Genomic DNA, 72,089 nt, shown 5'->3' on the forward strand with positions numbered 1-72,089 from the left:
AATTACAGATGCAGCCATTCAAAGTGCGCTGCACAAACACGTACCATGCGCATTTGGCTACATCATAACGCGTCATACCGCGGTACGTGACTGGTTGACCGACAGGGGCACTCGTGGTGCGTTGATCGGTCGTGGAAAGATTTAAATGTCTCTACTGTGCCCGTTTTAGTATTGGCTATTTATATGGAATTTTACCACTGTAGGGAAATCTTAGTAGCTGAGCATAACAAGAATAGGAGCATAACGAGTGTGAAGGCCATAAATTATATTAATTTTGGAACATAAATATACAGTATTACAGTATATGGCTGGTCTTGGTACTTTAAAGAAAAAATACACACCAATACACACCGCGCAGGTGAGCAGCTCCAATTTCAGGCGTCAGCGATAAACACCTTATATTTAGCTTAAAAGCTGTACAACGCAATAATTTCGTTACTGTAGGAGGTTTCGTGAAAAAGCTACAGGCGTGACCTGGCAATTGGCCATGCAAGTGACATGACAAGTGACCATGCCAATTTTACCAAGCAAAGTGAAATATACTGTAGTATAAACTAAGTTATTTTCCATTAAGGATAGCGACCAGAGTCCCTTATCATAAAATGGGATTTCTAACCATTACCAATTCTGAATACTGTAAGTTTTTACTAGAACCTATTAGGTTAACCTAATTTTATTAACAGGTTGTTTTGTGTTCTTCCTAGGATTGTTGAGTGGGGCGGGGGGCATTCGGGAATGTGAGTTATATGAGTCAGATTAAGAATTAATAAAAGCATTTTATTAAAAACGTGTTTGCGTTTGTGTAGGTGCTGACAAAGTAAAAAACAATTACTTTTTGACAATGAAAAACTGTGTGTGTCTCTCTCTGCTGGCGTTTGTAATTGTTTTTATTTTTAAATACATTTCAGCAAAGTAATGTACTGTTGTAACAGAAAGAATAAGGTTCTGGATCCCGAGATGAAGTTAAACAGATTAGTTTATTGCATGCAAGTGTAGTGTCAAACAAATGACAAAGTTCAGGTGTCTGTGAAGCAGAAGTCCCTTTATTCATATGCATAAGGAAGTCTGGCTTTGACCACCAGACTTAAAAAATAAGTAGCTGAAGATGGTCCTTTATACCTTAAAACACAAAGAGTTACTATGACATATTCTAAACAAATGATAAAACAGCAACACCTGCCAATTAATTATATCTAAGTTGCAGTTAGACAACAGTTAGTTATTTTCATATTCTGGGCGTACAGCCAGCTTACCAAATACAGATGCAGCCATTCAAAATGCGCGGGTGATAACGCATTATTTTGCGGTGCGCTTACATGGTCTACCGCGAGTTACCGTAAATTCTCTTATAATACCGCAATTAAAATAATAGTATCCAGAATTTCTGCAAGGTGGAGCTAATAAAGCTCAACCTCTCATGTTTGAGCTGTCGCCATCAAAGTCTTTAACGGAGATATTACTAATAGTATTAATAATGAATGACCTTGGACAAGCTGTAAACTCAAAGTATTGCCCTGGTCCACATTCTTTTTTTCATTGACCGTCTTTGTAAAAGTAACACCACAGCATTTCGCAATCACGCATTTGTTTCCAATCATGCAAGAGATTGATTTAGGAACATAAACATATTACCGTATGCAAACTGTACTGTATACAGTATGTATATGTATATTTAATGTCTTAACTGTGCCCGTTTAAGTATTGAATATTTATATGGAATTTTACCACTGAAGGGAAATCTTAGTACCTGAGCATAAAAAGAATAGGAGCTTAAACATACAGTATATGGCTGGTCTCGGTACTTTAAAGAAAACATACACACCAGTATTCCATTTCTCCCTAAACATTTTAAGCATCGAGGTCTTTAACTAACGAGATACCGGAGTCAACAAGCATACTTTTAGAATTTGATTAAAAGGGAATATAAAATGGAATCCCGTATCTAAAGAAATTAATAACGATATAATTATATTCATGTACCGCAACACAAGAATAGTACACGCTGTGCATTGTCTGTTGCAACGTAAATTGCAAAAATGCACTTGGAATCTGTCCAAGCCCTACTTTGTCTGGCATTTTCTTTTACTGCAATGGACATAAAAACTCCCTTGCTTTTAACAAAGCATTTCATAATTTCTAACTTCGAAAATTCTTTAAACTGCGACACTTATCATTCAACCAGAGCTCGAAATGTCACAAGGATCCTCTAGAGCACAGCAAAGACTGTATTAAAAGAATCGCGTATCTAAAGAAATTAATAAGATATAATTATATTTGTGTACTGCGACAGGGCTGTGTAGGGCTGTTTCACCTCTCTCTTCATGTGACTCTATTCAAAAGCCATTTAGCAAAGAGGGGATGAGAAGAGTGACAAACTACTATATTTTAGATCTTTTTTTCTGAACCGGGGAAAATCTGATCATGTTTCTCTATAACAATAATAAAAAACTTTATTTTACATATCACCTTTAAAAGTGGCATCTCAAAGCAATACAGTAGATGTTAACCACAGATTACAAAGTAAATACCCAGACAAACGCAAACGCATTTTTAATAAAATGCTTTTATTCATTCAGCAGAGAGAGAGCGTAAAACCTGGGCATAACAGCTGTTCCTTTTTCTGATCACTCAGAAAGACGACGGGGGTTTGAATTTAATCCTTTCTGTAGGGGGTTTAGACTTCTAAGTCACAAGCTGGGGTTTATGGCAGGAAAGGGGGTTAACTGATAAGGATTGCAGATGCAAGCTAGGAACCCCCCTGGGTGTAATGTTAAACTGACCATTTGTCCAGAACATCGTAAACTGGCCAAATACCATGAACCCCCCTCTTTACCATCAGACCGAGTGACGTCAGAAACGGAGAAGAAAACACTATATAACCCAAAAGTTTGTAACAGTACGGGGAACAATACTTCGGTTTTGTTGTTTCTTGCGGGAAACAAGACTTCGGCTTTATTGTTCCTTGCATGCAATAAACTCATCTGTTTTACTTCATCTCTGGATCAAGAACCTTATTTCTTCTGTTACAACATTGTGATATTTAGAAATATAAAAAGTCAATTAATTGTCCATAATATTGCTATTTTATTTTTTCAAAGAAATGTTTGCTAAAAGAAAAGTAGTGGCACTGGCTGGATTTAAACAGCTAACCTCCCATTTACAAGTCCGGCACTTAGACCACCACACCACTCACTGGGTCACATGAAGAAAGGTGAAACAGCCCTACACATACAGTATCAACCGACATTGTACAGAATATACTATTCTTGTGTTGCAGTACATGAATATAATTATATTGTTATTAATTTCTTTAGATACGCGATTCCATATTATATTCCCTGTATTAATCAAATTCTAAGGTTTAAAAGGTTGAGTATGCTTGTTGACTCCGGTATCGAGCGTATTCGCAGAAAAGCTTAAAACTACCACTTTTTATACATGTTATTTCACATGTTAGTTAAAGACTTCGATGCTTAAAACGTTTAGGGAGAAATGGAATACTGGTGTGTATTTTTTCTTTAAAGTACCGAGACCAGCCATATACTGTAATATTGTATGTTTATGTTCCAAAATTAATATCGTTTATGGCCTTCACACGCATTATGCTCCTATTCTTTTTATGCTCAGCTACTAAGATTTCCCTTCAGTGGTAAAATTCCATATAAATATTCAATACTAAAATGGGCACAGTAAAGACATTAAATATACATATACAACTGTATACAGTACAGTTTGCATATAGTAATATGTTTATGTTACTAAATCAATATCTTTTATGAGCATGTGAAAGGCATGGTGAATCGGAGATTCTCAAAAATTACTGTACTTTGCATGGTAACAAATGCGTGTGTAGCGGCGAGGCTTAATAATAAGAAAGAATTTAGTGTTCTGAGCCTTCCCAAATGAGGCCCCATTTCTCTGTTCATCTCTGTGGTGCAGCCACAGAGAAACTATTCATGCAAGATGTTTTCTTTTGATAAGGACAGCTCCCAAAGGGGGATGCACTTAGCTAAGCCTGGCTATCATGATCAATGGTCATCCATTGGCGCCTATCTGTCTAGGGAGTGCCAGTTGCACATCTGGACTGCATTACTAAGTGTCAGGAGTAAGTGACTCATATCTCACCTTGATCAACCAATCAGGGACTGGTAGGGCCGAGTAACCCACGTGGGACTCTGATGCCCATGGAACTTTCAGCCAATCAATGAGCTGAAGTTCCTCCAGGTAAAAACAGGCAACACAGAGAGCCTGGGAGATTCAGATTCAACAAGATTCAGTAAGATTCAGGAGAGGATTCTGTGGACTGTTCTAAAGGGAATTCAAAGGAGAATTCCAGGGCAGGACGGCCCAGGAGCAGAAGGCTCCCAAGGGCAGGACATTCTCGCAGCGCGCCTCCTGACCATCCTGAGACTCAGCCCGGACAACCACGGAACGGCCAGTGTGTCCGAGTGCCAGAACGTTCCTTTGTTCTAAGAGTCTAGAGTGGAGGTTGCCAGAGAGTAACCAGCAGCAGGCCTCGTAAACAGGTCGGAACTGTGGGCAGCTGAGTCACTATTCAGAACTAGCTCTTCATCAGGAACGAACCGGTCCTCTTCCTGACTTGCTGGGACCCACAGTCATCTTTTCTCCTGTGCACAAACTTTGCTAGTTAAAGCCAACAGTGAGCATCAGCAGTGCACCGTCGCAAGCTGCACAGCACAGCCTGGCACGGAGCCAGAGAGCGCGGATTGGACAGCAACAGCCTGCAACTGTTTCTTTGTGCTCGCAGGAGATCTGAATCCCCAAAGATTGGATGAGTATTCAACTTCAATGCATTACAGCTCGAGAATTCAATTGTTATCCCAACCAGTTGATATCAATTTAATTCCTAAGAGTTATGTACTTGTTTTGAGTATCTAATGTAGAAGTTGTAACCAAGTTCATTTATGAAACGATCTTAATGAATGATATACTGAACGTATGTCCTCTTGATATGTGTAACACTTTGTAACTGATTGAATATATACCTTTGTATTCTGATAACCCTCTCGATAAGATCTGTTAGGTTTATATGCATATTCTATGTATTAATAAATGTATCCTAGTGTATTAGTACCTGTGTGTGTGCGTTGTTTGAGTTATGTCGCATGGTTGGACTCTAAAGCCATCAAAAGAATCAACTTTGTGATTTACTGCTACAATTAATAATTGTCTCAGTAAATGCCCAAACCCTACAGAACTGGTGCCTTCAGAGAGCCACTATGATTACATATTTGGCGTCCCTGAGCCGGTTTTCTTACACGTGATTGGACCAACAAAATGATGTGGTGTTACTTTTACAAAGACAGTCAATGAAAAAATAAAATATTTTTTGTTTTCAAAGATGGTTACAAAAAAGGTGGACCAGGGCAATACTTTGAGTTTACAGCTTGTCCAAGGTCATTCATTATTAATACTATTAGTAATATCTTCGGTAAAGACTTTGATGGCGACAGCTCAGACATGAGAGGTTGAGCTTTATTAGCTCCACCTTGTGGAAATTCCGAGTACTATTATTTTACTTGCAGTACCGTGCGGTACATGTGGTATTATGTGAGAATATACGGTATTAATATGGTAATTTGCATTACACCGCGACAAGCGCACCACATTATAATGCGGTATCACCAGCTTGTTTTGAATTGCTGCGTCTGTTTGTCTGGTTATGTACAGGATTCTCAGCCTCAGTCCCAGTGCAGACAACAATGGCAGTCACGTGATTGTCTCTGAGGGTATATGAAAATGGTTGAGAAGAGCATAGTTCTGAGCTTGTGCAGCCCATTTTTAACTGGGACACAGATTGGCAGTGATTGGTTCAAAGTTGGTGGAAGTTTGAGACCCATGTGCCCTGCAGGTTCCTGATTGGTTAAGAGTTTAGTGGGCATTTTGGGAGCCACGTGAGTCTGCAGGTTCCTGATTGGTTGGTGAAGAGAGGAGTGAGTGACAATGAACCCTGACCTTAGGATTGCATCCAGATGTTCCCAAGAATCTCACAGAGAGGTGGGTGACAGAAATGACCATTGGTTGTGATAACCAGGCCTGGCTAGGCACCTCTCAATATCATCCCTTATCAGGAAAGAAACATTCCAGCATTAATGCCTCTCTGTGGTGCTGGGAGAGAGAGAGATGGGTCTCAACTAGGAAAGGTACAGCACACTTAACTCTGACTTGTTAATAAGCATTGCCACTACAAGTATAATTATCAGTGTGGTTTCTGCTTAGGAATGATTGTAATTATTCCAACATAGGCATTCTCTACACCTCTAATAACTCATGGACAGACATTCCTATTTTAAACAGCATGTAGTAATTGGCCACAACACTGCTATTTCCACTGGCATTTGCTTCTAGCCACAAGAAAATCCATCAATGCAACCATTAATGAAGAAGCTATAGGGACTATACAGATGCAGCCATTCAAAATGGGTGGGGTATTTCGCGGCATACCCCAGTGGGCGTGTCGCGGTATCACGCGGTATCACGCGGTTAATCAACGTCATTTGACGTCATGCCGGAAACTATCCGGCGTCACCTTGTAAAACCGCCAGGGGGAGCTTAACCGCTCATGTACAGCATTTGAGCTTTTAATTTTGAACTGTGTATTACAGCAAGTTAATCATCAGTCATTAAAATGTTGGTATATTTTATGAAAGGAAGATTGCTCAGTTGGACAAAAGTACACAACCTACCTTTATCAGAAATATTTATGCATCAAAGCCTTTACCGAAGATATTACTAATAGTATTAATAATGAATGACAAGCTGTATACTCAAAGTATAATTTCTTTAGCACATTTGTACAAGCGCTTGGAATCTGTCCAAGCCATACTTTGTCGGCATTTTGTTTTACTTCAACGGGCAACAGGGCGTTTCATAATTTCTAACTACGAAAATGAATTTAAAATGCGACACTTATCATTCAACTAGATCTCAAAATATCACAAGGATGCTAAAGAGCACAGCAAAGACTGTATTAAAAGATACTTGTATGAGATACATGAGAATCCAGGCTTTTTTTATCAATGCTTTCTTTTCTGTATACCAGATTTTATGGAACCACTTCAGAAGGGTGTCAGCCAGTCAGATTCCAGGAATCGGTACTTTAAAGGAAAAATACACACCGGTATTCCATTTCTCCCTAAACATTTCAAGCATCGAAGTATTTAACTAGCATGTGAAATAGCGTGTGAAAAGGTGGTAGTTTTAAGCTTTTATGCTAATATAATATGGAATCGGGTATCTAAAGAATTTAATAACGATATGATTATATTCGTGTACTGCGACAGGGCTGTGTAGGGCTGTTTCGCCTCTCTCTTCATGTGACTTCCCTTGTAGCCTACTGGTCTACGTGCCTGATTACCAACTTACGGGTTGTGTGTTCAAATCCAGCTGGTGCTGGACTTTTCTTTTAACAAACATTTCTTCGAAAAAATAGAATAGCGATATTATGGACAATCAATTGACTTTTATATTTCAAAATATCACAACATGATCGATTCTAAGTCATTTTTGATAACAATGAATAGTCACCTTCTTCCCTTCTGACAACGGTCCCTGCTTCTGCTTCCTGCTTCTATTGTGTGTGTGTGTGATAGAGTAATTTTTTATAGAGAAATGGAGGCTGGACAGTATGCGATACAATATAAACATTGATATTGATTTAAATCGTGTTTTGATTTAAATCGCAAACGCGTGTTTAATTATATGTGTTTTTTTTACTCATAATCAGGCTAATGCAACATAAATTGATACAGTATCTCTGTCTTCTAGGTATCTTAATAAACTTTCAGCATAGCTTTCTACCCGTTTAGATTTATATTTCTTGGGATTTTGGGATTAGATTGTAATCGTTTTTATTTTTCAAATACGTTTTAGAAAAGTGTAATCTATACCTGCCCAGACTGTACGCCTTCCTAAACCCCGCCTTTCACGCGTTTTTAATAAAATGCTTTTATTCATTCAGCAGAGAGTGAGTGGGACATCCAGCAGAGAGACACACACACACCGGTTTCCATTGACAAAAAGTAATTGTTTTTTTTACATTTTTTTTTACATGTTTTGTTTCTGGACAGACTGTCCACAAACGTGAGACTGTCTTTCTCAGACTTACATTCCCGAATGTCCCCCGCCCCGGTCAACAATCCTAGGAAGAACACGAAACAGCCTGTTAATAAAATTGTTACAATTTTGTTCGGTCAGTTCTTCCTCCCAGAATTTATAGATCGCATCGATCAGTTCCTGCTTTGTGACGGGCTTAGCAGTTTTCCGAACGTAGTCGTTCAACGAATGCCAAACCATCTCTATCGGATTTAGATCTGGGGATTCGGCTGGAGTTTTCACCCAGTTCACTCCTTCTGCTATAAGCCTCGCCCTTGCTGCTGTGTGTTTCGGATCGTTGTCTTGAAAGAAACGGTGCCTTGATCCAAAGTGCTCCCTGATATATGGGGCAGCATGCTGTGTGACCACGACTTCCTCGAGAATTCACGGTCCATAATTCCTTCGAAAATAAGAAGTGGTCCCGGGCCTCTTCTAGATATACCTCCCCAGACGTGAACCTTCAGTGGATGCTTGGGCTTTGGCTTGTCCACATATCTCCCCTTTTTGCAAAATACCATTGTTGAAAACTGTTCCAGAGCCACTGTTGTTTCGTCGGTGAAAAGTACATCCTGAAATGCCTCCCCCTGTTCAATCCATTGGAGCGCTTGCTTGAGTCTTTCCTCTTTGTTTTTTAGCCTTATCATGGGGCATGTGTTGGTTTTTCTGTATCTCCATCCAAGCCTCCTGCGTACTCTTCTTATCGATGTCGGGCTAACGGTCGCACTGAGGTCAGCCCATAGCCGTCTTTGGACTTGCATCGCCGGTAGCTCATCATTTTCATCAGTCAGTTTGTCGATAGCTCGCACAATAGGACTTGAAAAAAAAGAGATCAACAGTTAGTTTTAAAAATAAGGTGCGTAGTTGTATTTACATGCAAGAAAGATATTTTTAGAAATGTATTTACCTTTGAATCGTCCTCCGTTTAGATTCTCTTTGCCTCCTCTCCCCTTTATAATGCCGTCTCACTGTGCTTTCAGAAACGAAGATGTCCATCGAAGCCAACTGCTGTACAATGTCCCGTGTTGACTTCCCGTTTCTTTTCATCTTCATTATTTGGTGTGAGAGAGTCTTCGTGATTTTGGCCATTGTCCGTCTCCTTACCAAAGCGATACAGTGGTGCAGCTTGAATTCTGTACCTATATACTGTATGGTATGGTACAGACAAAACTTACACCATACCGATGAGCTAATACCAGGGAAAGACACTCCTATTTTATTTAAAACACAATACGCCAGGAAATGTGTCTGATGCATTAGCAAGTTAAAACAATTGGGCCGAAAACCTGGGCGTAACACCATTTCCTTTTTCTGATCACTCGCTTTCTGGATACACGTCGCACCTGTCCTGTTCTTTGTTTTCCTGGTTTGCTGATTATGCCTGCTGCGGTCCACTCCCACCCTCACACCTAAAGAAGACTATTTTAAATTTCTTGGTGCAGTTCATTGTGCAATTAACCCTTGTATGTGCTGTCCGCGCTCAAAATGCAATTTAAAAAAGTCAAAAACCGCGCTCAAAATGCAATTTAGAGCTTTCTGGCAAGAGGAGACACCCAAATCAATGTAACATGCCACAGTTTGTGCATGAACAGGGTTATACTGCCTATTCCCTTTGATACCCAATTAAAAAAAAATAAAAAATGTTTTGAATCCCCGGCGGAACCGGGCATCCATATGAATCAAGTAACAGGTTTATTCCATGCTGAAAAAAAGAAGAAAGAAAACACATTCCATAAGAATTGAGTGAGCTCCGCTCTGTACCACGCAATGATCCCCCCTGGAGTCTCTGCCCCGGGTTATTTGGGTTTTTAGACAGAGGGTAAAAAACTCTCTGGCTTGACCTCCACCTCCCTGGGTATTGTCTGTTTTTTTTGTTAACAAGGCTCGCCAGCTAATGTGAATCGAAACCTGTCTTTCTAGCTTTTAAAGTCGTGCGATGTGTAAGCCACAATTCAAATAGAGAAAAAAAGAGCTGACTGACAAGATTTAAGATGTGGCTGTCAATGTTGGATTAAAAAAACACATTGCCCGACGTTTGTTGCATTGCTTGAAAAATAACTTTATTTCGAGAGACTGGAAAAGTAGTTCAAGTGGTTTTTTTAACTTCCTGAAAAACAACTAATAATTTAACTACATGTGCAAACGTTTTATGATATGTCGCTGTTGTGAATGTCTGTGGACATGTGCTGGCTGGACAGGAGGCTCTTCTGTACACAGAGAGCTTAGAAGACAAAGATATCGATTTATTTTAGTCAAAAATTTATATACAGTGCCTTGCGAAAGTATTCGGCCCCCTTGAACTTTTCAACCTTTTGCCACATTTCAGGCTTCAAACATAAAGATATAAATTTTTTATTTTATGTGAAGAATCACCAACAAGTGGGACACAATTGTGAAGTGGAACGAAATCTATTGGATTTTTGAAACTTTTTTAACTAATAAAAAAATGAAAAGTGGGGCGTGCAAAATTATTCGGCCCCCTTGCGTTAATACTTTGTAGAGCCACCTTTTGCTGCGATTACAGCTGCAAGTCGCTTGGGGTATGTCTCTATCAGTTTTGCACATCGAGAGACTGAAATTCTTGCCCATTCTTCCTTGCAAAACAGCTCGAGCTCAGTGAGGTTGGATGGAGAGCGTTTGTGAACAGCAGTTTTCAGCTCTTTCCACAGATTCTCGATTGGATTCAGGTCTGGACTTTGACTTGGCCATTCAAACACCTGGATACGTTTATTTGTGAACCATTCCTTTGTAGATTTTGCTGTATGTTTGGGATCATTGTCTTGTTGGAAGATAAATCTCCGTCCCAGTTTCAGGTCTTTTGCAGACTCCAACAGGTTTTCATCCAGAATGGTCCTGTATTTGGCTGCATCCATCTTCCCCTCAATTTTAACCATCTTCCCTGTCCCTGCTGAAGAAAAGCAGGCCCAAACCATGATGCTGCCACCACCATGTTTGACAGTGGGGATGGTGTGTTGAGGGTGATGAGCTGTGTTGCTTTTACGCCAAACATATCGTTTTGCATTGTGGCCAAAAAGTTCGATTTTGGTTTCATCTGACCAGAGCACCTTCTTCCACATGTTTGGGGTGTCTCCCAGGTGGCTTGTGGCAAACTTTAGACGAGACTTTTTATGGATATCTTTGAGAAATGGCTTTCTTCTTGCCACTCTTCCATAAAGGCCAGATTTGTGCAGTGTAAGACTGATTGTTGTCCTATGGACAGACTCTCCCACCTCAGCTGTAGTTCTCTGCAGTTCATCCAGAGTGATCATGGGCCTCTTGGCTGCATCTCTGATCAGTCTTCTCCTTGTCTGAGCTGAAAGTTTAGAGGGACGGCCAGGTCTTGGTAGATTTGCAGTGGTCTGATACTCCTTCCATTTCAAGATGATCGCTTGCACAGTGCTCCTTGGGATGTTTGAAGCTTGGGAAATCTTTTTGTATCCAAATCCGGCTTTAAACTTCTCCACAACAGTATTACGGACCTGCCTGGTGTGTTCCTTGGTCTTCATGATGCTCTCTGCGCTTTCAACAGAACCTTGAGACTATCACAGAGCAGGTGCATTTATACAGAGACTTGATTACACACAGGTGGATTCTATTTATCACCATCAGTCATTTAGGACAACATTGGATCATTCAGAGATCCTCGCTGAACTTCTGGAGTGAGTTTGCTGCACTGAAAGTAAAGGGGCCGAATAATTTTGCACGCCCCACTTTTCATTTTTTTATTAGTTAAAAAAGTTTCAAAAATCCAATAGATTTCGTTCCACTTCACAATTGTGTCCCACTTGTTGGTGATTCTTCACATAAAATAAAAAATTTATATCTTTATGTTTGAAGCCTGAAATGTGGCAAAAGGTTGAAAAGTTCAAGGGGGCCGAATACTTTCGCAAGGCACTGTATCACCTTTAAAAGTGGAATCTCAAAGCAAAGTAAATACCCAACACTGATTGAACCCATCTGTCATGCTAATAAAACACCTTGAATTGAATTGAATTGAGGGGGGGAGGGCGTGCAAGATAACCGGGACGCAAGGCAAATAAGATACACTCCACAGGCATTCACAACAGCAACATATGAAACGTTTGCACATATAGTTAAGTTATTACTTGGTTTTCAAAGTGCAATGAAATACAATATTGTTGTTGTTGCTGTTCTTGTTGTCTTTATCCTGTAAAGCGTTTTGAGAAGCCACCTTTAAAGGCGATATATACTGTAAAAGCGCTGATTCTTATGCAATGTGTTCCGCCGGGGATTCAAATTTCTTTTTATTTTTTTTTTAATCGCGTATCTAAGGAAATCTCAGTATAACTTTGTTCATGAACAAACAGTGACATGTTACATTATTATTAGTTTTTTTTTATTTCGAGAGACTGGATAAGTAGTTCAAGTGTTTTTTTTAACTTCCTGAAAAACAACTAATAATTTAACTATATGTGCAAACGTTTTATGATATGTCGCTGTTGTGAATGTCTGTGGACATGTGCTGGCTGGACAGGAGGCTCTACTGTACACAGAGAGCTTAGAAGACAAAGATATCAATTTATTTTAGTCAAAAATTTATATATCACCTTTAAAAGTGGAATCTCAAAGCAAAGTAAATACCCAACACTGATTGAACCCATCTGTCATGCTAATAAAACACCTTGAATTGAATTGAATTGAATTGAGGGAGAGAGGGGGGGAGGGCGCGCGAGATAACCAGGATGCAAGGCAAATAAGATACACTCCACAGGCATTCACAACAGCAACATATGAAACGTTTGCACATATAGTTAAGTTATTACTTGGTTTTCAAAGTGCAATGAAATACAATATTGTTGTTGTTGCTGTTCTTGTTGTCTTTATCCTGTAAAGTGTTTTGAGAAGCCACCTTTAAAGGCGATATATACTGTAAAAGCGTTGATTCTTATGGAATGTGTTCCGCCAGGGATTCAAATTTTTTTTTTTTTTTTTTTTAATCGCGTATCTAAGGAAATCTCAGTATAACTTTGTTCATGAACAAACAGTGGCATGTTACATTATTATTAGTTTTTTTTATTTCGAGAGAAGTAGTTCAAGTGTTTTTTTTAACTTCCTGAAAAACAACTAATAATTTAACTATATGTGCAAACATTTTATGATATGTCGCTGTTGTGAATGTCTGTGGACATGTGCTGGCTGGACAGGAGGCTCTACTGTACACAGAGAGGGGCGGGAGGAGGGGACAAGCCGATACATACTCTTAGAGTGTGATTAATAGGGAGTATAATACAAAAATATAGTACTAAAAATAAGATACACTCTACAGACATTCACAACGGCGACTGTCAGAAGATAGGACACAGCGGCTCAGGCACCCGCTGAATGGAAAAGGGGCACTTTAATGTTCTGTATGGCTAATACTAAAGCCAATACTAATATTCAATACTTTAATATCCTTTTCTGTATGTTTAACAATAGTGGGTACTGGCCTAATTCGTCCCTGCTCCCGTTGTTAGGTGTTAATGTGTTGTTAAGTGTGAATTTGTACCTGTTTCCCTGAGGTCTGGCTTTTTTTCTGGAAAACCATAACTCTGGTCTTGTCCAGATTGACTGTCGGCGCCCAGGTCTGACAGTGCTGCTCCAGCAGTGCCAGGTTCTGGCGCAGCCTCTGTTCTGTGGGCGACAGCGGGACCAGGTCGTCTGCACAGAGCAGGAACTCGATTTCCATAATTAATGCAGATCAGTAAATCAAGGGACAAAACAATTATTGCGCCCGGGTCCTCAATGGGCTTTGACGTGCTAATGCGTTGGTTTAACAGTCCGGGTGTGGCAAGCCTCTAATGTCTCCCGACTTTGGCAAAAGGCACCCGCCTTTCATTGGAAGACAATGAACATTCTAGCCGTACATGTGAATATAGCGTAAATACACCAAGGGATTGGGTGAGCTCCCATCACAAAAAAAACTGCGAACCTGCACTACAGTGACCACAGTACAGTATGGAGACCAAGACCTTTTACGGGAAGAGACGGGGTGCTTCTGCCGCCCCAGCTTCCAAAGAGCGAAGGGTAAGCAAATACAGCAGACTTCATCTGAAATATGCGATTACAGCGCATATTACAAGGTATTATTGCCGTTTTGAATTTTAAATTCAATTATAATTATTTCTTCGTAGCCTGTTCTTCAAGAAAACACCACACGGACGAAACAATCTTCGAAATCTACCACCAGGACAGTAAAAAAGAAAGCGCTAAGACAGAAAAAAAGAAAAGTTTATTTTTACGTCTGTTCCACGACTGATGAATACTACTGTGTGACTTTATTTCTTACATGAATTATGTTATTTTGCCACAGGCCGTGGGTCTCCGCTCTCGGCCACTGGCCAGGGTGCCAACATGTAGAAGCAGCATCTGTGTGGAGACATTTCGGCAGCAGCGGGAGCAGTACGATGCATTATTGGGGAGGATTGGGAGGCTAGAGAAACTCCTGAAAATGCAGAGGAAGGAGACAGAATGTTCCAGCAGTCAAACAGTTGAGCAGCTGTCTCCCGAAAAGTAACTCTCCCCGCCGCGCAGGTTGCAATGCCTGGCGGAAGCTCTGCCCCCCGCAGAGCACACACCGCCTCAGGACACTCCATCCCGGCCTCTCCGCTCACCACCGCGCAGGAATTTGTTGATGCTGTCCCTGCCGTCTATCTCCCCCCAGGAAGCACCGTTCACAGAGCGGAATTCACAGACGCCAGTGGGACGAATAATTCTCCCAGATATCCAACTGCTACCCATCACTCAGGAGATGGAGGGGGGGTTGTACTTGCAGTGCATCGGCATATACGGGAAAGCAAGAGCCGACCGCTACGCCGCCCTCGTGTTTCGAAATCTTGTGACTTTTGAAATTTACTGGGGGTGGACCACGTCTGTAAATTTCGATGGGTCCAGAGGCAAAAGTGCCTTGCCTTGCAATCTCCGGGAAACCATTAGTCGCATGGTGAATCGGAAATTCTCAACCCTTACTTCGTGCGACTGGAAAAGAATTCGTGATCGGATCAACGAAATGCTTCGTACAAGGAGGCGCTCTTTTTCTCTAGTCTAACAGTATGTCCACAAACAAAACATTCCTGTTAGACAAGAGGAATTGAAAAAAAACAATTTTGTCAATGGAAAGCGGTGTGTGTGTCTCTCTCTGCTGGATGTCCCTCTCACTCTCTGCTGAATGAATAAAAGCATTTTATTAAAAACGCGTTTGCATTTGTCTGGTTTTTATTTTGGTCCCTTTTAACTGTTTTTCGATCTACTGTATTGCTTTGAGATGCCACTTTTAAAGGTGATATGTAAAATAAAGTTTTTTATTATTGTTATTGAGAAACATGATCAGATTTTCCCTGGTTCAGAAAAAAAGATCTAAAGTGCTACACCTAACATTCTTAATTCGATGTATTTAAAGCAGTGAACTACTGTAGGTGTAACATAACATTCAGAAATACAATCGAGAATAGTTTTGTGGTGTTTGTTTAGATGAAACGTTCCTAAAACGTATAACGTAACAAAATTAAAGTCGATTAAAATCTGTAATCTTTCCACTTGTACCGTATGTCATCGGAAAGTTTCTGCTTTGTGTAAGGATAGTATCAAAAAGTAATCTTAAATGGTGAGAAAGCTGTGCTCAATGTATTTAAGGGACTTAAAAGTAAAAGGAGATGCTTCATATTGCTTGACTAATTTTAAAAACTAAGTTATAAATGCAGACGCTCCCTCGGTGCCGCGCCGGGTGTAAATATCAAAATACACATTCGTCCCGGGCACAGGCCGAAGAGCGCCCAGCTGGGGTGCGCGGGGAAGAGCAGGACACTAGTGAAAGGCGGGGTTTAGGAAGGCGTACAGTCTGGGCAGGTTTAGATTACACTTTTCTAAAACGTATTTGAAAAATAAAAACGATTACAATCTAATCCCAAAATCCCAAGAAATATAAATCTAAACGGGTAGAAAGCTATGCTGAAAGTTTATTAAGATACCTAGCATACAGAGATACTGTATCAATTTATGTTGCATTAGCCTGATTATGATTAAAAAAAACACATATAATTAAACACGCGTTTGCGATTTAAATCAAAACACGATTTAAATCAATATAAATGTTTATATAGTATCGCATACTGTCCAGCCTCCATTTCTCTATAAAAATTTACTCTATTACACACACACACACAATAGAAGCAGGAAGCAGAAGCAGGGACCGTTGTCAGAAGGGAAGAAGGTGACTATTCATTGTTATCAAAAATGACTTAGAATCGATCATGTTGTGATATTTTGAAATATAAAAGTCAATTGATTGTCCATAATATCGCTATTCTATTTTTTCCAAGAAATGTTTGTTAAAAGAAAAATCCAGCACCAGCTGGATTTGAACACACAATCCGTGAGTTGGTAATCGGGCACGTAGACCAGTAGGCTACAAGGGAAGTTGCATCAAGAGAGAGGCGAAACAACCCTACAAAGCCCTGTCGCAGTACACGAATATAATCATATCGTTATTAATTTATTTAGATACGCGATTCCATATTATATTCCCTTTTAATCAAATTCTAAAAGTATGCTTGTTGACTCCGGTATCTCTTTAGTTAAAGACTTAAAATGCTTAAAATGTTTAGGGAGAAATGGAATACTGGTGTGTATTTTTTCTTTAAAGTACCAAGACCAGCCATATACTGTATGTTTATGTTCCAAAATTAATACCGTTTATGGCCTTCACACGCGTTACAGTATGCTCCTATTCTTTTTATGCTCAGCTACTAAGAATTCCCTTCAGTGGTAAAATTCAATATCTACAACGGGCACAGCAAAGACGTTTACTGTAAGTCTTTCTACGACAGACCAACGGACCACGAGTGCCCCTGTCGGTCAACCAATCACGTACTGCGGTGCCGTCCGTCATCTTGCGTCACAATGCGCGACGCCACCTGCGGTACGTGTCTGTAACGCACACTTTGATTGGTTGCATCTGTAGGTCCAGGTGAAATTAGACTCATAGCTGATAAACTACCGACATTGCATGTGACAAAATTTACATTGCTTGACACCCTCAGAGTCCAGTGTGTTTAGTAAATGCCTGATTGTTTCACGGTCTGTAACAAATCCTTCAGAAAAGCACTTAGTGTGCATCCTTTTGTATCCATAAACCCTGCCAGATTTATTCATTGAAGTCTTCATTCACTGAAGAAATATGACTAGCAAAGGAGAGGAAGAGTGAAAGCCAGCAAGATCCTGAGACAAAAGAGGAAAAAAAGAGCTGGAAGAGCCTGGGTCAAGAGTAGGCCTTCAGAAACAGCACATAAGGGCAAAAGAGAGTCTGCAGCCAAGAGCCCAGCTTGTGCAAGTCTCTGTGAAGCCTTCCAAATTCAGGCAAGCAGCATTGAGACACTTAACAAAAATTAGATCCAGCATCCAGAGAAAGACAAAAAGAATGACCAAGAACTTCTATCAACTAGAATTCAGAGAGATGCCAAACCTATCAGTGACAACAAGAGAGAACACAGACCCTGCAGAATGTCAGACAGAACTACAGAACAGGCCTGGGCCACTACTGGAATCTGGGCTAGAGAGCAACTCCATCCCCGCTGAGCTCCCACAGCACAGAGACGGAGAGGAGAAAACTCCAACAGAAGACCATCAGCAAAAACACAAACAAGCAGTCATGGCCAACAATGATAATAAATTCAAAGAAGAAGAAGGAATGAAGGATTTGGAGGACAGGGATGAGGAAAGGACTCCTAAAGTAAATGAGGACATGGGAAATGATGAGGAAGAGGCAGAAACTACAGATAATGAAACACCAAAGGATGAAAATAAGCAACATCGTGAAAATGGTGTCAGGGGTGAGGATGAGATTGAAAAAACAAAGAATGAACCAGCAGGAAAAAATGATGTTTGCGCTAAAATTGACAAAGTTGAGGAGATACAGGAGTTACAGAGTAAGGCAAAAACAGAGGAAAACGACATTGGTGCCATTTTCCCAGGAGAAGCTTCCTGTGGAGCAGACACAGAGAGAAGCACACCCAGCCCCTCTGAAGCCCCTGCTGTGCAGCTACAGTTCCAGACCCCTCTAGACCCACAAAGCTCTGCAGCTGACACAGAGGCCCCAACTGAACTGAGAGGACAGGAGGGCCAGACTGATGGAGCCCCCTGTATGCCATCCACAGCCCTGGGACACGAAGGGCTAACAACTACAGAAGCACAAAAGAGACTCGAGCCCAAGGATGAAGAGGGAAACAAGGAAGATGAACTGAAAATAGAGGAAAAAGAGGTGGGGGCCATACTTAACACTGAAACACATAAAGAAGAAAATAAGCAAAATGGTGAAAATGGTACCGGTGAAAAGGATAAGAGAGAAAAAATAAAGAATAAGGCAACAGAAATAAATAATGATTGTGACGAAAATGACAAAGGTGAGAGCAGAGTTTCAGAAGATGGTGAGAAGGTGACAGCACACAGCACCGAACCCCTGGTGTTGCCCGAATCACAGACACAGAGAACACTCTGCTCTACTGGAACTTCACAGAGCCCTGTTCCTGCCACACTGCCCCTTCACCCACAGGAGAATGATATGGAGAGACAGACGACAGGAATGGAGAAGCAGAAGATGAGAAATGAGTCTGACCTTAATGTCAACAGCCCCAGAGAAAGAACAGTGACTAAGAACCAAATGCCCAAAAAACTCTTTCTTAACTTTATAAGTTCCAAAAAATTACAATATACCATAAAAAGAAACATAATAATAACAAATGTATTTATTATTATTACTTTTAAATTATTTAACAGGCGCCAGATACTGAATGGAAAAATATATGTGATAACCACAAAATTCAACCCTACTACTTTAGAACAGAAAAAAACATACTCTCTGTTCATTAACCGCAGGATGGCAGCAATATAGCGATACTTGTCTCCAATTAACGCTTGATACTTGATTTTCTGGAATCAAATTCTTTACTTACCATTTGCATGACACTTTTCATCAGATCCGTTCCTATATTTATAATTTAAGAAGGTACAGCTTTCTTTTTTATTAATTAGATTGTTAATATTGCATTAACGATGGTACTTATTGTAATTGTATTGTTTTGATAAACTATTAATTGAAATAGAAAAGGGTATTGTATATTTTATTGTACTGTATGACTAATATAAATGCAAAATATTATTTAAATAATTTCAAATAAACTTATAAAATTATCATGTTATATGCACTGATTCTAAATGAAAATGGATATTTATCAAAGATCTTAGATTTTAAAAATAAAAATGTCAACTTCCACATTATTTCACAGGTGGTAGATACTGATCTAAACTACAAAGAAATACATAAAGTACAGTTATAAAATAAACACAAAATGCAACCCTAGTGTAGATTTTTAAGGAGAGAATAAAATCTTACTCACTGATTCTAAACATCAAGGTGCCAGTAATATTGATATTATTGACATTTAATGCATGGTATTTTTTAAAAGGATTCACAAAATACAGATCTTATTTTTCTGAGACAATGCAATCTGTACCACACATAAGGGAGCCCTTCAATAAACTTCAATTTTATTTATGTCAGTTAACATTATCTTGTCATGTACAGTAGCTATATTTACACACGTATAGTTCACGTGTAATTATCTGCGCAACTGCCTATCTTTAAAAATTATTAAGTGCAATGATTTTGTATTAAATATTGTATTGTTGAAAATAAAACAGCTTCATTACTACATTTTAAACATAAACTCTACTGTGCCCTTCATGTGTGAATTCATTTCTGTTCTCATGTGATGTATTTTTGCGTTAGAAGTGAATTCAGGTGAAGTTTGCTTTCTTCTGAAGCAGCCTACAGGATACCGTACACAGTACCCCCTGTTTTAGCCCTGTGTTTCTCCAGCAGCCAATGCAGTGCTTTCCCAGTGTAGCCAGTTCAGGAGAACAGTCTATGACATCATATAGCCAAACATCCATTCAGGCTGTGTCACCGAATCATGGCGCGGGTATATCTACTAATTCCATCCACTTGGATGAATTTGTTTGGCCCTTACTGATATTGTGTTTTAATGTCCTGCCAGGCAGTACAGTGATTGTTTTGCTTAAATTTATTTTTATAAATCATTTTTGCTTGCAGTTATATCACCTCCAGGTCTCAACTTCTACCCACTGAAGCGCAGCAGGGTTGAACTTGGTCAGTACCTGGATGGGAGACCTCCTGGGAAGCAATGGTTGCTGCTGGAAGTGGTGTTAGTGGGGAGTTATCCTGGCATCTGGGCCAAATTTCCCCCCTCCGCCTTTACCGTGGCCTCCAAATTATCCCCATGTATAATTGGCTTGCACTTGCCCTGCAATGGACTGGCACCCCGTCCAGGGTGTACCCTGCCTTGCACTAGTTGCCTTCACCGTGACCTTACCAGGAAGAGGAGTGAAAATGAATAGATGGATGGTTTGGAATACAGTATGGGTAGACACAGAACTTAATTAAATGACTTTCTAAAGAAGGAGGCTTTGAGTCTGGTGCTATATGTTATGTAGAAGAGCCTGGAGGACAGGAGACCTGAGTCAGTAGAAGAGTAGTAAGTCAGGTACTGAAGTACCAAACCATGCAGACCCTTATATTTAATTATGTTTATGGTACATCAGTCACATTTTCATGCAAATCAATCCCAGAACTTCTTTGAAGACCGGAATTTATACATAGCAACACAAATCAAAATAAACATACAACTACTCAAATTGATCAGAATTTCTTTTATTGGCCTATGTAAGCATCATGTATGATAATGCATATTTAGGCAGTTGTTGTAGCTATAATTTCATTTGAAACAGAAACATATCTGTGCTGTTATAATAATAATAAATAATAAACTTTATTTTATATAGCGCCTTTAAAGGTGGCTTCTCAAAGCGCTTTACAGGATGACAATAACAATAAATAAGAAGACTACAACAATAAATAAGAAAATTTCACAAGACAGGACACAATTATAATTACAACAATACAACAATAACAATAGAGGAGACCGTGGAAGATGGTATTAAGAAGAGCAGAGGGGTGAAGAATGGAACCAGTTAAGTAAAGGCTTTTCTGAAAAGGAGGGTTTTGAGTCTGGATTTGAAGGAGTTTAGAGAAGGTGACTCTCTAATATCCTTGGGCAAAGTGTTCCAGAGCTTGGGGGCATAGCAGGAGAAGGCCCTGTCGCCCATACAATGTAGACGGGCTTGGGGGACAGTAAGGAGGGCAGAATTTGAAGAGCGGAGGTTGCGAGGTGGGAAGTAGGGCGATAAAAGTTCAGACAGGTATTGAGGTGCCAAGCCATGTAAAGCCTTGTAGGTGAGCATGAGGATTTTAAAGTCTACGTGGAATTTGACCGGAAGCCAGTGCAAGGACTCCAGGATAGGAGTAATGTGAACACTTGCACTAGACCTGGTCAGGATTCTGGCTGCTGAATTTTGGACATACTGCAGCTTGTTCAGAGTAGATTTAGATACCCCAAGGAGCAGAGCATTGCAGTAGTCAATTCGAGAGAATACAAATATGTTGATCAGCTTTTCAGCCACAGTTAATGATAGCATAGGGCGTAGTCTTGCGATATTTCTAAGGTGAAAAAAAGATGTTTTGACAGTATGCTGTACATGTGGGTCGAATGTTAAGCCAGAATCGAATATAACCCCAAGGTTTTTCAATTTTGATTGGAGCTCAAGTACAGAGCCATCTACAGACAGGGTTACAGGACTGGCTTTACGAAGTTGATGGGGGGTACCAATAAGCATGACTTCAGTCTTGTCACAGTTAAGATGAAGGAAGTTTTGAGTCATCCAAATTTTTATGTCAGAGATGCAATTAGATAGAATAGAGACAGCCACATCAGTGTCGGGTTTGGTATGGATGTATATTTGAGTATCGTCAGCGTAAAAATGAAAGCTGAGGCCATGTGATCTTAAAAGCTGACCAAGTGGGAACATGTAAATGCTGAAGAGCAAGGGGCCCAGTATTGAGCCCTGAGGGACACCAGACTTGACAAGACCAATTTCAGACCTGTACCCATTGAGAGAGACAAAGTGACAGCGATCAGTGAGGTAAGACTTAAACCATTTGAGGGCAGTGTCAGAGACTCCAAACACAGTCTCGAGACGAGAAAGCAAGATGTTATGGTCAACAGTGTCAAAGGCAGCACTGAGATCGAGAAGGATGAGTATGGAAAGAGAACCAGAATCAGAAGCTATTAGGAGATCGTTGGTGACTTTGACTAGGGCGGTTTCTGTGCTGTGAAGTTGACGGAAGCCAGATTGGAGGGGTTCGAAAAGGTTGTTTGTCATGAGGTGGTTATGTAACTGAAGTGTGACAGCACGTTCTAGAATTTTAGAGAGAAAGGGTAAGTTGGAGATGGGGCGAAAGTTGTTAAGATTGTCGAGAGCCATGTTAGGCTTCTTTGGCACTGGGGTAATAGCAGCAGTTTTGAGGACCGTTGGTACAATGCCGGTGCTCAAGGATTCATGTATTATATTGAGGACAATGGGACAGAGAGAAGAGAAACAGGACTGGAATAAAGTGGTGGGAATGGGATCTAAAATAGATGTGGTGGGTTTCATGCGCGTAACTAGTTTGTTTAGGGATGCTGAGTCAAGAAGAGAGAAGCTGGAGAGACGGGAACCAGAGAAGTTGGATGAGGAGGGAGGAGGTGTGGAAATTATATCCGTAGTGGAGAGAATGTGATGCCGGATGTTGTCAATCTTAGAACTAAAGAAATCTAAGAATGTGTTGCAAAGTTGTGATGAGGCAGGTAATGTGGTGGGGCAGTTTGGCTTGAGCAGTCTGTTGATGGTGGAGAAAAGATGTCTGGGATTGTTTTGGTGATTTTCAATGATGTGAGAGAAGTAGGTGGATCTAGCAGACTCTATAGTAACCTTATAATCAGATAAGTAATCTCTCCAGGCCTGATAATGTACATTTAGGCCGGAAAGACGCCACCTACGCTCAAGTTTGCGAGAGGCTGCCTTCATGAAACGCAGATGGTCATTGTACCAGGGGGCAGGGCGAGAGAAGGAGATGGTTCGAGTTTTTAAAGGAGCAAAGGTGTCGAGGGTAGATAAAAGAGCATTGTCAAGTAACTTTATTTTGTCGTCTAGAGGGTCAGAGGAAGAGAAACAGGATAAGGAGGACAGAACAGAATTTGCAAACCTTGGGTGATCAATTGATCGCCAGTTGCGGAAATTTACAGAGCGTGAGGGGGGAGTGTTAGAAACAGGTAATTCCAGATTGAAGAGAATGGCTAAGTGGTCAGAGAGGCCTAGATCAAGGGGGGAGCAGTGGGAGACAAAGGAGTCATTTGCAATAATTAGATCTAAGGTGTGTCCTTTGTTATGTGTAGGGGTACAAACAAACTGAGCAAGGTCAAAGCATCCCAAAAGAGAAAGGAAGTCTTTAGCCAGACTGGAAGAGGTTGAATCAATGTGTATATTAAAGTCCCCTAGAATAAGGATCCTTTTAAATTTAAGGGATAAGAATGAGAGAAAATCACCAAACTCACCTAAGAAGACTCCACTGGGTTTGGGTGGTCTGTAAACTGTGGCAAACTGTTGACCTCAACCTTACAAACAAGTCTGATTAGTCCTCAGCCAGAAATGATCACGTGTCACATGTGTGACTGGATGATGTGCACGACTGGCAAATAGCATTTGAGTTTGGTTTAAATGTGGGCCCAAGGCCTTTAGGAACCTTACCAGTTTGTATTTGGTAAATAACAATGATGTAAACTAAAATTGTTAAAGAAAAAATTGTGTTTAAAATGTAGTTGCTGTAGGACTCCAGTAAGGAGTATGGCTTGTGTTTTAATTGTTTTTTTTTATATCAGAAAGGATTTCACCAGCCTGTCAAAAGTAGGAAGACTAGTTATTGGTGTAACTTTGAAATGGACACTTTATTAAGTTAACATTGTTATATTGAGGTGAATGAGTGCTCAGGTGATACAGAGAACTGATAGTGAGCTGGTCTCTGGAGTTGATCCAATAAATCTTTGGACAGGTAGATAATCATGTTCCTAAACCCACTAAGTTTACTCTCACACAGCATTTATGATTATATATGCATCTGGTATCTGTATTTGTACATGCTATGTGTATTTTGCACAATATTACATCTAATCACCTGTCAGAGTATTTTAAATCTGCATCAGTGTGGTTTGGCTCTGGCTCTAAGGGAGGAATGAGTTACCACTGAACTGAAATGAGGTGTGTTAATTGCAACTCCTTACTTTAGGAACATTTATAAAGGACCACAAGGTGATTACCATAAGCCTGGTAATTCTGTTGGTAAAATACTGCATATGACTTGTATGACTACAATGCAAATTATAAATCAATTATATATTAATATAACATAAAATTAATGTTTTGGTATACCTCTCCAACTCATACAGAATAAGTCTAATTTGGATATAATGTTGTCATACAACATAGTCAGTGATTACTTTGAAACAGCTGTTTTCTTCACATTGAGTTTATACAAAAGCTCACCATAAGGCACCTTAGAATATTCTGATTGTATTCAGTAGTTGAAATCTACCACAGAAGGAATTAAAGTAATGTAATTATAATATAATAATATGTTGGTCTGGTAATTTTCCACAAGATGTTCTGTATTATTACTGTCTTGCTGTTCTCTGGTGGCATTAAATGATAAAAGTCCCAGTGATTTTTACCATGAAGGTAATTGCTTTGGTCTGTTTCACGCAGTAAAAACTGAAATTATATACACAAAAACAAGATTTATAACCAACTTATTGCTTAGAGGCTGGTCACTCCTCTTCACTCTGCCTGTCCTGGTGTAAATCAGGGATGGTTCAATGTGTTAGCCAGAAAATGCTTTTTCTTCTTCAGGCTGTGTGTGAAACCTTTGCTTTTATACATTATACATGTAGTTATCTGGTCCTTTGCAGTAAGACTACTGTAACAGTCCCAGTGTCCCCAGGAAGCAGTGATTCCATAAGGAATGCATGAGGACAGTGAAGATTAGAAATGTGCAGATTAGAAGAGGTTTTGTGGGGAACAGACCTCACCCTTCAATGTGAATAACCCAGAGACATCACGTGTCCTTTCATTTAGCGTGGACTGTTTTCAAGACATTAACTTACAGCTAATTGTTGAACTTTCATTTTTTTAAGAGTACCTCTCTTGTATAAGCATGTCAAAATGTATTACAATTAATCCTTCATGAGATTTTATTTGTAACATATTTTAAATGATTAAAATATTAGGATGTTTCAAACTAAAATATTTTAGGTGCTGTTACAGCAGCGATGCAATGTTAGTGCAGTGCAATGACCTGTTCTCTCTCCTTCTTGTGGTCAATATTTATAACTGCAGTCTATGTTTTTGTAGTTCTGTTTGACTAACATCTGAATGAAAAACATCCAGATCCCCAGTGTCTCACAGTAGCTTCTGTGATCTGTCTTTAGAAATAGAGCTGATTTGCTTGCATTTTGCATATACAATAAATATCACAAAATAAAAATAAATTCCTAATTATGCCCAGTTATTGAAAGATTTTATCTGAGGACATTTATTAGCTATAATGTTAATAAACATTGTTTTATTTGTAATTTTCAGTTTCATAGCCTATTAAGCTTAATACTAAAATACATCTACACATTCTTTCTGTGTGTTTATTACACTGCATTTATAAATGATGTACTGTACAAACCCAGCTCTATTCGGTGTTGTAGCAGCTCTGCAGCTGTTCTCAGTCTCAGTCCTCTGTGGTTCCTTTTGATGATCCAGAGCAGCTCCTGTAGAGCTGAGGGAGGTTTTTGTACAGACGTTTATCACTGTGTGAGAGGCAGGCTTCTATCCTTCTAACAGTAATAATCTCCTGCATCTTCAGCCTGGCCTCCTGTAACTCTGGACTGTCAGGTCTGTCTGTGTCCAATTTCTATGACCAGGCTGTGGCCAGCTACAGTAGCTTGTATTTCATCAGTATTGACAGTGATGAGTTCATGTGATATATTTTTAATCTTTTCATTGAAGCTCACTGTCTGAGTGCAGCTGAGCTCCTTTGTCTCCTTTGCAGCTGAGTCTTTGCCTTCACCCTCAGCACCTGCAGGAGGCCCAGCTGCAGCAGTGCAGTCGCTGTGCAGTCCTGCTGAGGGAGGTTTTTGTACAGCTGTAACATTGTGTGAACACACCACCACTGTGGTAACTCTGACCGTAATAATCTCCTGCATCTTCAGCCTGGACTCCTATGATGGTCAGAGTGAAGTCAGCCCCAGATCCACTGCCACTGAAACACTCTGGAATTCCAGTCTGACGGATAGTTGCATAATAGATCAGGAGTTTAGGAGCTTCTCCAGCTTTCTGTTGGTACCAGTGTAGGTAGTGATAAGAGTTATAAACATATACTGCAGGAGTCACACTAACCTGTCCACTGGACACTGAAAACAAGACAAAACACAGGACTTTAATAACTAGAATGCATTAATTTATTTTACACATTTTAAACTTTTCTGTAAAGCTTGTTTAAATAATATACTATAAGCTATATGATATATCAGAGTTTAATGTTTAAGAAAAAATGTCAACATTCAGTCAAGTATTAAATTAAACCCTGAGCAGAGATGAGGAGGGTCCAATACAACTGGAATGGAGAGTCTGAGTATAGCAGTACTTGGCATTGTGTGTCCAGGCACAGCAGAACTAAAGGATTAAAGCTCAAAATGACAGTTGCCATTATAAGATTTCAGTTGACTTCTTCTTAATGTTCAGCGACACAGGTGATTAAGTCCCTCCTCAATTCCAGCACTTTGTGTGTGGGGCTGGAGAGAGACACTGAACAGGGCATCTCTGACTTCAGGGAGAGACTTTGGGTGAGAGTGCCCTCTGGTGGCACCAAAGTGATTTTAGTTTCTATGAAAATAAATGTATTGAAACTTCCTCCCTATAAATTGGGTTTTCGCCTGAAAAATCATCAATTAAGAAAGATTACAAATGATGAGGCTACTGGGCCCCTCTTGCTTTCTTGGTTTCAATGAGCTGATTAGAAGGCTGTGGGATGAAATCCCAACTAGTCATCCAGACTGCTCCAGTAGAATGCTTGACTGGATCAATTGGTTGTCTTAAAAGTGACAACCAAATTAATTGGTGATTTTTGATGGTCTGAGATGCTCATCCAGCCTCTTCTTGAATAGTATCACCTTCAACATCGCAGCTGTGACATCTTGTTCCATGCACATACACTTCCCCTGTGCTCAGTCCTTTCCACTCCTATTGCTTTGATTGTGATGAAGCATATTTGGTAAACAGACCGTTTTGGGATTTTAAATTTTCAATCAGTCATTGATACCTCTCCTGTGTTCTTTGTTTTCACTGTGAATAATGTGCAGTGCTTTTGGCCCGAGAACCATTGCAGAAAGAACAAGCAAAACAAGAAGCAAAACCTGTTTTGAAGCATTTATTTATTTTGTTGTTGTTTTGTTAATGTACACTCTTTCTAAGCCAATACAATTTTATATCTCTAGAGCTGACTGGCCTTGTTCCAAACTTGAAAAACGTTTGAGAGCGAGACATCCAAACTGAAGCACCAGTTGGTTTTTGTTCCTTTAATGATTTTTCAATATTTTCCAAACACAACGTTCCAAAACTGACTAGGTCTTATCCCATAAAGCACCGTGAATCTGCTAGTATTGCATGCTCTGTGGTTGTCCTGACATTAAAATAAAGTGATATTATGGTACAATCTTACAAGATACAATCATATTTAAAAAAAATGATACATAGTTAATTGAATCTCTATAACTGAGTAAAATTTGTAACTTAAATTGCCTAGAAAGAGCATGTCTTCGGTTCCTCTCTGTGAGCTCTGCAAATCTCCAAGAACATATCTAGTATAATAATACAGGATATATGGTATGAAACAAATTACACTATAATATTGAAGAAAATAACAGCAAGCACAAACCAGTGTAATGACCCAAGGCAGTCACTTGAAGCACATTTGAAAAAAAAACATTTTATTTTAGAGAAAAGGAGCATTTCCATATTTTACCTGGATTTTTTAAAGCTCTGTCTTTACAGGTGGAACGGCTTTGGCAGAGGCTTTGTAGTTCATACTCATGGCTGCTCTTAGTGTAGACTTGATGGACGTCTCGATCCACGCATGGGGGAGGGCAGTGTGCTCCCCGGCAAAGTAGACTCTCTGAAAGGGCTTGAACAGATCCAGGTGATAATCCATCAGCTGGAAGGGCGTGAAGAGCGCAAAGGCACCCAGGCTGTACTCATCCAGGCTCCACTTCTTCACCACCCCTCCTTCATACAGATCCCGGATTCCTTCTCCGTGGATGGCCGCCAGGTCGTTCAGTGCCACCTCCTGGCAGGCCTCGTCGCTCATCCCCAGGAAAAACTGGGAGTCATCCGACCAGGTATAGGACGCCAGCACCACCCCAACCCCACTCTTGAACGCTTCGCTCACGTAGTAAATAAAGCGCGACGGTTGATCCGTGATGGACTTGCCCCCACGGATCCCTTCTTTCTCCCAAAACCGCTCCTTGAAGACCAGGAAGATTTTAGTCGAGCTGTCATAGTGGACGTTCCGCAGGGCTTCTCTTTTGCGCAGGGGGAGAGGGGGGTTAAATCTAACATTCAGAGTTGCCTTGGCCGTGCCGGTGAACAGGAGGTAGTCCGCTGCCATCGTTTTGACCGAGTTGTCTGTTCTGTCTTTGTACACAACCTGGATGCCCCCGCTGGTCTGATTTATTTCCAAAACTCTTGAATTCAGAAATACTCTACTCTTCTGAAGGTCTTTCCTCACAGCCTGGGGCAGCAGATCTGTGCCTCCATCTATTTTGAAAAATCTGGGGAAACAATACAAAGACAAAATCATTTTTGTTATTTTTTGTCCCTTATCATTTTCCAATGCTTTTAACATACAAAACACCTTAAATATTAGTATGGACTCTGTATTAGAATAACCTTATTTTAAGATTATAATATGTTGTCAATTGTAACACGTCTTGGTCACATTTCCCTTTGTTTTAGTGATCAGTCACAAGTTCTAATTGAAATTTTAAACTGCATAAATTATCCCTCATTTATTCTCCATCAGGGACCATACTGTATATATAATAGTATGTTTGAGGCTACTTGTTCAAGGGACTACTTTAAAAAAATGAACAATAAATTGAGGGTGTGGGACAATTTTAATAAGTTATTCGACCAACTCCACAGATCTGTGAAGGAGTTACTTCTTTACACAAAGGTTGGTGGTAATGTGGAATAAGCTTCTGTACTCAGCCATGTTGTTGAAGCCAATAATATGGCTTCTTTCAAGAAACTGATGGATAAGGTTCTGGGATCAATAAACTGCTAACCTAACAGATGGGATTGATAGACTGATTGGCCTCCTTTCATTTGCAAGCTTTCTCATAGGGTCTTTTGCAGTTTGTATAGATACTTTTTAGATTTAAGATGAGATATTTCAGATATAACTTAATCCAAAAAGGGTGAAAATATGTCTTTGGCATCACCATGCAAAGGTTTGCAACATGTGCATGTATACGCACAGATCTCTCTCTCTCTGCCCATATAAGATAAGATCACTTTATTGGCCATATTCATTTCTCGTATTAGGAATTTGTCTTTTCACATACCACAGCTTGCTCTCCATGAGACACACAGACAGGAAGAGAAGCTTGGGGTCAGAGCGCAGGGTCAGCCATTTATATGGTGTCCCTGGAGCAGTTAGGGTTAAGGGCCTTGCTCAGGGGTCCAGCAGTGTAAGATTCCTCTGCCAGCCACGGGATATGAAGCAGCAACCTTCCAGCCACAGAGCCACCACACCACCCCGGGAAAACTCATGCCAGGAGTTGGGTTCTAACCCCTGATCTCCAGCATGCAAATCACATGCCAAAGCCATTATACCAATGTGAACCACTTGACAAATATTACACTACCATTACACACAATCCTTTACTTTGCTGCATTTTAAATACCAACTGCACAGGGCAGACATTTGTAGACATTTTTTTCTTGGCCACAGGCATTGTAAACCACTTCCCTGAAGGAAGCAGTTGGAAATGGGAATGAAGAGGGAGGGACCATCAATGGTGGAATTCTTTTTGAACCACAATATAATACAGCTCTTTAAGCTGTTTCTGGGGTCAACCAATTCTTTTCAAAGAAATATTAAATGTAAAGCAAAACTGGCTATTAGTTTTGGTTCTTGTATCCATCCAACTTATCACTTATTGGTGGAATGTTCCTTTGGGTGATGGATAGTGAACCTGTGGTTCTGGGAACAAACCAACCTGGAGACATGCTGGAGCCCATGAGCACTATACACCATCATTTTGTTCAGCCTGATACAGCTTTACAAGGTATCTGAACAGAAGAACCTCTTTAGCAACAGCACTGTGCATCAGGAATGCTTTGTCAAGGCACTCAAAGATTATTAGAAATCTTTAATAACACTTAAATCTAAGTTAAATGATAGGCCTTGTCCCTACAATGTATTGTTCATAAGAACCTACTGCAGGCGATATATTAGAAAATACTTTTTAAAATCCATTTTAGAAACCTCCCATTAACATTCAAACTCATTAGTCTTTCTAATAGTATGTTTAGACTGGATCATACTAAGTGCTGAACTAAAATCATTAAATATTGTTGAAAAATACTATAATAAAGTAGTAATATAGTATGAATGTATTATATATTAATATATTATTAATAGTATTATTTCAATAATATTCAAAATACTACTGAAAGTAATTTTCAGACATTCAGCTACGCTGCACCTCTGAATGGAAAATAGGGCATGGCGAATTAATACTTGCTGGAGTTGGTTCAGCAGTGAAGTTTTTATGGGTTTATTGAATAATTAATGGAGTGATAAAAGAAATCAGAATGGGACGAGTCCAGGGGAAAAAAACCCTGGAAAACCCCTGGGAAAAACTTTGGGAAAAGAGCAGCTACTCACGCTCCTGCAACTCAATGTCTGAGCCCAGAGGATTGATTCCTCAGGGCTTCAGTAGTGATTGAGGCTTCCTAATGAGGTTGATAAGCCTGGCCTGATCTCATTTGAGATGGTCCTGACAAGCTCCTTCCACGTGTGGAATGTGGAATGGAATTTGGTGCTGGTGCACTGGAGCTCGTCAAGGCATCACAGTGCTCCCCCGCAAAGGGGTGACCTCCAGGTGCTGGACCAGGCTTTCTAGAGAACCTCGTATGGAAGGTTCTTATGAGACATGGTGCTGCCAATTCTCTTGCTGGGATCCAGGACCTGTCTTCGTCTCCATGCCCCCTCCAATGTGCCAGGAACTGGAGAATGTTTTGTACCCATCTGGAGTCGACAATCCACTGGGGGCGAGGTTCTTCCTAATCCTCCAGACAGGGAGCGGATGATTCCTCAGGTGCTAGATGTGTTGGTGTGGGTTTTAGTATTGAAATGTAGAATGCTGTCGAAATTTTCCTACTGAGGGATCTAGGAAAGGGTGAGACAGTAGGAGACGACATTAATTTGTTCACTCACTTTGAAGGGTCCAATGTAGCAAGGAGCCAGTTTCTTGGAGGGCAACTATAGGCGGAGGTATTTTGTGGAGAGCCATACTCGCTTCCCAACTTGGAGTGGAGGGTGGTCTCTCCGATGTCGGTTAGTGGGAGTCTCTTGCCGTTGTGCTGCCCTCTTTAGATTTGCCCGCACCAGTCTCCACACACCCTCTAAATCTGGCCTGGTCTGCAGCCGGAATCCTGGAGCTGTGGGAAGAGACCTGGAGAAGAAGGGGTTGGAACCCATATTGGCATTTGAAGGGTGACACGCTTGTGGCTGAGTTCACTAGGACATTTCGGGATATCTCAGCCCAAGGGAGGTGTGTCACCCAACCGTCGTGAAAAGAGGAGACATGGCACATGGTAAGTCTCCAGGTCTTGATTAACCCGCTCCGTCTACCCGTTCGTTAGCTGGTGGTACTTGGAGGACAAGTCAGTCTTTATTTCCAGTATCCTACAGAATTTGGAGACAAAATGGTGTCCTCTGTCAGAGACGATGTTTCTGGGGAAGACCACCTTGATGAAAATATTCGCCATCTGCGTGGCTGTGGGGCAGCGGAATGAAGTGGGCTGCTTTGGAGAAAAGTTAAGATGACAGTTTGTCCCTAGGATCTCAGGAGGACGGTGATGAAGTCCATGGATATGGACTCCCAGGGTCATTCTGGTGTCAGGAGCACTTGTAGAAGTCCAGCGGGCACCCTCCTGGAGTCTTTTAACCTTTAACAGGGAGTGCAATTGGAGATGTAGACCTCTATGTCAGCTAGGAGGGATGGCCACCAGAACTTGCACTGTAGGAGTTCCACCATCCGATTCATTCGGGGGTGCCAAGCCATCCGAGATGAGTTCCCCCATTGAATAACCTCTGCCCTGGCCTGTGGAGGCACATATTGCTTACCCGACGGAGTTTCTGGAGGGGATGTGGTGTCTCGCAGTGCCTCAGAGATTGCCTTCTCTACATCTAACAGGGTCACTCCGATCACCTTGTCCGCCAGGAAGACTGTAGTGGGTTGTTCTGGAATGTGCTCCAGAAGGATAGGAGCAGATGTGAATTTCTTCTTTAGAGTACTAAAGGCCTCCTGAGCTTGTGCATACCACTTGCCCTGGTTGGATTCCTTTTTAGTGAGGGCAGTAAGGGGCGCTATCACTGAACTAAAGGTCTTAATAAAGGTTCTGTAGAAATTTGCAAAACCTATGAAGCTTTATATTTGCTTTAGGTTGGTTAGGCCAGTCCTGGATGGCAGTATCCTTTGGACGATCCATCTTCAACCTGGAATTTGATAAGATGTACCCCATGAAGGCGATTTCTGAGTGATGAAATTCGCATTTCTTTAATTTCACAGACATGGTTTAGTCTTAACCTTTGCAATACCATTCAAATGTGTTTGACATGTTCATGATAATTCAGAGAGAACACCAGGATATCGTCCAAGTATATAACTAGGAACTTATCTAGGTAATATGTGCCAGAAAACCGCCAGAGCGTTGTACAGTCCGAATGGCATTACAAGGTACTCATAATACCCACTCTCTGTATTGATGGCTGTTTTCCATTCATCTCCTTCTCTAATGAGAATGAGATTATACGTCCCCCTGAGGTCAATCTTAGTAAATATAATGGATTTAGCTGCCTTCTCCAGTAATGCCGGGATGAGGGGTAAGGGGTACTAGTTTTTCTGGGTTATTTTGTTGAGCTCTCGGTAGTCAATACAGGGGCGTAACCCCTCATCATTTTTCTCCACAAAGAAAAACCCAGCACCAGCAGGAGAGGTCAAGTGTCTTAAGAACCCCAAAGCTAAATTTTTGGTGATATATTCCTCCATGGCCTTAGTCTCCAATGGAGAGAGAGAATATAACTGGCCTCTGGGTGGCAGTTTCACAAGTATCAGGTCAATGGCACAGTCATACGGTCTGTGTGGAGGAAGTTCTGTAAGAGCCTTCTGTTTACTGAATACGTGCATAAACTCTCAGTATTCATCGGGGAGTCTATCCGGTCTAATGTCCGTGGTGGACAGTAACTTAACCCAAGGCATGCAGTGTAATTTGCAGTTGTCACCCCACGCAATCAATTCTTGTGTAGCCCAATCAATATGGGGGTTATGCTGTTGTAACCATGGAAACCCCAAAATGAATGACGGTTGTGAGGCTTGAATGCATAGTACTGAAATTGTCTCTTGATATAGAGCACCTATGTTAAGGATGAGAAGGATAGTTTGTTAAGTAATCCTCTCGGATCCGATAGGAGAACCATCAAGTGAGTGAATCTTGACTGGAGGCGTACAGGACATCAGGGGAATCTGTAATTTGCAAACTATATCTTCATCAATAAAGTTACTGGCCACCCAGGAATCGATAAACAGGAAAAGGTGTCTCACCTTGGAGTTCTATGACAGAGAGGCTGGCAAGAGCAATTTTCCACCAGGGTAAGGAGACTGGAATGCTCCACTCAGTAAGGGCTCCTGAGCCAATTTGTTTCCTGGGCGCCCAGGGCAGGTCTTTTTTCAGTGCCCCTTTTTTCTGCAGTACATACATAGGCCGTCTCAATGTCTTCGTTCTTACGGGTGCACCCAAGTTGCATTGGTTCTTTGTAAGTGCTATAATTTCTTCTAATTAATCCGGGAGTTCGTTATGTACTAGTTCATCATTGATCCTTTCTGCGAGGCCATGATAAAAGAATGAACACAAAGCCGCCTCATTCCACCTCATCTCCAACGCCAATGTCCTGAATTGAATAGTGTCATCCCTAACCGATTGTCTCCCCTGGGTAAGTTGTAGAAGCTGTTGTTCAACTCTCTAAGTATTCCCTGGGGGCTGAAAATCCTGGAGGAATGTTCGGGTAAACTCTGAATAATTAGAACAAATGGGATCCCCAGTGTACCAAAGTGCAGATGCCCATGCCAGGGCTTTTCCGGAGAGGAGGGAGAAGAGGTACCCCACTTGTGTGCCGTCAGTAGGGAAAGGGGAGGGTTGCAAAGACATGACCATCTCGCACTGCATAAGGAATCTCTGCACTGATCTGGGTCTCCAGAGAAAGGAGTGGGATGTAGCAATCAGAGTTCATGGAAGACCGTGGTTTGTCCCTTAGTCCTCTGACCGGTGATCCAAGGTGAATCTGAAATCTGGAACTGAGGCTGCCACGGGTCTGGAGCCAGGAACTGGGATGGCCACTAACCTGGAGCTGGAAACTGGGTGGGTTTTGAAAGGGCACAGAGACAGAGTCAGGGGGTATGGAGTCCATAGAGGAGGCAGAGGTGCAGCCGGTAGGACATCCTGGAGGAGGTTGCGGAGGCGTTGTACTGTTTCCATGGTCCTGGATCCTGTTGTTTTTTAACCGCTGTGGCTCAGACATTCTGTTACGCAACTTTTATGGGTTTAGTGAATAATTAATGGAGTGATAAGGATCAGAATGAGAAGAGTCCTGGGAGGAGGAGCCCCCGGGAAAACAAATCCTGGGAAAAGAGCAGCTACTGTACTTGCGCTCATGCAACTCAATGTCTGAGCCCTGAGGATTGCTTGCTGGGATTTCAATAGTGACTGAGGCTCCTTACTGAGGTTGATAAGCCCAGCCTGATCTCATTTGAGATGGTCCTGACGAGCTCCTTCCACGTGTGGAATGTGGAATGGAATTTGGTGCTGGTGCACTGGAACTCGTCAGGGCATCACACTTTTTTTAGACAAGTAATCCCTTAATCACATGTAATTCAAATGATTTACAATTTAAAAGTATCTTTCCCCAACACTGTATGTATCATAAACACCGATACATACAGAACTGTGCATGAGGTAGGATTGCTTCACTAAATATGTAGTTAATTTACTGTGATCATTGTCAGTGTCCTACAAAAGAAAATGCCATAATCTGAAAATCTCACTTGACGTAATAATTGATGTCAATCTCATCTCTTAGGTTTTCGCTGAAGGCCGTGTACAATAGGGACTGTGTGTTTAAAACATCTCCAATCATCTGGATTGCATATCTGCTTAGGTTACTTTCTCTCTTGAGGTAATCCTTTTGAGACAAAAACAAAGCAAATCAAAAAACTCATTTTGACTGGAAATACAGTTTTAAAAGCTAAGGACTTGCAAACTCTTGTAAACTTGTGACAGATAACAACATAGGCAAAAATCACATATTTTTATTTATTTTTGTCTATTTCCATTAATTGTAGATAATTAGATGTGTTGTGTTAGGTAAAAGCTGTTCCAGACTTTGATGTCAGCAAAAGATGCCAGTTGTTGGCTTTGGCTTTTATTATACAGTATCATTGAAGTTGCCTAAGTAAAGCAATTTAATTTTTCCTCATCCACTTTTTCTCATTGTCCTGATGTTACAACACAGGTGCTACAAAGCAGTGCAGGTAGATAATCAGGTACTTGATTACTTGATTGGCTGCCTGATTGATAGATCGAGGGAAAGACAGAGACACTAATCTGAATCTGTAACCAAACATTAAAGTGACTTACTGTATATAGCCTTTGATCAATTTGTAAATTGAAGTTTTAGGTGTATCTATATTGTACCTTAATGCTTTTATGTTCAAAATGCACAAACATAACTATCATAATTTTAATTAGATAATCAACAGAATCTTTTCTATAAAATGGAACGGTAATTAATCATTAGCTAGAAACAATCACTATTGGAACTGAAAGCCAACTTTACCTTTACAGAATAGACATCATATTTCTTGAGGTTGCAATGGCACAGCAATGGATTTTCCTTGATTTCGTCAATGACCTAGAAGATCATCAAAGGCCATGAAAAAATCATGAAGATTTCAGAGATCAATCGCTTGCACTTCAACAAAAGGTAGAAGCAGAGAGACCTAGAGTTTCATAGGTTAAAGCAGGATGTTTCAAACTGAATATACAGCAGAACGGTGCTGCCATTCCGCTCATACACTCAATTCAAGCTTTACCATCCCCTGGGGGGAGATCAATTTTACAGCAGAGTCCAATACAACAATGCCACAAAAACAAACAAACACCACCAATAATGAATTAATTCCAGCAGTGTTTCAGGAGATAAGATTGATTTTACTTTGTCTGAGAATGAAATTGCAGAGGGGATGAAAGATTTCCTGGGTCTGTATGAGTCATCACCACCATTTGCACAGAAAGAACCAATAATATATATATATATTTTTTCAAATGAACACTGGTCAAGTGCATGAGTGTTAATCCCCCAATGGCACATTTCAGAAAGGTGGAGGACCTACTGTCACTGAAACTGAAATATATCTGTTCTACTTTAGAGGTAGATCAGATCAGAGTTGATCAGTTTTTTAGAATATACAGTAGCTGTGACTTGTAAATGCTTAGAAGCTCTCTCCCACCTCTAAACACTCCTGTTCTAAAGGAGAAATAATATTTTATGACATTTTATATCTGTAATGTAATCAAATGAGTTGCCAAAGTAAAGCAATTTCATTTTTCCCCATCAACTGTTTCTCCCTTTCCTGATGTTACACCACAGGTGTTGCAAAGCAGTGCAGGCAGATCAATCAGGTGCTTGATTACTTGATTGGCTACCTAATTGATAGTTTGAGGAAGGACAGAGATACAGCCTGAGCTCATTCTCACGTGGCCAGCAGACGGGCAAGAGCTCTTGGGAATGCCCCATTGTACCATTAAGCTGTGAAACATCACCCAGCACAGGTGTAACAACTGTAAGACTTATTAAAGTGTCGCTACTGGTAAAAATGTCAGATATATCTGTAAGACACTAGAAGCCTCCAAATTTATTCACACCCCCGATTAGCTGGAATTACAAGCTGGGCTAGGAGGTGTATTCTGTAGCTTTTTAATAGGATCTTAAACTCATCCTGAGGGACATCTGACCAGTCTTCCAGACAGTCAAAGCTGCACTGGAGATCTGCTCTCCTCAGCTCATTGCAACCATGTGCCATTAGAGACTGCAATGGTCAAACAATGATGTTGAGCTTACACTTGTGGTCATTGACATTGATACAAGCTTCTTATTGTTCTCCTGTTGTGGAGTCTGTTTGTGACAAGGCTTGAGCTTCAGGTCAGAAGACACTGCTTTTTGGCAGTACTATTAATAATAATTCTGTTAGGCTGGTCCACAGCTCAGACATCAAGTAAAGAACCCTTTGAGGGTTTAAAGATCACAAAAAATCCAAAACCAGTAAATTAGGGGACCCCAAGTCCAGGGTCAAGAGGCGAGTGAAAGTCCAAAGTCAGAAGACAAATACAGTATCAAGTGGCAGAGACACAATCCAAAAACCAAGGTCAGGAAACAGGCCAAAATCCAGAAGACAGGCAAGGAGTCCAGGGAGAATTCGGCAAGGGTTAAATCTGGAGCTCAAAGTGTTGAAACCAATACTAAGCACATCTTAAACAAAGAGCAGGGTTTAAATAGGTCTGGGGAAGGGAGACATGGTGATGTAGGGACACTGGCCAAGCAGGGATTGGTTACTCTCGTCTACTTGATCTGTGCCTCTGCTGCACAGATGAAGTAGGCACTATAGTTTGAAGTGCCCTCTGGTGGCGGGATGCTGGAACTGTAACAAGAACAGATCCATTTCAGTTCTCCAAAGGAGGGCTGATATTCTTGTTGCACATGAGGTTCTGTAAGACCAACCATATCGTGTGGTCTCAGCTAGGGGGAGTCAATCAGTTCCTGTTTGGGAAACTCATGGCTCACTGTGTAACCACTACAGACCAAATTGGACTCAAGGAGTTGGTGTTGAGTGTCTAGTTACCCACCAGACCACCTTACTGAGTTCACATTTAAAACTCTTACGACCTGTTTTCTAGATGGGTACCCAGTCACCCCATTAGGCATGAACCTCTTGATTGTGAGCACAAGAGTCAAACCCCCAATTATATTGCAGAATTGGGCATCCATCTGACATCTCCCCTTTCTTTTTCAAAATTGGCCATGTTTTCACACTAATGTCATCTTTATTATAAATTAACAGTAAACCACTGTGTGAATATACTACCTTTTTTACGGCTTCAGAGTACAACTGTGCAGCAGATTTTCCCTTTTCAGATTCCTCCACTGGGTAGCCCAGAATGTCAGGATTCTTCATAACCTCGGACGTCTTGATGCGTTTCCCATTTATAAAGTACCAGGTGTTGTTATCCTCTTGGATGAATTCTGACAGATTGAGTCCATAGTGAGTAATGTAGAGAAGGACTAACCTGAAAATATCACTTGAGTTAGATTACAGAACATCCATCCATCTATTTTCTAACTGCTTTGTTGGAGTTGTGGGGTTATCACTGCTGCCTCACAGCATGGGAACCTGTGTTTAAATTTGCCCCTGCAGAGCTATCTGCATGAAGATTTATGGTATTTCCCCATGTTTGTGTTGGTTTCCTCTGGGTGCTCTGGCTTCCTCCCACAGTCCAACGACATGCTGGGAGGTTGATTGGCTTCTGGGAAAAGTAGCCCTGGTGTGAGTGTGTGTCTTCTAATGGACTGGTATCCTGTCCAGGGTGCACCCCATCTTGACCCTGTTGCTTGCTTTGATGAACTCTGGCTCCCCCACAACCCCAAATTGGATGAAGTGGTTATTAAATGGATGGATGATAACCCTGGCAGGACAATTTGAATGCACACCTCTTTGCTTATTGGCTGGACAATTTCTCAGCAGCAGCAATAATTTAATTATCTCATTCTACCAATTTATTCTGTAACAAATGCTAAATACAGTGCTGCTTCAACTGTTTTTGGCCTTATCAAAGCATGAAGCAAGCACTTCAAGGAAACTCACTCATGAGTCGAGGGAATTCTCATTGCACCCAGCTCTGCGTGCCAGCCCCTGCTCTCATTCCTGTACGTGTGAATTCGCCCCCCAACTCTGTCACTGGCTTCCAAGACACTGACCTGTAGGAAAATAAAACATTATTGATACAGAGGAGAGAACGGAACTGTGACAGGCCTACCTCTCAGCTGTTGACTGATGAGGCATGAACAATGAAAACAATCCCACCGGAAACAAAATGTTGTGCAGAGAAGTTATTTACTATATAAAGCGACTATAAAAGTATTCACCCCACTTACGGTCCTACTCTAAACAACCAAACGCCAACAAGTATAGACTATTCTTTTACATACCAAACCAAATGAATCCCACATGAGATTGTGACTCTCAGCTCCTCGCTAATTATGTAATTTGTCCAATAATTCACCACATTTATATATAATAGAGGCCTGAATGACCTTTAGAGGCAGGCCAGCTGAAACTGTTATCCTAATTACTGCTGACCTGCTGCAATGACAGTTTCCTGCCGGGATACTGCAATCTGATTGACTAGAATATTACTGCTATTAAAAATCAACAGGAGCCACTTCTTATCCCAGATCCCTGACTGGAAGGCCAATGAGGCCTATTTTTTAGAGATCTGAAGGTGTCGTAGACTGGTAACCCAAATGAAGTTTGTGTCCTGTCCAAAAAATGTTATTGTATGTTTACTGAAACACCATTCTGTGGTTGATTTTACATCTGTGTGGTATTGACAATCCCAAACAGGTATTCGTTCCTGAATGTTTTCTGTACTTGAGTGCTGTGGACTGGACTCCAGCTCTGGAAATCAGTTAGAAGTGGCCAGTTGAGAGTGAGCTCCACCTTCCATGCATGTAATCCTAAAGGGCATTTTGGTTTTGCTGCTGGAAAGAAATATACTTTCTGCTTGTGCCTTCCTGGCACACCAATTCCCAAACAGAATGAAGAAATTTGACTGCACATAAAAAATATTTTAAGTAATGGCTGAAAACTAGAATTTCTAAATGTGCTCTTTTCAAGGGGGGTGCTTTTGAAGTGTATTACTAAGAAGACAGCACCCACAAATTATAATTTGTGAATTGTGAAGTCACCCAACTTTGCCAACAGGATTGTCAAGCACTTGAGTGGAAGCAGAAGTACTAAACCAAAACCAGATCAAGTACTAGAATAATGTACCTGAAAGACCGACATGTTTTATTAATTGTGACCATCGCCCACACAACAGTATCAGTTCATGGAGGTCTAGGGTCTGCTGTTTGTACCTCCTGAGGTCTCAGTTACACAGCTTGTCTACATGATTGACGGCATAAGTATGATCCTGAAAAACTGCAATACTTCAGGTGCTGCTGTAGTTTACAGTTTACTTTGAGGAAGTGAGAATTTTCATTAATCAAAATTGCAAGACCTTAAGAATTACAAGACCAGCCTTTTAATGCCTTATTATGAAAACAACGAGTTTGGACTAAAAACAGAAGATGTCAGGCCTCCAGGAGCTGAGGGTGAGTCTCCTGCTTCCTGAGACAGTACTGAAATATCATACATTGTGTCTAGCATCCTCCAGGAGTTTCGCAGCGATTAATCCGGAGATTCCTGCTCCAACAATCACAAAGCTCTTCGGTTTGCCTTTGTTTTTGAGGCCATTCGTAGCGATGTTCAGCAGGTACTCGTAATCCTTATTGCGGAAGCACTGATCAATGACTTGTCTGTCTTCTTGTGCCTGCGATGAGATTGCCAGAAAGCAGCCCAGCAGGAAGGCTTAGGAAAAAAGAGCAAAATCACACTCAATCTTGTTTAGGCAAACTGGGTGCTAAGAAGGAGAAGAAACTACACACCCTTCAGGACAAGCAAAATGCTTATAAGCTGCATTTTCTGCAATTGCGTTGGATGCATGCACTGATACCAGGGTTCCAAATTGTATGTGTATGTGTCATCATCAGATCATAATTTAATTGTTCAAAATGTTTACTTAATCTGAAAACAGTTGTTAGTCATCGATCTAAGAAGTTATTGTCTATTCCAAATGATAGCATTTGATCACACAGCAGGCTGAGAAATGCTTTACACACTAATAGACAACATAAAGTTTTCTATTGATCCCCACTTCTGATGTATAATATGTTCAACAGAATGGTAATTTTGTTGCATTTATATGCCCCCTTTCAACACAATGGATCAGTGAAGTGCAACCCCACTCGGGAGACACACAGTGTTCATTCTGCACCAGCAGATCGAGGGGGTGGGGGGAGAGAGAATATTCTTCAACAATTCATTTACAGCTGAAGTATAAGAAGTAAAAAGTGTAAATATTCCTCATGATTTTTTAATCTCGGGTTAAAAATTAATAAAAGTGTCTTGAACACATTTGCTATTCTTACACAAATGGTCTTGTTTCTAAGAGTTTGACAAAGAAAATATTTTAATCCACAAGGCCAAGTGACACAGATGTAATAAAGTTTCGTAGGCAGTGGAACATTTCAGCATTCGCTTAAAAGCTAAATACATGTGAATGAAACAAGTTTCCTTTGTGAGCTTTTGTTTGAAATTTTACTTTCAGTAATCAATACAGATCAAATCAATGAAAACACAGACATTGTCTTGTGAGCCTTACAGTTAACTGTTGGGATGATGAAGGCAGCAAAAACACAAACTTTAAGTTAATTTAGTTTTTTTTTTATTTTTATTTTCAGTATAGCAGAGTTCCAGTGCATTGTAGTTTGTAAGTAAACTGGAATGTTTTGCGCCAAAAGATCTATTTACTATGTAATCATGCCCAGAACTGCTATTACAGTATGTCATGTTGTTCTAAGCAAGAACAATACAATGTTGAAAATGTCTTTCAGTGCTGAGTGGGGCTGGTTTCTTTATGACATGAGTGGATGTATCATGGAGAAGCAGAATAATCTAAAGACACTCAGCAGCTGATTGGCATTTTTGGCTGATTGAACAGCTCCTCCCAGCTCCTGGAATAATCCTTCAATAAAACCACTGGAGTATGCCTACATCCACTTTATTGCAATCAGAAAGATTGCAATCTATACATCTATACGTTTTCTAACCTATTCTAATAGGGCCACAGGGTAACTGGAGCCCAACTAACCTACAAGTACATATCTGGGCTATGGGGAGAAATCCACATGAACATGTGGAGAACATACAGATGCAGCCATTCAAACCCGCGGTATGGTAAACTACCCACAAGCCGCCGCAGGGCACCGCAGTTGTGATTGGCTGGCCAAATTGACCGACAAGGGCACTCGTGGTGCATTGGTTGGTAGTGAAAAGATTTAATCATTTAATCTCTTTACTGTGCACATTTTAATCCACTTAGTTTTGAATATTTATATGGAATTTTACCACTAAAGGGAAATTTTAGTAGCTGAGCATAAAAAGAAGAGGAGCATAACGCATCTGAAGGTCATAAACGATATTAATTTAGGAACATAAACATTACTGTATGTACGTAAACTGTACTGTGTATGGCTGGTCTTGGTAGTTTAAAGAAAAAATACACACCAGTCTTCCATTTTTCCCTAAACATTTTAAGCATGAAAGTTTTATGAAACGGTACCCAAATATGCGATTGCTGTATAGAATGAATTTTAATTAAAAAAAAATATTTAACACGAAAATTAAGCTGTTTACATCTTCAGCCTGAGAACAGTCACCCGTTGCTACCCAACGCAGAAACACAGCCACTAACTAGCAAAGAGAGGACATTAGCTAGCCAATATGATAAAGAAATAAATGATTATTTTGTTTATTTCTTTTGCACATTTATTTGAACATTTCCATCGATTGTACAAGCACTTGGAAACTGTCCAATCCCTAGTTCATCAGGCATTTTCTTTTACGCTGCGGGCATTCTCCTGGTCTGGCGCCGGTCTGTGTCTTCTAGGATATAATGCCAGCGAACTCTTGGTTTTATGTCCACAATAACAGACAATCTCCTTTGCTTTTAACCGAGCGTTTAATAATTTCCTAAAATGAAAATGATTTAGTTTATTTCCCTCACGGGATCAATAAAAGTATCTATCATCTATCTACATAAACTATCGGACAGAATTCTGGGGTCTCCCTATACTAGAGATTATGGTAGGGCTTCAGAATGGTGATTGGCTGACACCATCTGACACCCCTCTGATTGAAGAAAAAAGACGTGCTGGTTTGCTATACATACTGTACCAGGAAGAGAATTTCTTTCTATTCGAAACGTGTATTTTAAAAGTTTAATTAAGAAGTAAAAACCTTACAGCATACACAGATTTCTAAACTGATCAGGAGGAAGAAAAATCACCCTTGTTTCGTGCATAAAAAGTGGTTATTAACTATCGAAACCTGTTTTATTTATTTTATTTTTATTTAGATTAAGAGTTCCCGTCACTTCCATTCCCATTTAAATCACAAACCCGTGTTTAATTAAATGTCTTTTAACGTAAATCGTTATCTTTGTCTTATGCATAATAATGTTCACCACTCTGTCCAGCAAATTAATAATAAACTTTATTTTATATAGCGTTTTAAAAGATAAGTAATTAGATTGCTCATAAACCTAATCACTTATTCTACATAAACACTGAACGCATCTACACATCTACTGCTACGTCTGTTCTCTTTCTTTTTCCTTTCCCATCTACAGCCGTTTTTTGTGCAATATATGCCAGGGACCTGTGCAATACATTTACATCTAAATTTATATCTATATCTATATTTACATCTATATTTATATTCATATGTGTGAAACGATTTTTCTGTGTACTGTTCTGTTCTAGTTTGTTCTTTGTGTGTCTGGACTGTGAGTAACTCTTTTAGTGCACCCCTCACTGTACTGATTGTTTTGTATGTATTGTACTATTATTATTGTATCATTCGTTACATTGTGGCTGTGTTGTCTGTGTTAAGCTGCTGTTGCACTGCAATTTCCCTCACGGGATCAATAAAGTATCTATCTAACGCAGCGTAATTGCTCTCTGAAAATGCTTTTTCTTTTTATTTAGGCTCAGATTTCAACTACAGATCATATTATTAATAACCATAATAACGACCAACCAACAAAAACAACCATATAAACATAATACCAACCAAAAACATAGATAACAACCACAATACAAAATCAAATATATCAAACCATTAAACTCTCTCAAATTCCTCCAATTATCATAATCCCGCCCCTTATGCAAAACCAAACCCTCCTCCCATCCCAGTTTATCCTCTTTATTATAAACAAAATCCACCTCAATGATAATTGTGAATGATAATTCACAAACTGCCAAAACGTGTAACTCCACATTTCCAAATAAACCTCATTTCCATAGCCCCACCCCTTATGCAAAACCAACATCCCTCCCCTGTTCTCTCTCTCCGCTGGCGTTTGTAATCGTTTTTATTTTTAAATAAATTTGAGCAAAAACATGTATTTTAAAAATCTTAAGATTTGTATATTTATGTATTTATTTAGTGGTTTCATTAGTGACAAAGGCTAAACTTTCTTGGAAAAATGTCTTTTATGTAAACCATGTTTGCTATGAATTCATTTAGGGCTAGAATATGTTCATTGTCTTCCAATGAAAGAAGGGTTCCTTTCGCCCCGGACTGTTACACCAACGCATTAACACATTAGAGGAGCCTAGCTTTCTTAACTAGTAAGTACTGTACTTACTGGGTTTTTGAGGGGGGAAGGTGTCTTTCGCTGGAAATCACGCCCCCTTCTTCTTTGAAAATACCTGTAAAACCGGTTTAATTCGTCACAGCCAGCACTCCTGCAGAGTTGTACTTGCAGTGTATACAGTAGATGGGAAAGCCAGAGCCGACCGCTACGCCGCCCACGTGTTATGCTCTTCGTTAATGTCTAAGCCGGAACACATCATTATATCTCATTTTGTATTTCTTAAAAAAAAACCAGTTTGCCCAGCCTAACAGTATTGTTGTTATTGTTTTTAACCTGTAAAGCGCTTTGAGGAGCCACCTTTAAAGGCGCCGTATACAATAAAGTTCATTATTGTTACTATTGTTAATTTGCTGGACAGAGAGGTGAACATTATTACGCAGAAGACAAAGATAGCGATTTACGTTGCATTGTGCATTGTGCTGCTGTAATACAGTTTTAAATAATTAAAAGTCTAAACAGTATCAGCTTTATTTATGGGTTTTAAATAAAGGCGATTTAAACGCGATTTAAATCAATATAAATGTTTCTATTGTAACGCATAGGTGACTATTCATTGTTATTAAAATGACTTAAATTCGATCATGCTGTGATATTTAGAAATATACATTTGTTTGGTGCGAGTGAAGTTATATTTAATCTCTGAGCCATACTGATTCTTATGGAAGCCAGTTTCCGCCAGGGTGTAAAAAAACACACTATGGTATTCTCTCCAATGCAGTGCAGTTAAAAACATATCTCTGATGCTGTTCCTAAATGAATATCGTTTATGACCATCAGACACTTTATGCTCCTTTTCTTTTTTCCAGTTGATTGAACAGGGAGAGGCATTTCATGATGTACTTTTCACTGATGAAACAACAGTGGCTCTGGAACAGTTTTCAACCATGTTGTTTTATAAAAAGGGGAGATATGTGAACAAGCAAAACCCAAAACAAACATGTATGCCATACGGCGTACGCGTTACTGAAGCTAAAACTTTAGCCTTTGTCACTAATGTAACCACTAAATAAAGACATATAGAAATCCCTACGTTACAGACTGTATATGGCTGGTATTGGTAGTTTAAAGAAAAAATACATACCAGTATTCCACTTTCTCCCTAAACATTTTAAGCATCAGAGTCTTACATGTGGTTATTTCGGAAACCTTTGTACGTGCTCATTCTGACCATGTTACTGTTTACTGTTACTGACCATATTAAGTTTAAGTGCCTGTGGGCACTTTTCCTGTCCGTGGGAGGGTGGACCGTCTTTCATTAGAAAGTTAGTCTGTTCTACTCTGAGAATGTAGAGGGGGTGAAAAGTGCCCACGGTCATTTAATTAGTATTAAAAGTCACACTGATTCCCTTGCGAAGATACGGACAAAAAAATGGCATAAAAACGACAAAGTGAAGGCTGTGAAAACATTCACAATGTACTTTATACTCAAAGCAAGTGTTCTCACAACTCTAGGAGGTTTTGTGAAAATGCTACATGCGTGCCAAAATCGTTTTTTTAAATTCAAGGTGACTTTACCGCGGTTTTCATTTTCAGATTGTGAATCAAAAAAGGCATTTAATTAAACACGCAATTGCGATTTTAATCAATTACTGTATTGATTGAAACACACATTCTGTACAGATACAGTACAGTCACATTCTCCTGTCGTCCAGTGGTGTAAAACGAATTAGCAGGTGATTGAGATAACAATGCACCGCCCACTGAGTGGAATGTTCTCATTTCTTCTCAAGTGTAAAAAGAGGTGATAATTCTTAATAATTCCTTGTCGCATTAACTAACCTCTTCAGTTTATTCCGCCAGACAGTACATTAATATAATTATATCGTTATTAATTTGTTTAGATACGCAATTCCATATTATATTCCCTGTTAATCAAATTCTTAAAGTATACATTTGTTAGATAACAAGCGAATTCACAGAAAAGGTTAAAAGACTATCACTTTTCACAAAGTATATAATCCTAATATGGTCAGAAGGAGCACGTAAAAACGTTTCCCAAATAACAACATGTAAGACTTTGATGCTTAAAATGTTTAGGGAGAAATGGAATACTGGTGTGTATTTTTTCTTTAAACTACCAAGACAGGCAATATACAGTACAGTTTACATACAGTAATATGTTTATGTTCCTAAATTAATATCGTTTATGAGCATGTGAAAGGCATGGTGAATCGGAGATTCTCAAGAATCACCTTAGTATGATTGGAAACGAATGCGTGATCGGATCAACTAAATGCTGTGGTGTTACTTTTTGTCAATGAAAAAATAAGCTCTTTTCGTTTACAAAGACGGTTACAAAGAATGTGGACCAGGGTAATACTTTGAGCTTACAGCTTGTCCAAGGTCATTCATTATTAATACTATTAGTAATATCTTCGGTAAAGACTTTGATGCATAAAATATTCCTACATAATTAAAATATTTATGATAAAGGTGGTAGGTTGTGTACTTTTGTCCAACAGAACAATCTTGCTTTTATAAAATATACCACCTTTTTAATGTTTATTGATTAACATGCTGTAATACACTGTTTAAATTTAAAAGTCTAAAGAGTATACAACTTAAATTCTTAATTGAATAAAGATTGTCCCTCAGCAGTGATCGGGATTTGAAACCGACGTTTTCTGCTGACAGCTCAAATGCTGTACAGGAGAGGTTAACCTTTATTAGCTCCACCTGGCGGTTTTACAAGGTGATTCCGGATACTATTAACATAATCTAATTTGCATATGGTATGATGCAGTATACTGCGACACGCCCACCGTGTTATACCACAGCATACCCCGCTTGTTTTGAATGGCTGCATCTGTACAAACTCCACCCATATCCCCCTAGGAATTGAACCCAGGTCTCCAGTGTTACAAGGCAGTAATGCCAACCACTGTGTCACCATTCTACCTGAGAACATATATGCATAATTAAAATAAGAATTATTTGAGAAAATTCAAGTATAAAATTCTTCAATAAAAGCAAAAGCAGTTTCTTTTTCTATTTTGCAGCATGGAATTAACCTCTTCTTGTCCCTCTGCATCCCTCAGACTGATGCAGCTCCTTGCTTAAACCCTCACCTGTATACTGTAACCTAGCGCTCTGCTTGAGAGGAGTCATTGGCCCTGGATGAACTGTTTGTGAGGATTAAATAAGGGACTGGTTTCTTATGACAATTTCACCAAAACTGCCTCACTAACTGGGCAATAACTCTTTTGCAAAAATAATTAATTATATTAATATAATCAATATAATTATATTAATAGGATGAAGCTCATGAATAAAAAAAATAAAATTAAAATCAAAGGTTAAAATTTACACATTTGATTTGGGATTTATTCAGTTTTACATAAGTTTATACATCTTTTTTATTTGCTAATAAACACTTAGTTTTAACATAAAACACAGATGAGCTGAAACCTTTCCAGTATTGCATATGATTTAATGCAGAGAGAGAATCAAATGATCATAGTTACTTGTACATGATACCACAGTCCCAGACCGCATTTTCATTTCTATAAAGAAAAACAAACTTAATTAGACAGAGGTACCAGCCAGACCTGATAGTTGTAGAAGGGTCCAAGTTGCTGGGGTTGCTGGTGTGAAGATGACCACTAGACAGCCTTGCTGTTCACAGCTGGACATGCCCCAGTTAGCTGAATTACTCAAAAATTTTGCCCCTGTTATATCTCCCTGCAAATCCAGTCAGTTCAAGTGATTGTTTATACAAGAGAGGGGCAATTAGTCTTATGTCTATTATGTCTATTTTAAAATACATTAGTTCTAAATAATAATTCTAATACAACAGCCAGACAACCAAACAGCTACAACCACATAGATTGTGTGAGATTCAATTTACAAATATGAGCTTACAAATAGCTGTAATAATTATTTTTCTGAACAAGATATAAAAAATAAGAACACAATTACAACATACGTGTGAAGGCTCAGGAGAATGAAAAGATCCCTTTTGATGAGCAGAAATAACCAGTTAAAAAGGCAGTCGAAAGATAATTTGGATTTATCACTGGGTGTGCCTCTCTGACAACATGCAGTCAACAGAGCTTCTCAGCAGTTACAGTGCTCTTTTTATACCGAAAAACAAACATCCTTTAAACATAACGTAATGCTTAAAGGCACAGTCATTCCATGACTATAGAGGGCTAGGGATTTAAAAGGTTTCTATTTTAAGAGGAAAAGTTGGCACAGTTTAATCACAAGGAAGCCAAGAAAGCCAAAGTGTTATCTGGGGCCAGCTCAAGCTTAGCAACAAGCAAAGAATTTTAGCTTAAGTACAAGTTTTCTGCCATATCAAGAGATTTTTTCTATATAACTGCTTCCTACATACTGATGGAGTCTGCTAGCAGAATCTGTATGTTACCCTGTACCCATATAATGGTTGGAGCTGTGAACTCCTGCTGAATTCAAATGCTAAACTCTAACCTTCACGCTTGCTTTAGCACAGATGCTTCTCCCTCCCATCTTCTGTACTAAACTCCTGATGGGGATGGAATGTTTAAGTTTCTTCTGAGTCCTGGAGTTTCTTGAGAAGGCTACCTCAAAGACAGGAGAGGGAGGATGTAGAGAAATGTACAGTGATGTGAAAAAGTGTTTGCCCCCTTCCTGATTTCTTATTTTTTTGCATGTTTGTCACACTGAAATGTTTCAGATCATCAAACAAATTGAAATATTAGACAAAGATAACACAAGTAAACACAAAATGCAGTTTTTAAATGAAGGTTTTTATTATTAAGGGAAAAAAAATCCAAATCTACATGGCCCTGTGTGAAAAAGTGATTGCCCCCCCTGTTAAAACATAAATCAACTGTGGTTTATCACATCTTTGGAAAGCTGAGTTCAATTTCTCTAGCCACACCCAGGCCTGATTACTGCCACACCTGTTCTCAATCAAGAAATCACTTAAATAGAACCTGCCTGACAAAGTGAAGTAGACCAAAAGATCCTCAAAAGCTAGACATCATGCTGCGATCCAAAGAAATTCAGGAACAAATGAGAAAAGTAATTGAGATTTATCAGTCTGGAAAGGTTATAAAGCCATTTCTAAAGCTTTGGGACTCCAGCGAACCACAGTGAGAGCCATTATCCAAAAATAGCGAAAACATGGAACAGTGGTGAACCTTCCCAGGAGTGGCCAGCTGACCAAAATTACCCCAAGAGCGCAGCAACGACTCATCCAAGAGGTCACAAAAAACCCCACAACAACATCCAAAGAACTACAGGCTTCACTTGCCTCAGTTAAGGTTAGTGTTCATGACTCCACCATAAGAAAGAGACTGGGCAAAAATGGCCTGCATGGCAGAGTTCCAAGACGAAAACCACTGCTGAGCAAAAAGAACATAAAGGCTTGTCTCAGTTTTGCCAAAAAACATCTTGATGATCCCCAAGACTTTTGGGAAAATATTCTGTGGACTGACGAGACAAAAGTTGAACTTTTTGGAAGGTGTGTGTCCCATTACATCTGGCGTAAAAGTAACGCAGCATTTCAGAAAAGGAACATCATACCAACGGTAAAATATGGTGGTGGTAGTGTGATGGTCTGGGGCTGTTTTGCTGCTTCAGGACCTGGAAGACTTGCTGTGGTAAATGGAACCATGAATTCTGCTGTCTACCAAAAAATCCTGAAGGAGAATGTCCGGCCATCTGTTCGTGACCTCAAGCTGAAGCGCACTTGGGTTCTGCAGCAGGACAATGATCCAAAACACACCAGCAAGTCCACCTCTGAATGGCTTAAGAAAAACAAAATGAAGACTTTGGAGTGGCCTAGTCAAAGTCCTGACCTGAATCCGATTGAGATGTTGTGGCATGACCTTAAAAAAGCGGTTAAGGCTCGAAAACCCTCCAATGTGGCTGAATTACAGCAATTCTGCAAAGATGAGTTGGCCAAAATTCCTCCACAGCGCTGTAAAAGACTCATTGCCAGTTATCGCAAACGCTTGATTGCAGTTGTTGCTGCTAAGGGTGGCCCAACCAGTTATTAGGTTTAGGGGGTGTAACGTAGTGTGCTCTCTGAAGCCACCAGTTCTGTAGGGTTTGGGCATTTACTGGGACAATTATCAATTGTAGCAGTAAATCACAAAATTGATTCTTTTGATGGCTTTAGAATCCAACCATGCGATATAACTCAAACAACGCACACACACAGGTACTAATACACGAGGATACATTTATGAATACATAGAATATGCATATAAACCTAACAGATCTTATCGAGAGGGTTATCAGAACACAAAAGATATATATATTCAATCAGTTACGAAGTGTTACACATATCAAGAGGACATACGTTCAGTATATCATTCATTAAGACCGTTTCGTAAATGAACTTGGTTATAAACTAAGGTTGCTGCTGGAAGAGGTGTTAGTGGGGCCAGCGGGGGGCGCTCACCCTGCGGTCCATGTGGGTCCTAATGCCCCAGTATAGTGACGGGGACACTATACTGTAAACAGGCGCCGTCCTTCGGATGAGACGTAAAACCGAGGTCCTGACTCTCTGTGGTCAGTAAAAATCCCAGGGCGCTTCTCGAAAAGAGTAGGGGTGTAACCCCGGTGTCCTGGCCAAATTTCCAATTGGCCCTTACTAATCATGGCCTCCTAATAATCCCCCTCTATGAATTGGCTACATTACTCTGCTCTCCTCCCCACTGATAGCTGATGTGTGGTGAGCGTTCTGGCGCACTATGGCTGCCGTCGCATCATCCAGGTGGATGCTGCACATTGGTGGTGGTGGAGGGGAGTCCCCCTTACCTGTAAAGCGCTTTGAGTGGAGTGTCCAGAAAAGCGCTATATAAGTGTAAGCAATTATTATTATTATTATTATTAGATACTCAAAACAAGTACATAACTCTTAGGAATTAAATTGATATCAACTGGTTGGGATAACAATTGAATTCTCGAGCTGTAATGCATTGAAGTTGAATACTCATCCAATCTCTGGGGATTCAGATCTCCTGCGGGCACAAAGAAACAGTTGCAGGCTTGTTGCTGTCCAATCCGCGCTCTCTGGCTCGGTGCCAGGCTGTGCTGTGCGGCTTGCGACGGTGCGCTGCTGATGCTCACTGACCGGCTAGTTAGTGTTGGCTTTAACTAGCAAAGTTTGTGCACAGGAGAAAAGATGACCGTGGGTCCCAGCAAGTCAGGAAGAGGACCGGTTTGTTTCTGATGAAGAGCTAGTTCTGAATAGTGATTCAGCTGTCCACAGTTCTGACCTGTTCACGAGGCCTGCTGCTGGTGCTAACCTCGGGTGGATCCTCTGATTACTCTCTGGCAACCTCCGCTCTAGACTCTTAGAACAAAGGAAAGTTCTGGCACTCGGACACACTGGCCGTTCCGTGGTTGTCCGGGCTGAGTCTCAGGATGGTCAGGAGGCGCGCTGCGAGAATGTCCTGCCCTTGGGAGCCTTCTGCCCCTGGGCCGTCCTGCCCTGGAATTCTCCTTTGAATTCCCTTTAGAATCGTCCACAGAATTCTACTGAATCCTCCACTGAATCTCTCCTGAATCTCCCAGGCTCTCTGTGTTGCCTGTTTTTACCTGGAGGAACTTCAGCTCGTCGATTGGCTGAAAGTTCCATGGGCATCAGAGTCCCACGTGGGTTACTCGGCCCTACCAGTCCCTGATTGGTTGATCAAGGTGAGATATGAGTCACTTACTCCTGACACTTAGGAATGCAGTCCAGATGTCCATCTGGCACTCCCTAGACAGATAGGCGCCAATGGATGACCATTGATCATGATAGCCAGGCTTAGCTAAGTGCATCCCCCTTTGGGAGCTGTACTAGGAAACCTTATCAAAGGAAACCTTAAATCAGCCTGCATGAATAGTAAGATTAATAATCTTAAATGTCCACATTACTCCTCGAGAATTCATACCGGAACCAGCATTGGATAGAAACAGGAATAATAACATCTGGAGTATGTATAAACACGGTAGGAGACATTATCTAAGTCTAGGAACTACACATCAGGAAGTTCACTGTCAATATCTGATACCTCTGTAGTAGATATTTGGGGAGAAGTCACATCCTTTCTTTTGACATGCTACCTTTGACTCATTCATGCTACCCAGAGTACATCTTGATAAGAGTACAGCTTTCAGAGTACACTATCAGTCATGATCCAGCTCCCCAGCAGCAGTGTTACAATAACACCGGTTCCTGTTCCCAGCCCCCCTGATGAACCACAACACCTGTGTTGGGCACCTGCCAGGGTGGTTTGGAGGTTTGTTCCATTAAAGCAAACTCAACTACCTGTACCTCTTCAGGGCTTACTGTTTCTTGGATTTCTATCCCATTCAATAGTGTGGCACCTGAAGGCATCCATGACCTCAAGTTTGGTCTTATATTGTCTGGTTCTAGACAGTACAGTGTTAAGTTCAAGAGCACTGTGGCCTCCTCGGGAACTTGCAGGAACTGTTTTATTAGGTAGCTGTATCATGCCTGTCACAAGTCATAGTGACAGTTAAATGTGGTGTGCTGACCACCCATTTACTTCCCACCTGCTCTTCATGGGGTTCATTAGCCTCCCTCTACTCGTTAGTAGCTTTACACCCTTCATTGGTGAATCATTCAGACACAGCCAATGGATAACTTTGGTAGCCATACCCATCTCAAGATTTGGAACCGAATTCAATCTTGGATTGCCTTCTGGGTGAGCTATGAGCGATGGGGTTAATGTCACACACTCCTCTACTGAGAAGAGTGGAATCAATCGGGTTGGGATTTGTGCCATGGCTAGACTGGCTACAGTGGCACTAAACTCCCTTAACAGGTCTTGTGTCAACATTCTGGCCTGTTGCACACAAGCATAAACTGGTTGGGGAATAAGATTTAACCCTGTTGCATAGGAAGTTGCCTGTAGGATTTTCCCTAAGCTTTCCAACTTTTGCTGCTGTCGGTACAGTCTGTCACTACCCTCTGGCATCTCTGACACCTGCCTTCTTGGGGCAGTCAGGGGGAGAGTGCCAGTAACAAACCAACCTACCAGAAATAGCAAACGCACAACAGTGGCGGCAGCAATCAGTCCTCCCAAAAGTCTTTTAGGGTGGCTGATCCCAGTCATCTCCTTCTGAGTGACTGTCACCTTTCTAAGCTGGCGCAGCATGTACATGGTGTCTTTCTCAGTATGCCGTGTGGCATCCTGGGTACCAACATCCTGGAAATCTGGGGAGATCTGACGCAGCGGCTGATGCTGCTCCTCCATTTTCAGGGCATCTGCTTTTTCGATTTGTTCATGCCTGTGCTCTAGGAACCCTGCAGGGGGCGGTGCAGCTGTGGAGCATGCCTGACCCTCGGCTGAGTGGTCATCTGGAGCACCTGAGTGATCTGGGATTGTTACCCCACTCTCACTGTTCAGGTCCACCCTGCACACTTCCTGATTGAGGAATCCCTCTATCGGCATGTTTACAATCGTTCGCTGGGCGTGGGTGTAGGACACCTGCTCGCTCCCCCCTTCCCTCGCTAGGGGTTCAGGGAGCTGCCCCAGTACTGGGATAGCTAGTTCACTGTCTTTGAACTCGCTATCACCCACCAGGCCCATGTCAGTGCAGGCGGGGATTCTGACACCCCTCTTTGCGATGTCCTGCACTGGCAGGCGGGTGGCTTGACCATCCAGCTCCAGTCTGGCTGAACCACTGTTGGTCAGACTCAGACTGACAGACTGAGCTGGTGGTTGTAAGAAAACCGGCTTGGCTTTCATTCCCTGTCCCTTCTGGGGGACTGGGTGTGTTGGAAACCCTGCCGTTGAGGCAGGAACAATCAGGTCAGTCTCACTCACTACCTGGTAGTTGTGAGAAATAATGTTACCTGACTGCAGGTTCCCTGGGTCACAGCAGAGGGAATCGGCATCTGGGATCAGGTGTGTCCACAGTGCAGTAGTCTTAGTGTCCAGCTGGACCTCCTGTCTAACCTGTGAATGTTGCACCAGGGGCACCTGGCGGTGGCCCTGTGACAGCTGCTCAAGCAGATCCTCACTAATAGAGGACCTCTCAGGGCTAAGGGTGAGGGCTACATCACCAACCTGCTCTCCTGCCATCTGGATCCCTTCCACCACTGCAGGGTGGTGTTCCTGACCCCTCTTGGGTGTCAGGGTGCACAGGGAAAGCTCCTTTTCATTGCCAGGTGGGAAGATCTGCTCCTCTTTAGGGATGTAAAAGGGGTGTGCTTTACCTGGTGGATCAGGCGGCTGCTCGGAGCACCGTTCCTGTGGCAGGGAGGCTGTTGGGACCTTGGCCAGGACACAACTTCCCTGTATATCTGGGAAACAAGATAATATTTTTATTTCTTGTCCAGAGGGAACAGAAGGAATCTTCACATAGGCTTCTGTGTTCGGTGGGCACTGTGTGAGCACAGTCTGCCTCTTGGCCCCCCTTTCCTTCTGTACAGAAGGCTTAGGAGCCTTGACCTGTTTCCACACTTTGCCTTTCTGGTGATCCACCAAAGGTTCCACTCTGAGTCGCATGTCCTTTTCTTTTTCTACCCATTTGAGCTTGCCGTGTGACATCAAACACCTTTCAACCTCAGTGTCAATCAGTGTCTCACTGGGTAAGACGTCTCCCATGGCAGCCTTGAGGTAAAAGCTTCCTGCTTTTCCTCTGTGTTTTACTGCCTGCTCTGTGACTTCAGGGGTGGAGTCAGCACTCGCTTGGGAGTGGCTGACCTCATCCAGGCAGGAACCCTTCCGCTCAATCAGATAGACTGAGGTAGGGAGAGGAGGCGGGTCTCCGCCTCCTCCAGTGTAGAGTATCAGCTCATTCACGCTTCCGGCAGCCTTGGGGAGCGGTTGTCCCTGTCCTAATAAAGCTTGTTCAAGCCTGGCCAGGCGGGCGGCTACTGAATCTTTTTGTTCAGCTTTATCTAGCCCTTTCCCTCCCCCAGTGTTCTCATGGCTCTTAGGACGCTGGGTGCTGTCCTGTGTGCCTGCTTTGGAACGGGGCTTAGCCAGCTCAGGAGCCCGTGCTCCTTCGAGCAGGAGGGAGTTAACCCTGCTGGCTCTGACGGCGAACACAGTCGCTTTAGCAGCTTTTTGCTCAGAGCGACTTTGGACATCATACTCCCAGGCTTTCTGCACGAATCTCTTAATATCAGTCATTTTCATGGTCTGTGCATCTGTATGCATTAAGATCATCTTTCTGACTGACGGGTGGAGATTCGCAATGAATAAACCCTTGAAATGTATGTTCTCTTCGCAACCCTCATCATTTCGCCCTGCAAAATAAGTTAGTCTAAGTCTCTCGTAATATTCGCGAGGGGACTCTGCTCTTTCGTGCTTAATGTTAAGGGCGGCGGCTATCGCGGCAGTCGGGTCAATAAACGCACTGTATTCATCGATAAGTGCTTGACACAGCTCCTCAAAATCATTACAGACTTCTTTCATCTGCCTAGCCATCCACTCATGTACGGCTCTGCTGGTAGTTTTCCTGACCAGAAACACTTTCTCCTGTTCTGTGGTGTTTGGCAGGTACTGCAGGGTATACCTGAGGTCCTGAATATAACTCTCGATATTATTCTCTGACACTGCGGGGTCAAATCTCTCTATGTCCTTCGCTAGCTCTCTCAGAGAATGGAGGTTTATCCTCCTAGCTTCTCCGCTGATGGAGATATGGAGGAGATCGTGGTCAGACCTGTCGCTGCTAGAGAGAGTGCTTAATAGCGACTCGAATTCAGACCTTTTAGCAACCATCATTAAACTTAAAGAGTATTACTTTTAAGTACGAAATCACAGTTTTACCACAGAAAACCACAAGATCAAATATGCAATCAACCCGGTAGATCGCAAAAGATCACAAAACAATCAAGCACTGCTTAAAGAGCAAGGGGAACTTTTTTCCTTTCGGTTTTCAGCACACACTGTATTATCATGTATGAAACCCGCGGTGTTTTATATGAATTATTCCGCTTGGTTGACTCATTTCAGTCTTGCCACGCCCGTCCAGGGACGCCAAAATGTAACGTAGTGTGCTCTCTGAAGGCACCAGTTCTGTAGGGTTTGGGCATTTACTGGGTCAATTATTAATTGTAGCAGTAAATCACAAAATTGATTCTTTTGATGGCTTTAGAATCCAACCATGCGATATAACTCAAACAACGCACACACACAGGTACTAATACACGAGGATACATTTATTAATACATAGAATATGCATATAAACCTAACAGATCTTATCGAGAGGGTTATCAGAATACAAAAGATATATATTCAATTCAAGTGTTACACATATCAAGAGGACATACGTTCAGTATATCATTCATTAAGACCGTTTCGTAAATGAACTTGGTTATAACTTCTATATTAGATACAATCACTTTTTCACACAGGGCCATGTAGGTTTGGATTTTTTTTTCCCTTAATATTAAAAACCTTCATTTAAAAACTGCATTTTGTGTTTACTTGTGTTATCTTTGTCTAATATTTCAATTTGTTTGATGATCTGAAACATTTCAGTGTGACAAACATGCAAAAAAATAAGAAATCAGGAAGGGGGCAAACACTTTTTCACACCACTGTATATACAGTATACACAGATGCAGCCATTCAAAATGCATAACCCCGTACCGCGCAAAGTTATCTACAGTTCACCGTGTTATACTGCAGTACGTGATTGGCTGTCCAAAATGACTGGAAGGTGGCACAAGCATTGGTTGTTAGTGAAATGATTGCTTCATTTAATCTCTTTACTGTACATGTTTAAATCTGGTTAATATTGAATATTAATATGGAATTTTACAACTAAAGGGAAATTTTAGTAGCTAAGAATTAAAAGAAGAGGAGCATATAGTGTCTGAAGGTCAAAAATGATATTAATTTAAGAACATAAACATATTATGTAAGCTGTATATGGCTGGTTTTGGTAGTTTAAATAAAAAATACACACCAGTATTCCACTTTCTTCCTAAACATTTTAGGCATCAAAGTCTTTCATTCGGTTACATACTGTGGTTATTTTTGAAAAGTTTTTACATGCTCCTTCTGACTATTTTAAGTTTATATACTTCATAAAAAGTTATAATGCTTTAACCTTTTCTATGAATACTGGCACTTGTTATCACAGTAAAAAAAACGCATACTTTTTAGAATTTGATTAATAGGGAATATAATATGGAATCGTATCTCTAAAGAAATTAATAACAATATTAATTTAAGGATCTAAATATATGTATTATATAGCTGGTAGTATTACTGTTATCCACTTTCATTGTAAACACGTTTTATTTTTAATTTGACTCATTCACGCATGATGAAATATTATGTACACTATATTAACGTTTTTTTGTACAGATTCAGCCATTCAAAACAAGCGAGGTATGCTGTGTTACAACGTGGTAGGCGTGTCACAGTATATCGCAATATACCATATGCAAATTAGATTATGTTAATAGTATCCGGAATCACCTTGTAAAAGCGGCAGGTGGAGCTAATAAAGCTTAACCTCACCTGTACAACATTTGAGCTGTCACCAGAAAACATCTGGTTTCGAATCCCGATCACTGCTGAGGGACAATCTTTATTCAATTAAGAATTTAAGTTGTATACTCTTTAGACTTTTAAATTTCAACTGTATATTAAAACATTTTAATCATAATACATTAAAATGTTGGTATATTTTATGAAAGCAAGATTGCTCAGTTGGACAAAAGTACACAACCTACCACCTTTATCATAAATATTTTAATTATGCAGAAATAGTTTATGCATCAAAGTCTTAACCGAAGACATCACTAATAGTATTAATAATGAATGACCTTGGACAAGCTGTAAACTCAAAGTATTACCCTGGTCCACATTCTTTGTAATCGTCTTTGTAAACGAAAAAAACTATTTTTTCATTGACAAAAAGTAACACCACAGCATTTAGTTGATCCGATCACGTATTCGTTTCCAATCATACAAAGTATGATTCACCATGCCTTTTCACATGCTCATAAACAATATTAATTTAAGAACATAAACATATTATGTAAACTGTACTGTATATTGCCTGTCTTGGTAGTTTTGGTAGTTTAAAGAAAAAATACACACCAGTATTCCATTTCTCCCTAAACATTTTAAGCATCAAAGTCTTACATGTGGTTATTTCAGAAACGTTTTTACGCGGTTCTTCTGACCATATTACTGTACGTTTATATACTTTGTGAAAATGGATAATTTTAACCTTTTCTGCGAATACGCTCGTTATCGGATTAAACAAAAGCGTACTTTTAGAATTTGATTAATAGGGAATATAATATGGATTCGCGTATCTAAATAAATTAATAACGGTATAACTATATTCATGTACTGTTCTACAAACAGTAGTATAAGACTTTCCATTGATATGTGTACTGCTGTTTCAGTGCATGTCACGTGACTGGATTGGTGGCGTGATCGCTTAAGTGACTGACTTATAACCCTGAGGTCGGATATTCAAACCCAGCTGTCGTTTATGACCTTCAGGTGCATTATTCTCCTCTTCTTTTTATGCTCAGCTACTAAAATGTCCCTTTATATTCCATATAAATATTCAATACTAAGCGGATCAAAACAGGCACAGTAAAGAGATTAAATGATTAAATCTTTTCACTACCGACTAATGCACCACGCCTGCCCCTGTCGGTCATTTTGGCCAGCCAGTCATGTACCACGGTATGGCGTGGTGGTTTGTGCGTAGTTGCATGCAGTAAGGGTTTGTACCGTGCACTTTGAATGGCTGCATCTGTACAAACTCCACACAGATAGCACCCCAGTTCTGGAATTGAACCCAGGGCCCCAGTGTGATATCTCCTGCACTAAGCTGATGGAAGCAGTAACCTGGAGACTGAATCCATAAATAAAATAGTAAATATAATGCACACTCTATTAACATTTTTTGTATGTATATTATAACATATTCAATGTTAAGTTATATTAATAATGAAATAAAAACATGAATTAGCAAACGTGAATACTGTCAACTGTTTAACTGGTTTAATTCAAAACACTTTATTCAGTGGGGCAATTTAACAGACGCCTTACATCGTGTATATTGTAATAAGAATCGAGAATAACAAAGCAGTACTAAAAATACAGTACCACTGAAAGCATAATAATGTGTCTGGTCATTATTAACAGTATTTATTTAATAATAATAATTTCAAGCTTCTTATATCTTTTCAGAGTCCTTTGGTTTTCATAAGCTTCGCTTATTAAAATGCCTATTTATGAGACACAATGTTTCAGATGTCAATAACTTTGTGAACAAATGACACAGAGCCTGCAACCTATAGGTTTAAAGATCACAATTTGTGAAAAATTTCACATCTTTTATTTAAACAACATCTAGTACCTAGTTGCATTTTTAGAAACCTTAGTTTAAAATCGGATCCCAGGTGAAAGTGACTTCATAACACATAAGGCATTCTGTTTTTTTGTTATGCATCAGTTGCAAGTCTCTCAAAAACAAAAATGTAACATAATATTGTGTGGCACAATGGGCATCTGATTCTTTTAATTTTAAAGAAAATCAAAAATACGAAACAATAACGTGTCTGCCTAAAACAGACATTGCATGATTTTAAAACCCATAAAAAACAGGTTTCGTTAAAAAAGACGAAATTCACGTGATTTTCCTTGTGATCAGCTTAGAATCTTTGTGTAAGCTGTAAGTTTTTTTAACTTTTTAATTAAACATTTTAAACACTTTAATTTTGTAAACGCAACACGCATTTCATACAGATACAGTACCATCATATTATTCTGTCTTCCCGTGGTGTGAAGCTAATTAGCAGGTGACTGAGAAAACAGCACACCGCCCACTGAGCTCAGTCAGAGAAGAGGCAGCGCCATAAGGAGACTGTTCTGCAGCTTGCAGTGTTTATGGCACTGACTATGTCTGCCTTTAAAACTTAATAATGGAATGTAAATCATTTCTTGACTTGAAATCTTTTAATTATCATTAAACATAACTACTCACCAGTTAGTTTTATATTTGAAACCATCGTTAAACAAAGCAGGGACTTATTGTACTTTCTAATGACATTACACATGGAAAGATTATACATTTTAATAGTTTTAAATTTTTTTAAAATACATTTTAGAAAAGTTTCATTTACACAAATACCACAGACTATTTTCAATTGTATTTCTTAATGTTATGTCACAGTATATTTTATATACATCTAAATAAAGTCAGGTGTCAGGTGCGTAACATTTTAGTAATCAATAATTAGTATTAAAATTCGCACTGTGATAAATTGTTGCACTTCCATATCTTGTAAAAACATTAATTTGCAAGACCGTGTTCAAACATACATTAAATCTCACTATCAAAAAATCAGCAAAATACAAACTTATAAAGTAAAAAATCAAGGTAATTTAAAATTAAACCAGGGTTCATTTTTTTCTGTTTCTCCCTACTCTCCCTCACCTGCTGCAATTCGGACACAGAATGGTTAAGAATGGGAACAGGTCAGGCAGGCAGAGACAAGGGGGGAGGCGTCTTCCCACCTCTATGACTAAAATGCCAAAGAGAATTGGCTTGAGCAACATACAGAGCTGAAAACGTTTGGTGCCGTCTTCTCCGCTTTAAAGCAAGCAAGGTACACTCATTGTGGAAGAATTTTCACCTCGAACGTTTGCCCACCAGCTAACACACAGAAGCAAACTGAATACAAAATGTACAGGTACTTGCAAGAAAAGAGATTACAATCATAAAAAACATGCTTGCTTTATACTGTTATACTGTACAGTGTATTAAAACTAACACTCTATGGGCACTACACTGTGACAACACTGCCCAATGAACCTCTTTCCCAAAAATTTCACGAGGGCAAGGTCGCATAGCTGATTCACAGCTGAAAACATATTTACTAAAACTATCCATCTCAGTGATCTCACTGTGTTAATCTCACTGTGCGCCCCGGTGCTCATTCAATGTTCACACTCCCAGTAAAATAAAAAAACCACTTTCTGCATTTTCACCTCACACCAGGGGGGAAGGAAAAGTGCCGGTGGTCATTTATTTCACTATCCATCACTCTGCCCAACCCCCCTGGACAGACAAAGTTGATTAAAACTCATTCAAAAGGGTGTGGTGTGTTAACACAAACTCTGCTTAACAGAGCAAGGTGACTTTCTGCTCAATTAAATAAAGCTATAGTACAGACATATTTTAAATACTTCAAGCAAAATTAGCTGTTTGTCAGAATCAGCTACTTTGTGAGCAGTACAAGACTCATCAAAAGGTACCCTTTGTCTCTCGTGCAAACTCAACAAAGGTTTATTTTTTATAATTCCTAAATTTGAACGATATGCCTCAAGGACTCATTATAGTATTGTAACGAATACGGTTAGCGAAAATCAAAATATCTCAGCCGGGTCTCGCCTCCCGCTGTTCAAAAGCCATATGGTTTCAAAGTATGTATGAAATATCTTTTCTTACTCCAGTTATTAATCCAATCTATTTTTACTCATCCAGATATGTAAAAAATATAGCCAAAAGGATCGCTGTAAAGGTTAAAGTCCAAGCTGAAAAGACAAGACTCAATGTGTCTTCCCTAACTCTTCAGTTAACAGCTTGTCCATGGTCCTTCATTATTAATATTGTGACGAACGGCAGGCATACAGATGGTACAAGCTGGTTGCAGCACGGTGACAGTACAGCCCTCAACTCCCTTGCACATAACGGGACTGCTGGCCGCTGATGCTGAAGGTGTCTTCTGTAGCTCGGCTGGCAAAACCTCTGTTAAGCAACACAGGAAACCCAGAGCCCATGTGGTAAAGGATGAACTGGGACAGGAGCAGTGAGAGAACAAGCCCAAGAGCCTGAATTTGTTACAATATTATTAATAAAATATTCCATATTACATTTAAATTGGAATGTTTTTACAAATATAAGAAGAGGCAATACACAACGTGTAAATATAACCCTTTTCCCTCCGTTAACCTAAAGAATTGTGTGAGGAAATCCTGAATCAAGAAACCACCACTTATAATAATTCATCCAGATACACACACTCACACCGTAGCCAAAAAAAAGCTAGAATAGTGGACTATTTTTATATATTTGGCTACAATGAAAACAATGACATTCCATTGTCTATTACCACTATAAGGACAATATTATTTATATATTTTTAAAAATGAACGTCAAATGTTTTCAAAATATCCCCTTGTGACATTTTAGCTGCTTGGTTACACGACTCCATATTAATATTACCTAATTTAATACCTATTAAGAGGTATTAAATCAGTATAACTTTTATGAAATTCAAGTATTTTAAACGTTTAATAAAAAAGTGTTTTTTAACTAAACCATTTTTTACAGCTTTTAAAGTCACGCAATGTTTGAGTTAGGCAGTAACACGTCATTGTATCTTATTTTTTATTTCATTTTTAAAAATAAACAAAATCATTTGCCCATTGTGTTGATAAGCTGTTCCCCGATTACTGGCAATTGTAAAAAATAATCCTTCCCCCCTCCATCATTTAATTTAAAGATTTCTGTGAAGATATCCTTAAATATAAAACCATCGTGTATAATAATGTAACATTTTTAGGTTCTCATGAGGCTCAAACCGAGGTCTCAGGTTTCAATGACCAACCAGCTGAGCTGAGGGTCATCTCTCCTCAGCCTGGGCACTGAGGTCCCTGCTGTTCACAGGGAAGGGCGGTGATGTCACCGCGCTGGCAACTGACTCGCACAACCTGTAATGTTGGCCGTATCCATTACAATAATTCATCCAGCCAGTTCCCTGTGTAATGACGCTGACGAACTGGGTTCAATTCCAGGTGGTGTACTATATAGTACAGTTTAAACTTTTTTTTTTAAATTGCAAGTTAATTTTGTTGGCTAATTACTGGCTGCTGACTTTTGGGTTAAGACCTAACACCTCTTCCAGCAGCAACCTTAGTTTTTCCCAGGGGGTCTCTCATCCAGGTAACTGACCAGGCTCACACCTACTTAGCTTCAATGGGTTGGCAGTTGTTAGTTGCAGAGTGATATGGCTGCTGGCTGAAAGTAATACTCTGATCGCACTTTGAACCGCCTGGGTGCAGCTCGCTACATTACAGTGCTCATTACCACTACAAGGACCATGTAATTTTTTAAAAAAAAAAGAAATGAATGTCAAAATGTTTCCAAAATTTCCACTTGTGATACTTTAGCTACTTAATTACACAGTTCCATATTAATATAACTATCAAGTGATGTTAAATCACTACAACACTTATCTTTTTTACAATAACAGCAAGTGGTGTTCTTACTATGTAGTCTTAGAAAAGGATAAAACATTATAACTTTTATGAAGTACAGCATATAAGCTTAATAATGTTAGAACAAGCACATTAAAACCAGAACTCATGTAAGTTACCAAGTTAAAGACTTTGATGCATAAAATATGCATGCATAATTATGCATAATTTATGTTGAAGGTGGAAGGTTGTGTACTTTTGTCCAACTGAGCAATCTTGCTTTCATAAAATATACCGACTTTTTAATGTTTAATGATTAACATGCTGTAATACACAGTTTAAAATTATTAAAAGTCTAAAGAGTACACAACTTAAATTTTTAATTGGAAAAAGATCGTCCCTCAGCAGTGACTGGGATTCAAAACCGGGCGTTTTCTTGCAACAGCTCAAATGCTGTACATGAGACGTTAAGCCTTATTAGCTCCGCCCGGTAATATTACAAGGTGCTTCTGGATACTATTATCATATTTCAATTTGCATGCGGTATGATCCGGTATGATGCGCCACACCCACTCCGTTTTGACACAGCATACTTTGCGCATTTTGAATGGTTGGATCTGTAAGCTGTGTAGAGCCATATGCCCTTCGAGCAATACAACAATATGCCTCGATGTGTTGTTCCTTGTACAGTATGCATACAATAAAGCTTGCCTTGACGAACTGACATTTCAGGCTCGAATATCTTGGTTTCTACAATTTGGCACTCGAGCAGGGTACTCCAATCACACAAGACTTTCCCACCCAGCTCCCAAGACGGAATTCTGCGCACAAAATCAGAGGTAAGGACTCCTCTTTCCAAAAGTCCTGACTCTCTCGTGCTGTGGTGGGGAGGCTACCTTGTCTAGCGAGTACCACCTGGGTGTAAGTTCACCGAGCCGGTAGGTATTCCCTTGGCCCAAGGCTCGAGCCTGGGCGAGCTTTTTATTGTTTGTCGGGAAGACCAGGTGCGCTTCATTGTTTCATTGTTGTTTTTAGAATGGATAAAAAGTGGTGTGATGAGATGATAGTAATTGAGGAAATTGTTTAGGTCTGTCAGAGGGTGTATGTTGTAGCTTGTAGAAAGGTGTTTAAATACTGGGAGAAAAGTAAAGCTGTGAGAGAAACGCTGGTGTTAGGAAAGCATTTGAGATACTACACAGGATCTAGAGAGCGATCAGACTGGGAGGTTGAAAGAAATCCCACACCCTAAAAATGGTACACAACAAACTTGGAGAGCTCTGATGGAGCTCAAAGATACCTATGGTATTACCCCTCTTGCTGCGACGATCATTTTAAGGAGAGCAGGGGAAAAGAAAGCTGGAACTATTAGGGAGTTATTAGAAAACAGAGGAGGGGGAGATTGGGAATATTTGAAAAATTGGCTGCGCGGTCAGTATCCGCCCAAAATTGATTGAATAAAGATGTCTGACTGCCAACAGAAAGAATCTGAAGATGTTTCAGACTATATTGAAAGATTTGCAAATGTATAGGCGGAATTTTCAGGATTAGAAGATGAGGAGCATGATTTTATGGAACAAAGAGCATCAGTACTTATACAGCTGTTCTTGAATAGTTTAAAACCTGATATAGCTAATGCATTGCAGCTTCGGTATCCTGATCTCAATAACGATAACAGTAAACTGTTTGAAGAGATTGCTGATGAGTCAGGAAAATTGAGAGAACTATGTATTCAAAAGTACGCGCAGTTCAAATGGGAGCGTCTTTTACTCCCAAACCAAAAAGTTTACTCCCAAAAAGTGCTCCTCCGAAGGGGAAGGATTACAAATTGCCTAAGCCCACTGGGGACAGTAATTGAGTGCAATGGCATTATTGCCTGAATTACAGGCATGTTCAGAAAAACAGGCAGCAGGACATGAGAGACCGAAACCCTCCCTATAATCCAATGGTAGGGTGGGGCAGGCAAGTCTCCTCTCACAATTGAAAGATTTAACTGAGGATCCAAAGCAACAACTCAGGGATCTTTTAAACTAGAGGACCCCCTAGTAGCCTTCCTAAGCCTCACTCAAAAATTAGGCAAAAAAGAATTGAAACTGAAATACAAAGTAAATAGTGAAGATGTTTCTCTGTTATGGGATACCGGAGCTCAAATTTCATGCTTAACTGAAAAAAAATGCTCAACGATGCGAAGTTCAATATACGGGAAGGCAGCTGGAGGCTACTGGTGTAGGGGGGGAAGTTACTCTCAAAGAAACTAAACCACTTAGAGTGGAATTGAATGATGAAGAAGGGTTGGTCCAACACCAGATATTTTGGGATTAAAAGATCATCGAATTTGGACTAAAGATAAGGATGAGTGTGGCCTTTTAGATATAGAACTAGCTACTTTTCAGGAAAACCACCCCCATACGCTAAACCATATAAGATTAAGAAAGGAGCTGAAGAGGGAATTCGGCCCACTGTGCAAAAATTGTTAAAACAGGGAATCATTAGGCGCACTCATAGCTCAAGCAACAGCCCTATTTGGCCAGTAATGAAAGCCAGCTGGGTCTGGCGCTTCACTGTGGACTATTCTGAAGCTAACAAATATATTAACAGACTGACACCCCTGGTAGCGGACCCATCCACAATATTTCAGCTCTTAAACCTTGATCATAAGAAACGTTCAGTGATTGACTGGCTAACCAGTTCTGGTCAGTACCCCTGCGTTCCTTCTTGGGCCTGTGCAATTTCAATCAGAATTGGGTGGGTGCTTTTGCTGAAAGTGCTAAGCCATTAACTGATCTGTTGAAGGGGGCAGGGTAACCTGATGACCCCATTTGGTGGCCTAATGAGGCTGAAAAGGCTTATAAGGATTTAAAGGAAGCTCTTTTGCAAGCTCCTGCACTGGGGTTCCCTCAGATGGATCAGGCTTTTTACCTGTATGATAGTGAGAAAAATGGGTATCAGACAGCTATACTAACTCAGAAACATGGCGGCAGGGGCATGGGGGGGGGCATGGGGGCAGGGCAGACCTGTGGGTTATTACTCATGCCCCCTTATGATGTAGCTAAGGGATGGGGACCTGGCTTGCGAGCAGTTCAGTCTGTCTGTCTCGCAGTTCAAGCTGTATATAGTATAGTACTAGATCAACAATTAATAGTGAGATGTCTTCATGCTTCATGCTGTACATACATTGTTCTCTCCCAACCGTGTAAGTCAAGTTACTGCTGCTAGATGGAGTAAGTGGCAGCTCCTACTGGAGGCCCCTAATCTGAGAATGAGAAGGAGCTCTGAATCCAGCTTCCCTCCTGCCAGAACCATCTGAAGAATATTTGTTAGAACACGATTGTGAGGTTTGGGCAGATCAGGAAAATCAGAGCATGGACATTTTGAACACCCCTTGGGGAATGAGGATTTAATATTATTTACAGATGATACAGATATTTATAGATCAAAACGGAGTAAGGAAAGCAAGATGGGCCTTAGTGACAGAACATGATATCAAGTGTGTTGGCATTCCCACATCGGTGCAGCGAGCAGAACTGAAGGTCCTGATTGAAACCTGTAAGGTGGGTAACGGAAAGACCGCTACTATATACTGTACACTGACTCACGTTATGCATTTGGAGTATGTCATGACTGGGAGAATGTGGAATAAAATAAATTTTGTTACCGCAGTTGGGTCACCAGTCAAGAATGCTGACCTAGTAACTGAGTTGTTGGCTGCTGTTCAGCTCCCAGAAAAGCTGGCGGTGGTAAAGCATCCAGGTGGATGCTGCACATTGGTGGTGGTGGAGGGGAGTCTCCATTACCTGTAAAGCGCTTTGAGTGGAGTGTCCAGAAAAGCACTATATAAATTCAAGAAATTATTATTATTATTATTATTATTATTTTTATAAGTGTAAGGGACACAATAAAGTAAACACCCCTGAAGCTAGGGGAAATAACCTGGCTGATTGGGCTGCTCGACAAGCTGACTTGGGAGAATGGAAGGAGTGGTACTGTATATAGACACCACCGAGATCAATCACATCCATGATTATGCCCTGAACTCCACTCACCCAAAGGAAGTACAGTCTCAGGCCCCTAAGACTGAGAAATGGACCTGGATTGAGTGAGGTGTGGGCACCCAGAAGGATGGCACCTGGAGGTGTCAAAAGACTGGCCAACCTGCATGTCCTTGCGACCTGATGCCATTTGTTGCTCTTCAAATTCACTCTGTAGGGCACCCAGGTGTGTCTCAGATGTGTCAACGCTTTTCACAAAACTGGGTGGGTGTGGGGTGTAAAAGGTACGCGGAAGATGTGGTTCAGCGGTGTTTTGTGTGTCAAAAGAACTCTAATGCCACGGCTGTGGCAGTGCCAAAGCTTAGACCACCAGTCCCTGAAGGCCCTTTTATCCACTGGCAAATAAACTGCTGCTCACTGCCCCAGTGCAAGGGAAAGAATGGGTTATTAGTAATGGTGGATCATTTCTCGAGATGGGTTGAGGCCTTTCCTGATAAAAATGAGACAGCCCAAAATACAGCAAAGCATTTGTTGACTGAAATAATTCCCAGTGGGGCCTGCCTTGCCGCATTGACTGAGACCAAGGCACGCACTTTACTGGAAGATTGTGTCAAGCAGTTGCTGCAGTGCTGGGGATACAGTGGGGCCTACATTGTCCCCATCACCCTTAGTCTTCAGGAAAAGTGGAGAGGGTTAATCGAACCCTCAAGGAGAGACTCACCAAGTATTCTGTGGGAGGGGTATCCTGGGTGGAAGCCCTCCGCGCTGTGCTGTGTAGTTTGAGTGCAGGGACCAACCAGACCACAGGACTAAGCCCATTTGATGTTGTTATGGGGAGGCCCATGCATCGCACTGACACTTTTGTAGCACACCGTCATGATGTGAGTCAATTAACTGATTCTTTGTTGCAGTATTGTTATTTGCTTTTACAGGCCAATGACCTCAACACCCGCCAAGTGAAGGGGAAAGACCGTTCCTGGAGGTCACGACCTACAGCCGGGAGAGTGGGTGTGGATAAAAAAGATACTATCTCAGACGCTTCAGGCCAAGTTGGAGGGATAGTACCAAGTGTTGTTGACAACAGACCCCGCTGTCAAAGTCCAGGGGAAGGACTGGTGGATTCACGCCTCCTTCTGTCGACGTGCCCAGGAAGAGTCCACAACATGAAGACTATTTTGATTTTGTTATCTGTTTTCATATTGTGTATCTGTATTCAGAATGTACACGAGCACCAGTCTTATAAAGGGGAACATGAGGTTAACACCGTTTTGGCCCGGTCTTATCTGACAGCTGAAAAGACAAACCAAACCACCTGTTGGCTATGCAGTGCACTACCAAAATATGTGCAAGGGGGACTCCCCATGGGGGGTGTCTTGTGGCACCTTGAAGAAGTTATAGGTATGATCATATGGAGAGACCGTATAGGGGATTTTAACATGACCAAGTATGGTGGCTATAACGATACTACTGTAAACTGCACTACCTTGCAGTATTTTAGGGAATGAGGGTTAGAACCCACCAGTTTTACTGGGTCTTTGTGGGCCACAATGCAACTTAAGTCCCCCATATATCACTCGGTATAAGTGGTAATCGGAAGGGGGGGTTTGTTTTGAGAATCATGAAGGTCACCGCATAATGGGGTGGAGTAAATGCAATCTCATCTCCTATATTGGTCTCTCAAATTCTACTCTTCAGATCCCAGGGTTGGATAATAGCATTCCTAATTTTAGTGCAGCCTTTTTATTTTCTGCAGGATTGGGAGTGCCTAACGGAACATATTTTATTTGTGAGAAATGTGCATATCCATTGTTACCAACTAATTGGGGCGGACCGTATTATTAAGGATATGTAGTTCCCCATGTTCGGGTTCAGCCTCACAGCCCTTTTGGACCCAACCACAGACCTCAAAGGAAATTCACAGACTGGGAATGTTATCTAGGTATAGTACTTTTCTTTAGTTTCTTCAATTCAACTTTATTGTCATTAAACTTACACAGGTGCATAGTATAATGAAAAGTGTTTCTCATTAGTCACTCAGGTGCAGCATATAAATAGGACAGAAGATAAGACAATAGATAGTAACACAATAGCAATAACAGTAATATGTAATAACATAACATAAATAATCATAATCATACATAAATGTAATCAAGTTATCAAAACTGCAAAATTCCGCAGAGAAAATATAACAGGACAAAAACAGTGCAAGGTAATTCTTGGAACAGTGCAAAAATAGTATGGTTAAAAATAGTATGGTTTATTAATAAATATTAAAAATTATTACGACCGGTACAGTTTTACTGGGCTATCGAGGGGACAGTACAATTTCGGCTTACATGTGTGTGTAGTAGTGTGGGAGTACAGTCATTGTGGGTACAGGAAGACGTTAGGAGAGATCATAATATGGTGGGAGGGAGTGGGGGCGTCACCAACTTGACAGCTCTGGGGAAGAAGCTAATTTGGAGTCTAGTTGTGTGCGACTGGAGTGACCGGAACCTTCTGCCAGATGGTAGGGGAACAAACAAGTTATGACTGGGGTGAGTGGGGTCAGACATAATTTTGGTGGCTTTTTTCAGACTCCTGGTGTTGTATATTTCCTGGATGGATGGTAAGGCACTGCCGATGATGTGTTGGGCAGTTTTGACCACCCGCTGTAGTGCCTTACGGTCGGACGCGGTGCAGTTGCCGTACCAGACTGTGATTCAGCTGGTCAGTATGCTCTCCACCGTACATCTGTAGAAGTTGGTGAGGATCTGTGGATGTAGGTGTATTTTCTTCAGCCTTCTCAGGAAGTACAGCCTCTGTTGTGCCTTCTTGATGAGACTGGAGGTGTTCAGTGTCCATGTAAGGTCCTTAGAGATGTGAACACCTAGGAATTTGAAGTTATTCACCATCTCCACCGCAGACTCTTCAATGTAGATGGGGAGTGGGCTTTTCCTAGTCTCCTGAAGTCAACAATCAGCACTTTGGTTTCGCTGATGTTGAGACATAAGTTGTTGGTTCGGCACCAGTCTGCAAGTTGTTTTATCTCCTCCCTGTAGGCAGTCTCATCATTGTCAGTGATCAGGTCCACAACTATGATGATAGTGTTTGTGCTGAACTTGGCAGTACAGTCGTGTGTGAACAGGGAGTAAAGCAGTGGGCTGAGCACACAGCCTTGAGGGGCAGGGTGTTAAGGGTGAGTGTGTTGGAGGTGAGGTTGCAAATCCTGACAGTCTGGGGTCTGCTGGTGAGGAAGGTCTAGGATCCAGCTGCAGAGGGTTGTATCTAAACCTAGAGCCCTGAGTTTGGTAGAAAGTTTTATGGGTATGATGGTGTTAAATCCTGAGCTAAAGTCATTTTTGTATAGGTGTATAGGTGTTCTTGTATAGGTGTTCCTTTTATCCAGGTGGGTTAGTGTGGTGTGTAAAGCTATAGAGATTGCCTATCCCACAAACCGTGGAGCGGTTTGTGGGATAGGCAAAGTGGAGAGGGTCCAGTGTTTTTGGAATTCTGGCTTTAATGTGTGGAATAAGTAGTTTTTCAAAGCACTTCATTATGATCGGGATGAGTGCAATAGGGCCGTAGTTGTTCAGGCATGTGGGGGCTGATTTTTTCAGTACTGGCACGATGGTGGTCATCTTGAAGCAGCTAGGTACAGTGGCCTGGGCCAAGGACAGGTTGAAAATGTCAGTACAGACATCAGCTATCTGCCAGGCACATGTTCTGAGTACCAGGCCAGGGATACCATCAGGTCCAGCAGCTTTATGTGTGTTCACTCTACTTAGTGATTTCCACACATCTAGCTTGGATAGTGTGGGGGGTGGGGTGGCAGGGGAGTCAGTGGTCCAGGTGGTTGGTTCAGGATTTTGAGCTTTGAAGCATGCGTAGAAGGTGTTAAGCTTGTTTGGAAGAGAGGGGTCAGTAGCGCTTACAGGGC

General features: G+C 40.7%; 1 protein-coding gene across 3 annotated transcripts; it reads right to left on the minus strand.

Moving 5' to 3' along the window:
- Positions 1 to 27,515: 27,515 nt before the first annotated feature.
- On the minus strand, positions 27,516 to 49,117 carry LOC148646984 (L-amino-acid oxidase-like). Of its 3 annotated transcripts, XM_088609489.1 has the most exons (8): positions 48,965 to 49,117; positions 48,504 to 48,542; positions 40,915 to 41,129; positions 39,363 to 39,475; positions 38,586 to 38,787; positions 36,281 to 36,355; positions 35,490 to 35,626; positions 27,516 to 28,928 (listed from the first exon to the last, which is right to left on the minus strand). In XM_088609489.1, the coding sequence occupies exons 2-8, from the start codon at positions 48,538 to 48,540 to the stop codon at positions 28,133 to 28,135; spliced, it is 1,575 nt and encodes a 524-aa protein (XP_088465615.1). In that variant the 5' UTR covers positions 48,541 to 48,542; positions 48,965 to 49,117; the 3' UTR covers positions 27,516 to 28,132. The 3 variants fall into 3 exon arrangements, with proteins under 3 accessions (XP_088465615.1, XP_088465617.1, XP_088465616.1); XM_088609491.1 differs by lacking the exon at positions 40,915 to 41,129 and having other exon boundaries at positions 38,586 to 38,743; XM_088609490.1 differs by lacking the exon at positions 40,915 to 41,129.
- Between the last annotated feature and the right edge of the window lie 22,972 nt (positions 49,118 to 72,089).

This window comes from Lepisosteus platostomus, chromosome 16 (genome assembly GCF_059453375.1).
Source record: "Lepisosteus platostomus isolate fLepPlt1 chromosome 16, fLepPlt1.hap1, whole genome shotgun sequence".
Taxonomy (NCBI): Eukaryota; Metazoa; Chordata; class Actinopteri; order Semionotiformes; family Lepisosteidae; genus Lepisosteus; species Lepisosteus platostomus.

What these genes read in the sequence shown, in the direction of transcription:
- LOC148646984 (XM_088609489.1), bottom strand. Translation starts at nt 48,540, where the DNA reads ATGAAAATGCGGTCTGGGACTGTGGTATCATGTACAA. An exon ending in GACTGTGGTATCATGTACAA is followed by an intron (nt 41,130 to 48,503) that starts GTAACTATGATC and finishes TTTTTTCCTAAG; the next exon opens with CCTTCCTGCTGGGCTGCTTT. An exon ending in ATGATGTCTATTCTGTAAAG is followed by an intron (nt 35,627 to 36,280) that starts GTAAAGTTGGCT and finishes TTGTCTCAAAAG; the next exon opens with GATTACCTCAAGAGAGAAAG.